Here is a 72,089-nt window from a genome sequence, read left to right on the forward strand (position 1 = left end):
GTGTTCTTCTCCCCCTTCAGAAACCTTTTACTTGTACAAATAAATATGTCTCCATTTTTCATTTACACAAAAATGACTTTATGTGCCCTTCAGTAAAAAAAGAAAAAAAGGGGGGGGGAAACCTTGTGTTTTTTCAGCCCCTATTTTAAAAGCATAATTTAAATATTTTGTTCTTCTTGGTTTAAACAGCATACTTAACAACCAGGGATATAATTACTCACACAGAAATGTATGTACCTTTTCTGCATAATTGTTCATACCTCTTAACATTTTAATTTCAGATATTGGATTATATAATGTCAGAAATGTACTTATTTTCTTTCAGTTCTACCAGAAGCCAAGTTCTCCTTAACAGATATAAGACTGCTGCAGGAAAAAAAAAATACCTTACACATCTTTGAAATGGAAATCTCTTTGAGAATTGGAACCCTGCAGGTAAGGTTTAATTTTCTCCCTAACTTTTAATCTACTTTGCACTAAATTCACAAAATAAAAAGAATCTCTTTATATTTAGCCAAGTGCAATCCTCCATGGAAAACTATAACAGAATATTTTCTTTACTTCAATGTATAAAGAATACAAATTAAATGTTTCCCCCAAATCCATGTACATAAAGAATATTCATTCCTAATTGTACGTGACTTATTTGTACTCTTTTGACTCTGGGCATTGTAATATGCTCTACATTTTTGCGAGAGTAGAGCAAGAATATTTACAATACAATAGGAAGTAATTATAGACTGAAGGTTTTGGAATGTAGCTGAAGTATATCCCCAGGGATAGCTCTCCATAATTAGGTATGGCATAAATAATCATGATTAATTATGTTTCTGGATAGTCATCTGCCTCTGAAGAATTATTGTTGTTCCTGATAATATGAAGGAAAACAAAGTATGTTTAAGCAGGATGATTTCTAAAAGCTCATGTGGAACTGAATCTTGCAATCAACAAACAGCTTTGATATAGCCTTGATGCATTGTGACACTAGAACACTCACACACTCTTTGAATACATTAAATGGTACCATTCAGTTATCAATCAAAATTCAATGAACTCACAACAACAGCAAATAATTTCACAATGTATTTTGGTCCATGAGCCTTCAAGCATAACAGTGGCTCCCTCACTTCAAAAATATCAATAAAAAGGGAAGAGTCCTAGCATGAGTAAGATCAGTCTCTTGCCCCCTGCAACCAACCAGGATGTATTGGCAACCTATGTGGTCAAATAGCAGCTCAAATGCTGGGCAAGTGTGATTCTTCATATTGCTGCTTATGTTCTTGCAGCAGTCCATACCAGGCACCTCATCAGTTCAATGGATGGAAAAGTTTAATGCCCAGACTTTGGCCCGCACCCAGGGCCCTGATGAGTTTGAGAAGTTTTTGAAGATGCAAATTTCTGTTCGTCTGCTTTCATTTCCATAATATAGCAGCCTATATTTTTGTGCCTGCATAATAATAAGGAATATGACCTAGTTGGAAGGGCACATCATCATCTTTTCTTTTACCACATTCTCTTGAAAGATTTCCTGAGCTCAACAGAACAACTATGGTGCTCTCACCACAGCAGTAGGCATGGAACTGCAGAAAGTACTGTGGAAGAGTCCCTGGAGGAAGGCTCCTTAGAATAGAGCAAGGCTTCAATCCTGAGACAAAAGGAACAGTGGGGTTTAAATATTCTAATACACAAACAAAAATATTTGTCCAGTGGCGGGTAGTATACAGGTATGGTCCACCCAATTATAAGTGGTGTTGATTTGGAAGACACAGAAACTCAAATAATTTAAAATGGGGAAGAAGTCTGAGTCAGTGTGGTGTAGTGGTTAGAGTCGGGCAACCAATCCTAAAGGGGGGGGTAGGTCAGCAGCGGCTGGAAGCAGTGCAGCCACTCTGCAGCTACAGGGGATTCATGGCCGCAAAATGAACATTAAACTAATGAGTCAGCACCCAAGCCCCATGCTGCTGTGTTGCATCCCATGATGGCATAAGTGCCTTTCATCCCGGGTTAAATGGACAGTTACACCACTGCAGGGTCACATTGGCTCCTAAGGAGCTTTGCTCCCCCTTTAGAATTGTGGCCTTAGAGTAGGATCTGAGAGACTCAAATCCCCACAGTGCCATTCAAGGTTGCTGTGTGACCTTGGGCCAGTCACACACTCTCAACCTAAACTAACGCACATGGTTGTTCTGAAGAAAAAATGGATGAGGGGAGAGTGATGTAAGTCACTTTGGGTCTCCATTGGGGCAAAAGGCAGGGTATATATGAGATAAATAAACAAAACTCTTAGTAGCTACCCTTATTGCCCTATAACTGGAGTCAGACACTTACCCCAAAGTGCACAATTTTGCCAGTCCATGATCTTATGTGCTTTGTGAGCTGCAGAGCTCCCACCTGACACATAAAGAAAATGAAAAATAAATTGTCATGGTGAGCACTGCGAATTAAGCCAATTACGGAGCAGCATTTAAAGAGGTGGGACTTGATTTGAGCTTGGGAGACAGCCGGTGCATAGATTCCCAACAGAAAAGTGTGAGTCCAGCCAGCAACAAACCTCCCATGCATAAATGACCTTAGGGTGCAATCCTGAAGGGAGGGTTGAAGCTCCTTAGGAGCTAGTGTGATCCCCACACTGGTTTAAGTGCCCATTTATCCTGGGATAACGGGCACTTATGCTGGCTCGGGGGCAAAAACACCAGCACTGGGGAGCCGTGGAGCTGTGCTGGCCGACCCCCACTGTCAATCTAGCCACCCCGGCAGGGGATTCCCGGAAGGGAAAGCCTGCGCCAGTGTGCATGGGGGCATTCCCAGGGCATTCCTGGGGAGGCAGAGCTGCCTTTAGGCAGTTTTCTAAACCCTTTTGCTCCGGGAACACCCCTTCACTCTGACATTGTTGTGCCATCTTTTTTGTTGGCACAGCCTTGCTGTTTTCAATGGGGCCATTTTCTTTAAATCTCTTTTAAAACTTTTAAAATGTTTTTTTCAGCAATGGGGAATCCTCTGTAGAGACAGCGTGGCTGCGCTGCTTTTGGCCGTCACGGATCTACCCCTGCCTTCAGGAATGGGCTGCCCTAGTTACAATATCACTAAGGATTCATCCTATAATTTCCTTTTATTTCCGAATCACAGAAGCTTGATAAAATATTGGAGCAGCAAAGACAGCAGTAGATCAAGGAGGGTAGTTGTCAAATGTTTTTAGTCGAGTTAATATAACCTCCATATTTGCTTGTGGCATATAAATACTGCTTCTGTACACATTCAATATATGTGGTCCAGTCTTCAAATCCCACAATCTAAGATGCAGCTGAACCATAACCATGCACTCTTTCCCGGACAGAGAACACTTCATGTTTAATATGACTTTAAAAATTGAAATGACAGTTGTGAATGAGGCATATTAAATTACCTGGCAAACAGAACTACACCCATAAAAACATGGTGATCCAGGTGCTTCACTGTTAACATATTTCCAAATACTTAGGAATATATGTGTGTGTTTTATTTAACGCAGGGGAGGGTAGTTCAGCCTTTTTACCCCTTGAGAACCACTTTCAGTGGTAACATTGGACTGAAGACTTTTCAGAATCATGCAACTTTATTTCATGCAGGTTTTCACACACACAAGCCCCAGTTTTTCCTCATGAAACTTGCTTCTATAAACTTCTATGTTCTCAGTGTGAACAGAGTCATCAGAGTCCTGATATAAAACACCGAGGACAAAAATCAGGAAGGAAATGATGCAGGGAATACAATTTTTCCCCAAATCCAATTAATGGGCTGGTAATTCAGATAAGGCAAAGGAAAGAGAACAATGAGTGTTACATTCAGGTTGATTATAGATAGATTGTATGATGGCAGACCTCTAAATGAAGTTTTGTACTTTAACCATTGGCGTTAGTCATGCCACGTTCGTATCATCTCCTTAGTGCCACATGAAAAGGGCTTTTCACACTTGCAGAAGTGTAAAAGATGGATCTCTACAATTTAAAAAAAATGAAATGCTTTCAAGAACTAAGCAGAACTTGAAAGATACAGGAGTAACCGCTTTATGATAAGCAGAGATACAGGATAGGAAAAACAGTATGCCACTGAAAAACTGATATATATATATGTAAAAAAAACTGAAGCACATATGTACAGCATGTGTTATGATGCAAGTGATTTGTTATCTTACCACTCTTTTATCTTGAAAAGTTTTTTTTCACAAGAATGTTGCAGTTTATATTGCTATCCAAACTGAGAAATTCGGGTATAATCTGTTTTCTAAAGTTTTAAGCTTTTTGTTAGATTAAATGGATCACAAGTCTCAGACATGAGATATATGTTATATTTGATTCCATTAGCTTTTACTTAAAAAGCTGGAGTTGCACAATACTTTCCCCCCAGAAAATTTGTTTGGAAGAGAGATCAGTGTCAGTTTTATGACCTGTAAAGAAATTTGTGGGGTTTTATAAAACCCTGGAAAAAAATGATCAGAGAGAATAGTCTAACAAAAGAAACACAACAGATTGTAGCTCTTTCAAACTGCTTTTAGTACTAATTATCTTTATGTACAGTGAATAATATACATTTGTTCATTTTAAAATTTATATCTTGATTATTTTCCAAGCCAGGCATTCAAAGAGGGTTACAATAAACACATTCCATTCTAAGAGTGATACAGGTTGAATGACTATCTTGTAGGATTTGCATGGCAATCACTGGTTTGTTAACTATAATATATGGATTTAAGATGTCCTGTGGTGTATTTTTATCCTACAAGTCATAAACAGTCTACAGAATACATCTAATGATTAGCTATCCAGTTAATTGGATAGACAGGAAACCAAACATATGCTTCCTTACGGAGATAATTTGTTACTTATTCATATATTCACTCAGTATTTAATTGCAGCTGTGCATTTTGGCTTGTAGGTCTTACCTGAATTCTATGCAAATACAATAAGGATTTAATTATGCTCATAACAATTAGGTGCCCAGACAAAGTGAAAGTTTTTCCCACCATTAGCAGTTGTTGAAATTCAGGATTGTACAAGCTTTTATCAGTTTCAAAAATTATTTTTGTGTCGTCTGCAGAACGTCCCATACTTTTAGTTGTTAATGTTGCCAAGGTCTGATTCTGATGCATTTTTTTTCCTTGAGTGGAAAGTATTTAATGCGACAATGACAGACATCTTCCTCATGATGACTACTCTTCCTTCCATGCACTACAATTCCTAGGAGCACTTGTGGTTGACTAAGAATGCTTACTTTTAATGCTCTTTACTTTCAAAATGTGTCTTCTTTTTTGTCCATTAGGGCTTTCTTTCTTTTTTTCAGTCTTACATTTGTGGCTACTACTTGACATTCTTCCCACATCCCCCACATTTCTTGAATTTCTTGATATCTATAACATTTCTACAGAAATTATCTTAGAGGCCTCAGAGTGCTCCATAAATGTTCATTTTCAATATATGTAGTTCCTGCATTCATTATTGGTTGTCGAAGGTTAAGACCACAGTCTCTTTTAATGGATCTGAGAAGAAAAAGATGGCAATAAATTTTTAAAAGGCTTATTATTTTTACTCATGTTCTTCTACTACACTTTTATTAATATGAGATTTCTTTTAAAAAAACTTATTTCCCTTCATCTACAATCTGCTTTCCCCTCATTCTCAGTCCTACAACACCTCATATTTCATTCACTCCCAAAGATCCTCCCACCATTTTCATGTGCCACATCCAATGCTTGTACCTCCTATAACTTCTCTAGTTAGCCTTTCCTCTCCGTCTTGCTTCCATTCTTGACCAAGCTAACTTGTTCATCACATCTTTGAACACATGAAGCTGTCTTATACTGAGTCAGACCATTTGTTGATCGCAGGCAGTAGTCTTCTCTGACTGGCAGCTGCTCTCCAGTCTCATGCAGACTCATCTGCTGCTTTTAAGGAGAGAGGTTGATGACCTTCTGCATCCCATGCAGGTGTTCTGCCTCTGAACCACAACCTCTTCTTTTATGGTCTTTGACCATTTGCGAGAAGATCTGGTGGGACCATAACACATCAGATTGAAGAGCAACACCAAGAAGGAAGAAATCAGCAGAAGTCACATTACTCATGCAACTGTTAATTTACTGTTAAAGTAACTACCGTATATCATGTATAAAAGGTACACCCACAAATATATATTTATAATTATATAAATACAGCTATAAAATAAAGTTCTCATCGTTAGCTGCCTTATTCCAAGATGAATGTTTTGCTGGACTTTCCAAAACAAACACGCTGCTGTTCGGTTTTGAATATAGGCAACACTCAGGGTGTTGTTATAAGATGACCCAGAGATACGCACTCAGCTGCTTCCCATTAAGTTGACATCTTTCTTTCCCTTAAAGTGTCAGAATAGAATATCGGACCAATAACAACTCTTCAGGCTGCAAGAAGCTAAAATCAGTCATAACTTCAAAGTTTATAAGAAATATAGCTAAAGTTGTTTGTTCTCTTTTCTATATAACAGTTGTTGTTTTTTAATAAGAGGACATAATGGTCATTGGTTACTCATTATGCATATGCAGTGCAAACATACACTACAAAGAGTCATGTATGTATGTGTTGGCAGTGGAAGAAAAAAGAGGGGAATAAAACCCAACCTGAAAACAGAAGCTGGGTACGCAAGGTTAGGTAGAAAGAAAATATATATATATATACACACATACACATACACACACATATATGTATGTATGTATGTATATAAATACTGAAAATATAATTCATTCGAAGTGTTATGTAAAGGTTAACAATATTTAAAAACATTAAAATAGCACAATGGCATTTCCTACATATACATATACAAACAGTTCAAATCAAACCAGGCATGTTTATAGATTGCTCTACTAGGTTGATACCTGCACACATTGTATAAGAGAGACATATACAAACCAGTATTACTACTAGAACCAATTTGACCAGATGTTTGAGTAATTGGTAATAGATTTTACAATCTATACACATGCCTGGTTTGATTTGAACTGTTTGTATATGTATTTATTTATTTATTTCTGTAAATGTGTACAGGCTTAACATGGGTTTTAATTAATCACTGATGAAGGCCCAATAGGCCAAAATGTGTTTGGTATGTGGTTACAGATATCAACCCTAGGAAATGCCATTGTGCTATTTTAATGTTTTTAAATATTTTTAACCTTTACATAGCATTTTGAATAAATTATATTTTCAATATTTATATACATGTGGCATCCTGGGCACCTCCCCAATGAGCTCAAGCTCCTTAGAGGGATAGGGCCACAGTCAACCTACTGGGTGGCAGTAGGGGCAGGAGTCCAGGGAAGAGGACACAGAGGAACTACCGCCTGGGCTGCCCGTAGAAGGAGTCGACAGGGAGTCGGGCATTGGGAGATGCAAGGATACCCTGAGAGAAAGAGCACAGATGAGCAAGGTGTCCCCAAAAAGGGTAACACCGCTTCAAGGAGAGGGAGATGAGGAGAAGGAGGGTGGTGCGCAAGACACCAGAGGGGTCATTGAGACAGGCATGAAGAGGGACCCCTCCTCTGAAGAGGAAGGGGGGATCGGAAAAGCAGGGAATAAGAGGCGCGGGCATACACAGCGTGAGAGGAACCGAGTAATTACTGGAAATTGGTGGGTGGAACAGGTGACGGGAGAATGGGCATAAGGGGGGAACCAAAACGCTAGCCGAGGAGGAGATGGGTCGGAAGGATCACCAAATGGTTTTAGAGGCCACGAGTGAAGAGGGGGACGAGCGGTCCCCGAATATTTTTCTTTCTTTCTACCCAACCTTGGGTACCCAGCGTATGTGTTTGCAGAACATGTGGTGGTGTGCAGTTTATACTGATATGACTTGTCAAGATTAAAAGTCTGCAGGGTCCAGTCTGCCTTATTAGAACCAGCTTCCTGCAGTGGTTAAAGTGTTGAACCCAGATTCAGATCCCCACTCTGCCATCAGCCTTGCTGAGTGTCCTTGGGTCAGTCATACCCTCTCAGTCCAACCTATCTCACAGGGCTGTTGTGAGAGGCAAATGGAAGAAAAACTGATGTACTGCACTCCTGGTAGGAAGGGCAGGATAACAAACAGTATTATCATCAACTCATCACCTGTAGTCAACGTACCCAAATGCAAGATCAGACATACACATTTCTATTGCTACTTCATCTATTCTAGCAGAAGGACTTCTGGAATAGCCTTGTCTATATGCCCTTTGGAAAGCTTTCAAGGAGGGAATTCAGGTTTCAGCCACTCCTAAACTAGCAGATGTTTTTCTTCCAGTTGAAAAGTTTGTCCTTCTACGTGATCTCTCATTAGATAAGCAGACAAGTCCAGGTAGGAGCACAATTAGATTTTAAAATTTTATTTTACTGTGCTTTGCATAGCTGCACTCGTTTCCTTGGCTCTACGTACTGTTGTAATGCGGCCAGTAGGGCTGTTGATTTGGTTCGGCCCGAACTGAAAATCAGCCGAATTTACCTTGATTCGGTGGCTTTTAGTTCGGGATGAACCGAACTCAAAAATGGCAGGAAAAGGGGGGGCCGAATTCAGCGAGTTTGGGAGTTCACGAATAAATCCGGCCAATTCGGGGCCGTCAGTAAGCAGCATAACCGTCAGTAAGCAGCATTCTCCTCCCCCGGCCAATCGGTGGTCAAGCTGGGTCTTCTTCTAGCCAATCAGTCAGGATTGAGTACTGGAGGAATCAGCTGGTGTGCGGCCCGGCCGGGGAGAGAGAGAGAGAGGGAAATCCTTGAGTGTGTGTGCGGGGGTGCTTGTGCACATTCGCTCCTTTCCGTGGCTGCAGGGGGCGCATTTTTTGGGGTACAAACCCCAAACTTTCAGGGGATATTCAGACAAGCCTTCTTAAGAGACCACCCAAGTTTTGTAAACATTGGGTCAGGGGGTCCCGAGATATGGGCTCCCCCCTTTTTCTTTCCATGGCTGCAGGGGGCGCATTTTTGGGTGTGCTGACCCCAAACTTTCAGCAGAGCATCAGACAAGGCTTCTTAAGAGACCCCCCAAGTTTTGTAAACATTGGGTCAGGGGGTCCCGAGATATGGGCTCCACCCCTTTTTCCTCTCCCCCCTTTTCCATTTCCGTGGCTGCAGGGGGCGCTTTTTTTGGGGTGCAGCCCCCAAACTTTTATCATAGCTTCAGACAATCCTTCTTAAGAGACCACCCAAGTTTTGTAAAGATGGGTTCAGTGGAGCAGAAATATCGGCTTTCCCCCTTTTCTCTTTCAGTGGCTGCCGGGGGCGCATTTTTGGGTGTGCCGACCCCAAACTTTCAGCGGAGCTTCAGACAAGGCTTCTTAAGAGACCACCCAAGTTTTGTGAACATTGGGTCAGGGCCCCCCGAGATATGGGCTTTCCCCTTTTCCCTATTGGGATGAATGGATCACCCTCGAGAGATGCATACATATGGATCTCATATTGGATACAAATGGAATCATATTGGATTACCCAGCCTCCCAGCCGCTCCTGATGGAACAGAAGACAGCCACAGTAAGACCCCTTTGGGGGCTTTAATCTGTAATTTTTCTTTTCTGTGTGTGTGTGGGGGGGAAGCAGAGTCTGTGTGTGTGTGGGGAGGGAGCAGTTTCTGTGGGTGGGGGGGAAGCCAAAGGGGGCTTTTGCCGGTTCTGCCTGGGGTGTGTGTTCCCCCTCCAGTCTCTCTCTCCATGGTTTGAGGGGGGGCTTCATTTTTATGTCTTCAGGTTTTCCCTCATTCATAAGATCAGTTAGGTTATTTTGATGCTTGCTCAAAACTGGTTTTCAAATGGTGACTTAAAGAATGCATCTGCCTGGTCCCAAGTCCAATGCAAAAGGAGAAATTCCACCCCCTCCTGCTCATTATGCATAGCTAGCTGCCTCTGTCCCTTTCCATGGTTTGCAAACTCCCAGGTGTCAGGTGTTGCTTTGCACTGTTGCAAAGGTGTTGCATTGCGTGCTTGTGTTACTTTGCAGTTGTATTGTTTTGCAAAATTCTTCACACCTGCCCCGCCCTTTGCATGTTTGCAAAGGTGTTGCTTTGCAGTTGTGTTGCTTTGCAAAGTTCTTAGCACCTGCCCGGCCCTTGCTCTCATCAGCTGTTTGTCGGGGCTGGGAGCTTTGTGCGTGGGCAGCAAGCTCTGCCCAGAGATGCACATTAAGGGTGGGGGGACCCCTTTCGGGGCCCATATCTCAGCCCCCCCTGACCCAATCTTTACAAAACTTTGGGGGTCTGGCAAGAAGGGTCCTTTGAAGCTCCTCTGAAAGTTTGGTACCTCTACCCCCAAAAATGCCCCCCCCAGAGCCACGGAAAGGCGCGGTTGTGTTTTTAATGGCTTTATTCGGCCGAATTTTTTTCCCGAACTTTGAATTCCCGCCGAATTGCACGGACCCGAAGTGGGGGAGTTCGGACTTCGGCATATCCTGAATCTAAACGGGCCGAATTCAGCCGAATCCGAACTATACCAAAATTTTTTTAATTCAACAGCCCTAGTGGCCAGTCATGCCACATTTCTAATTTTTAAATCTACAGGTAGGATCGCCAACTGCCTGGAGAAATGCTGCTCCATTATAAGATGCTTAATGTATGGACATGGATAGCTTATGCTTTTGACAGCATCTATAGAGGTAAATCGCATCACCTTGTAAATAACATCTTGTTAAGCCTCTGCCAAAGGAAAAGGACATATTTTCTCCAGGCTGTTGGCAACCTTCTCTACAGGTCTCTATTGCATGCTGTATTCCACTACGGTAACAACCTTTGTGAAGCATATCCATTTCCTTGTCAGGTTCTTTTATGAGTTTAAAGACATTTTGTACTGTCCCCTGAACAGTCTTTCTCACTAGGTCCCAGGAGAAGTGCCTGTAAATCCTGTAAAGTTTTATTTGCAGATTTCACAGCAAGCATCAGCTTTAAAGCAGTCAAGAGCAAACTGTGATTCGGACAATAGTCTTTCCCATAATTTGTCATTGTTCATTCCACAGACTAACCTTATCCCTTAATATTGGAGTGTGCTAGAGTTGCACAATAATTACAAGCAGGAGAACACTTCCTTAGTTTTGCTGGTCTGCCCAGACCACCTTGATTATAAGTTAAATTGCTCCACTATTTCACTAGGGATTGTGTTATGAGTTTTGAACAGATTTATCAGCTCTCCAAAGGTTCTGTCACCTGTTTTGTCAGGGGTTAACATATTTCTCATTAAACTGCAGGTGGAAGCCACTACACGACTGAACAGAATTGCTTTCTTTTTATCTTCATCTGTTATATCATATGAGCAGTTTTTTAAAAAGCAAGTCAGTATTTCATAGTACTTCTCCCAGGTTTGCTATTGAAGAGAGAAGAAGAAGAGTTGGTTTTTATATGCCGACTTTCTCTACCACTTAAGGAAGAATCAAACCAGCTTACAATCACCTTCCCTTCCCCTCCCCACAACAGACACCTTGTGAAGTAAGTGAGGCTGAGAGAGCTGTGACTAGGCCAAGGTCACCCAGCTGGCTTCATGTGTAGGAGTGGGGAAACCAACCCAGTTCACCAGATCAGCCTCCGCCGCTCATGTGGAGGAGTGGGGAATCAAACCCGGTTCTCCGGTTATTGCTGATTAAATTGTGAAAAAGGAAATGTGGCAGCCATTTTCTCACATCAGAAAGTACTCAGAAAAGTCCATCCCTTCTGTGTGCCTTTCATTGGATGAACTTTTCTGTTAAATTCTTTCTTTTCACCATGTATATCACTGTGAATCTAACTGGTATTAACAAACAAAATAACCCTCAACAAGTGTATTTCTATGTGTTGGTCTAATTCAGCGAGTTGTAACAGGGACAACCTAGGAATATGAAGTACAGTAACTCTCCCTAGTATATGTACAATGATGGTGTTTTTAGATGTTTAAGAAGTTAGATATTATTCCGTAAAAGACATTCTAGTCATTACATCTTGCTGGATTCCTGTTTGGGGGGGGGAGTGTCTAAAACACCAATCCTATTCACACCTGTTTACTTGGATGCACATCCAGGTGTTATCATTGGGTCTTACATTCAGATGTCAGAAATGAAGTTCTACAACCTCAGGATTTGGCTACCTTGTCCTGCAGTTTGTGTAATCAGCAGTGGCTGTAGATAACAGTTTAGTACTGAGAACCTGATCACAGCATGCATAAAACTGCAAGCCCCATCAGTCATGGGTTGCATCTGTACTCATTATGAGGAGAAAAGGAGGTTGCAAATTCTGCAAATATCACCCTCTTTGGGAGGCGCCGTTCCCACCTAAATTCTCCAAGGAAAATAAGTAGAGAACTGATATGCTATTTTCAGAATTCGAAACACCTCTTCAAACAATTGCATAAATTGCCAGAGAGGCAGAAAACAGAAATCTTAATTTGCCAGTTGGAGACAGCAGCAAAAAGGGAAGTGGCCACTTGACCAGAAAATTAAAAGAAAATAGTGGAATAAATCTCGAGAAAGCTGAAGTGCTTGTTTTATATGCACAACCTGTCAGTATGGAAGCAGAGCCTTATACCAGAATTTGAACTACAGAGATCAGGCACTTAGGAATACATTCTAGAACTTCAAGAGATTGAAATGCAATTGACCAATTAGAATCCAAAGAAGATCAGGAGGCAGTCTGGATGCTTAAGGGAAAATTTGTGGGAAGGATAATAGTGGGTTTTGTACAGAAAATCTCAAATTTCAATAATGCTACATTAACTTAAAGAAGGATGTTTTCATCTAATTCTCAGCATTTCAAATTTGCAAACATTCAAAATGTGTATTTTTTAATAATTTAATGATCCTCTTCACCCTACTAAGAGGCCCGTGGCGCAGAGTGGTAAGCTACAGTACTGCAGTCCAAGCTCTGCTCACAACCTGTGTTCGATAGGGCTGTCGATTCGGTTCGTTCCGAACCGAAAAACCACCGAATTTCCCCCAATTCGGCAATTTCCGGTTCAGGACGAACCGAATTCAAAAAAGGCAGGAAACGGGGGGAGCCAAATTCACTGAATTCGGGGGTTTGGCAAATAAATTCGGCAAATTCAGGGTTCGGCTCCCCCCCGCACGTCTTCACGGGGCTTCCCTGAAGGTGCGCGGGGGGGCCTTTAAATAGATCTGTGCCTCCCGGCTGGGAGGCACAAGTCTGTTCCACCACCCCCCATGCGCCTTCAGGGGGCTTCCCTGAAGATGCGCGGGGGGGCGAATTTTCCCCCGAACTCTGGATCTCGCCCGAATTTCGGGGATCCGAAGTGGGGCAGTTCGGACTTTGGCACGGCCCAAATTTAAAAGGGCCGAATTTTGCCGAAGCCGAACTGTACCATTTTTTTTTTCAACAGCCCTAGTGTTCGATCCCAACGGAAGTTGGTTTCAGGTAGCTGGCTCAAGGTTGACTCAGCCTTACATCCTTCTGAGGTAGGTAAAATGAGTACCCAGCTTGCTGGGTGTAAAGGAAAGAGGACTGGGGAATGCACTGGCAAACCATCCCGTAAACAAAGTCTGCCTAGAAAACGTCAGGATGTGACTTCATCCCATAGGTCAGGAATGACCCAGTGCTTGCATTTTTGTTCTAACATGCTGAGCATGCCTATTCAAGGCCTCATTTTCTAAAGTGCCCAGGGCTTGATAAACATGTGGTGCTTGCTTCACATGGCAAACTTTTCCCATGTATTTCCACATGCAGAGAGGGTATAAGAGCAGGTGGGTAAGCAGGTGCAGGAATAAAAGATGGGGGGGGCTCGGTGAGGGAGAGGGAAGAAGAAATCTTGCAGCATTTAAGGGGTAGGAAAGACTGCAGAGCAGAGGATGGAGAGACAGAGTGGACTCAAGGCAGTTAAGCAGAGTCAATGTGTCTAAGAATTAGAGGCCATGGAAGAGAGAGAGCTTCCCACCCCGCCCTTCTCAGGCTCCACCCCAAAAACCTCCCACCAGTGGCGAAGAGGGACCTGGCAACCCTAGTCTAGCATCTTGGGGCGAAAACGCATGGTCGCTTTATCTTCCTTTAATCCCTGTTTCAGCCAGGATTCAGCCAGGATCGAATGCATGCATTTCGCCTAATGTGTGTTCAATCCTGGCTAAAACAGGGATTAAAGGAGGATAAAGCGACCGTGCGTTTTCACCCTTGGAGAACCAGGTTCAAATCCCCATTCTGTCACGGAAGCTTGCTGGGTGAACTTGGAGAACCAGGTTCAAATCCCCATTCTGTCACGGAAGCTTGCTGGGTGAACTTGGCCTATTCACTTTCTCTTGGCCTCACAGGGTTGTTATTGTGAGTATAAAATGGAGCAGGGGAAATTTTGTTGCTGTAAACTGTGATATACATTTTTTAAAAATATGGAAGGAAACATGTATTCATTAACTTATGCTAAGAAAGAATCTTCCTAAACGAGTCCTTGAAGATTATTTTAGTCATCTTCCAGGAGGGAAATCTCTTTCAAGAAACAGGGAGTGGATGTGTAATATATTTTTTTCACAAATAAATCAAAAATATTTCTGTAGTAGAAGAGGCACAAATATTATATGTTAATCCTACATTATGGTCCATCAGAGCTGAACAACTGATGTACAAACATTGCTGCTTCCAAACAGCAATTCAATAATAAACTGTGAGCAGAACTCTTGAGTTGTTTTTTAATCAAACATGATTCTAGCCTGTACTGGAAATGTTCTGTACATATTTGATCTCACATTGTTTTCTTGTGGCTGTCCATATCTCCTTATCCCATTTGCCTAGTCCACCTGAGAGAAAAAAGTATAAACTTTTGAGAGGTATTTTTCTTTGGTGGTTTTGATCCCGCGCTTAGAGGAATAGTGTGGTCTGGAGTCTGGACTCGCTTGTATTCTATTTTACCTCTCTTATTTTCCCTCTTATTCCCAAATCTTTCTGTGTTCATGTAAAATGAATGTTTTAAACTGGGTCACAAATACATGGAACATTCTTAAATTATCCTAGGATTGTAGTTCAATCGCATCCCCTCTGAGTTTGTGTTAACATGTTGAATGCCAGCAAATGATGATTAACCAACTACAGTGGCGCAAAAGCAGCACATGTCCTCAAAATGTAGCTGACTAGAAATTATGTGTAACCTGCTCGTGATGACCCTGTGACATATATACTCCATAGGGTTACCAGCTCTGGGTTGGGAAATACCTGGATTTTTGGGGGGCAGAGCCTGAGGAGGGCAGGGTTTGGCCTAGTCCAATTGCCAAAGCGGCCGTTTTGTCCAGGTGAACTGATCTCTATCAGCTGGAGATCCACTGTAATAGCAGGAAATCTCCAGCTAGTAACTGGAGTTTGGCACCCCTAATAATAAATATATGTGCAGCATGCATTAACAGTGGCTATGCATCCAGCCACCATACTGAGTGCCACCAATTGCAGAGTCACAAAACCACTCAAAATATTTCATGTTTTTGAACAAATCATCAATTCAATTGTATGGGGGGTGTTCAGTTGGAGAGAAAAGAGAGACTTTGAACATGTTAAGCTGGGTTTTTTATGTCTTATCTGCAAAAATTAAACCAATAACAGGAGGCATTTGTTGTGTCCTTGTTCCGCTACAGTGTTCTGAAAGTCATAAAAGGGCTACTACTGTTTTTTAATTCTGCTTTTTTAAACAAACGTTCAAATTTCATTACAATACCATAACCGTACCTGCTGTTCAAACAGCTTTCCCTGCATATATCTTTATATTGTTCATGTATTGAATTGGAATTGAAATAATTATGTAGAGGGATGCAGAGTGGAATCACTGTAGCAAAGGTGCAAATTCAACCCAGAATGGAAAATAGGGCATCAATTTCAAAACTAGCCAGTAGGCATGTCTCAGTATCAAATACATTGCAGGAGGCCAAGAACTTTCAATATTTATTGAGTGTGTTATGCTTTCTCATTACACAAAAACAGCACTCTGTTGCATTTACAAGCATCGCATTTTCATGAAAGACATCAGTGGCAATTTTGCATTAACATTCAGCTTGGCTTTGATTTGCAAAATGAATGTATTAATTCTTGAACTTAGTGGTCAAAAGAACTCCAAGAAAATACTCAAAGGCACTCTTCTCATGTGTTGAGAGTATCCAAAAGACATGTGGAAAGTCTGTTCTTAAAATGGATAAATTGCAAAATAAATGCTCTTGGATGATCTGCCAACCTCCGCTGATTGGGACAATTACCCTTTACACAGGCAATTAAAATAATTTGCAACAAGGGGGAAGGAATATCAAATTTATTGTTACTGCATGGTCAAGGCTAGTTGAGTATAAACATGTATTAGAAAGTTTTTTTTAATATGGGAGGAAATGCTGTAAAGGCTGAAATTTCATCATTTATTGGAGTGGTAAACAGTTTGAGTAATGTTAAGGGTAGTGTTAACATAGATTGAGGAAATTTATGGAGAGCCAGGGATGCTAATGACATTTTGGCATTGTTTGCTTTTTTTATCCTCGTCCTCTTAAAAGAAAGGTTAGCATTATTTAGCAGTAAAAAATGAAAAGTAAGATGACATCATCTCAGGTTTAAGTCAAAGCATATTATTGGGCGAAAACACATGGTCGCTTTAGCCTCCTTTATTCCCTGTTTCAGCCAGGATTCAGCCAGGATGTGTTTCGCCGAACATGCGTTTGATCTTGGCTGAATCCTGGCTGAAACAGGGAATAAAGGAGGCTAAAGCGACCATGCGTTTTCGCCCATTGATTTCTTTACTGTGGAAAAGATGGATGTTTATCCCATACGTTATTTATACTATGTACTCTGAGTCTGATAACACTCTGGTGCCTTTGCCATCTGAAGCCGAGACTCAACAGATGGAATGCTTTAATTTCCAAACATTACGTTTTTGCTACAATATACACTGATTTAATTTCTTTCTGTCTTGTGATATTTCATAGGATCAGCCAATGCCCCATTCAACATGAGATTGCTAATGGCCCTGCAAACTATTTAAACATAGCTTACACTAAGAGCTGAACTGATAGTTTGAAGCAAGAGTATTCCAAAGGCAGTTTTTCGATCTTTACCCCCCTTTTCAAGAGCACTTCTATCTCATATTTCTGAAGAGCAGTCGTGTTGTAGCAAAGTAAAAGAAATTAAGTGGCCCCTTTGTGACTAATCAAGTTTATGCATCTGAAGAAGTCAGAATGTCTATTTCATATTTCTCCCTCTATTACAACTGATCTCCAGGTGACCAAAATCAGTTCCCCTGGAGAAAATGGCTGCTTTGGCAATTGGACTCCATGGCATTGAAGCCCCTCCCATCTCCAAACCCCGTCCTCCTCAGGGTCCACCCACAAAATATCCAGGTCTTTCCCAACCTGGAGCTGGCAACCCTAAGCTGTATTCTTTTTTTGCAGTGGGTCTACTACTCAGTGACAAACATCAAATGTGAATGAATCTAAGGTCTTGTCTGCATTTTTTCATTTTATATCAGTGCTTTATATGAGCAAGTGGTTACCACTAGGCATGCTTGAAAACTTGACAGTTCTACACAAGTCTCATTCACCAGCAGTGAACAGAGAACTAGCGTTCAATTAACTGTTCATTTGTCATCAGCCATTAATGGCTGGTTGTTCAACAATTTCTTCTTAACAGTACAATACAGTGTGATTGGGATTTTGTTCATGGAAGTTCTCACACAGCCCAATGGAGTTCCACCTCTCCCCGTCCCTGCTGTACTACACTACTGCATTATATAGTAGAGCAGCAACCATAGGACCAGCAGCATTTTCATGTATGTGCGGTCTGGCAAAAACCCAATGCAAATCAGTTTGACAGGCACTTGAGTCATTTGGTGCTGAACTGAACAGACCCAGTGATAAGTTCATGTTTGATCACCAGTCAAAATGTATATTCAGCCACTAAAAACAATCATGATGAAATTTGTGGCATGCCTAGTTATCACTCTTTTCTGATAAGCCACTTGTTACATTGCAAGTCAATCAAGATGGCTATGTTCAGCATTGTTAGGATTTAGGTTAAGCTACTAAGTGGTTTATTAGCAAAGGGAAATTTCTATGGTTCCTCATGACCTTTGATATAATGTTCATTTAAAATTATGTTTTATTCTTTAGCCACCTTGGGTAGCTTACCTGGAGAGGTAGCATAAGAATTCTCTAAATAAATAAATATCTAGGGCTTTGCTCTTCTACAAGAAACCTGCTAGTGCTATCACTTTTCTCTGCAGAAAGAGGTCATGGGAGAGTTCTGGCTGAAACTGTTCTTCAAGAAGGAAACTTAAAATATTTTCTCTGAGATACACATGAAAGGAATTTTGGATGGGGATATTACCACTATAAACATGGAGATTAGAACATTCCTTTAGCTTTACTGCTTACCTGCCAGAATTGTTCTTTGGACTGAGAAATGTTTCATTGGGTATTGGGAACACATGCTGACAGTGAGTTAAACTAAGTATTTGTTTTCACTGAATGGTTAACATATTTTATTTTGCAAATCTGATACCTAGCTTTTATTTAGTTATGCCTGACAACAGCAGTAAAAAAAAAATTCCCAAAACCTGAGTTATACTTCCCTAAATCACCACTCTGTCAATATGGGGCTAATTCCCCCCCCCCCCATTTGAGGACAAAATCATGGAGTTTCCTCAAAAATATTACTAAGTTTCTAGTTAACAGAAGTGGATTGATAGCCTGTTGGGGCATTAGAGAGATACTGCTTTGGGACAAGTACTGACTTTCCATCTGCTCAATCTGTATGTTTGCAAATAAGCATTTAATTGAAAGGTACAATCAATTCTTGTACTGGCTGGATAAAGTGCAGGGTTTCCATGCCCATAGAGCATATCCTCCCATCCTCTCAGGACTGGCATTTAGGTGAGGACATTTCAGGCTGCAGTGGGAGGTAAGAAAGTCATGCTCTGCAGACAAAAATCCTTCAGCCCACAAAAGCCCTATACTGGATCTAACCCATAGTCTTCTCATAAAGGAACTGGCCCTACCATCTTCAAGTACTTGAAGGGCTCTCATATGGAGGATGGTGCCGAGTTGTTTTCTGTTGACCCGGAAGGTCGGACCAGAGCCAACAGGTTGCAATTAAATCCAAAGAGTTTCCGTCTAGACATTAGGAAGAATTTTCTAACAATTAGAGTGGTTCCTCTGTGGAACAGACGTCCTTGGGAGATGGTAAGTGCTCCTTCCCTGGAGGTTTATAAGCAGAGGCTAGATGGCCGTCAGCAATGCTGATTCTATGACCTTAGGAAGTTCATGAGAGGGAGGGCATCTTGAACATCTTCTGGGCATGAAGTAGGGGTCACTGGGGGTATGTGGAGGAGGTAGTTGTGAATTTCCTGCATTGTGCAGGGGGTTGGACTAGATGACCCTGGTGGTCCCTTCCAACTCTATTATTCTATGATTCTATACATAAAAGTAGTCCCCTGTGCAAGCACCAGGTCATTCCTGAGCCATAGGGTGATGTCACATTCCGACATTTACTAGGCAGACTATGTTTATGGGGTGGTTTGCCATTGCCTTCCCCAGGCATCTACACTTTACCCCTGCAAACTGGGTACTCATTTTACCGACCTCGGAAGGATGGAAGGCTGAGTCAACCTTGAGCCAGCTACCTGAAACCGACTTCCGTTGGGATTGAACTAAGGTCCTGAGCAGAGCTTGGACTGCAGTACTGCAGCTTACCACTCTGCACCACGGGGTTCTTATTGCAACTACTTAGTGAAGTAGAAAACACAAAACAATAGAATCTATCCTAGCACTAGGCAAGGTGTGAAGTCTGCCACCAACCTAAGGAGCCTTTCTCCAACTGAAGTTGTTCTTCTCCTGAAAGCTTCATAGGCTGGTGGAAGGCTTCCCACTTTGCTGAGCTGAATGACAGGATACATGCCAACACTGGAACTTATAAGCAGGCACCTGGTGTTTAAAGTCTTTGGTTATAATGTTGCATTAAATCCGCCTTGATGCATATTGCATCAGTCTTTGCAAGGCTAAAACTTTATCAATTTATCGTTGCACTGTCAGAAGCTGGTACATGTCTCCACAGCATAAACATTCTGTTCTGAGCCAACAATAAAACTTTTTAAAAGCCTGACAGTGTATTTAATATTAGACAAAAGCAAAAAGGAATTTGGATAACAAATGTCCAGACTAGATGTTGGCAGACATTTCACAGAAAGCAGATGAATTTCCCCCCATATTTTCTAAACACTGAGAGGCTTCAGTTTACTCTTTTTCATATGTATGATGAATTCCTATGTATGTCAATTTGGTACTGTGTATACATGTCCAGAGATATCAGCTGTGCATGTATATAATAGTGAGTTTTTCTCTCTGTGTATGCATTTGTCGATGTTTCTGGAATAAACCATAGGCCCAAATTTATTATCCAAATAATAAAATGCCTTGTGGAAGAATCCTAAAAATCCACTGGGATATCTGAAGTAGAGTTGCCACTTCTATGACCATCTAAAATACACCAAAGGATTGTAGTATTTGTGGATAGCTGAGTTCAGTAAGGAACTTCTCCCAGCAAAGATTCTCTGGTTTATACACTCACCAGAACAGAGAAATTTGAAATGGTGGAGAAATGTATGGGTTTCCTCCTCTCCCCCCTGTAAACAATGTCATGTATGGCAACAGTATTATACACAGACACTTGATTGCCCCCATATACCAGATAACATGCATGGGTTGAGAGCCAGTGTGTTGAAGTGGTTAAGGTGTCATACTAGGACCTGGGAAACCCAGGTTCAAATCCCCACTTGCGCCATGGAAGCTTGCTAGATGACCTTGGGCCAGTCACACACTGTCAGCCCTGACCATGGCTCGTATTTGGATGGGAGACCTCCAAGGAATACCAGGGTTGTGACGCAGAGGCAAGCAATGGCAGACCACATCTGAACAACTCTTGCCTTGAAAACCCTATGGGGTCGCCATAAGTCATCTGTGTCTTAATGGCAAAAAATGCATAGGTTAAAGTTGGTCTTATTAATTTCCATCTGCACTGTGCAAGTAATTAAATGCTCTCTCCGCTTCCCTCATACACATACTGGTATGCCCATTCTTCCACTTTATTGGCTTAGAGAATTCATGAGCTTGGCCAAACAGTCATACTTGTGTCCGTTTGTGTGATGCTGAGCCCAGGTTGCAATACAGAATATCCCCTGCTTCTGCCAAGTAGTAATATATTTTAGAATCATGTATCCGACACTTGAAAATGTAGAATGTGCTTTCACAAGTAAAATTTGAACCAGTAGGATTTGCTCTTGCCTTCTGCAGCATTTAGTTTACATTCCATCCTACTGTTTATCACCAGGACTGTCCCCATTATATGTCCCACTTTTTAAAGATAGTTTCAGAGGATAGCCATGTTGGTCTGCAGTAGAACAGCTAGGTTCGAGTCCAGTAACTCCTTAGAGACCAACAAGATGTTCAGGGTATAAGCTTTCAACAGTCAAAGTTTCCTTCTTGGCACAAATCATGACTCTTAAGTATCAGCTAATGATGGGAAAACTCCCTTGGCTCAATTCAGAAGCAGCTTAGAATTTATGAGCTTCCTTAAGGAACTGGCAGGTTAAAAGGTCATATGTTCCCAACAGTTCTGCTTGTTAGGATGAGGTATTTATCCTCAACATATCACCTTTTAATCAGCAAGCATCCCTCAAAATTTAACCTATGTCAGCCAATTTTTGGTTGAAGTCAGACCAAATACTCAAAGAATGATTTTGTGCAAGGTATTTGCCTCCATTTCTATTTATTTACTAGCTCCTTTGACCAAAGGTCTTGAGCTTAACCATAACAATAATACAACAACACATAATCAATTTACAACACCCAACGTATACTTAAGGTTAAAACACAGTAGAAAACAATTACTAAACATAGCATCACCAATACCATAATAATATATTCCCCCTGAACCAGTCTCATTGAAATCACAAAATCTGTTTCAACATTCAACTCGCAGTTTACGTGCTTGTTTTGTTTTGACGTTTGAGCGACATCACCTCCGCCAAAAATCTTGCAACAGAACTAGTGATATCAGGATGAATATCTCCCATTATGTGGTATATCACCCAGGACTCCAAGGGAAGTTTGTATTTAGACAATATTGGGGTGATCCAACGCAACCGAGGAGCTGACCAGTGCTGACAAAACAATAAGAGATGGTGTAAAGTCCCAATATCTCCAGATTTACATTCACAAACTCGATCTGAGTATGGAGTTTTCGCAAAATGACCTGACATCTCTGCAGTTGGGTAAGCATTTAATCTGGCAAGCATAAAGGCACGTCTATGGCTTGGGATTGTCAGCAAGCTCACATAAGAGGGCACGAACTCAGGAGGGGGAATCCCCAGTGCAAGGGTAGAACATACGCGCCTAGCACGGAATGTAGTGCTAACACACTCAAGATTTCTCACCCTTGACCTTACTAATTTAAATGCTTCAGAAAAGTTTAAGTTGTTAAGAACTAATGGTGGAAGGTCAAGCAGTACCAGTTTACTATCTATATGTCTTCCCCATGTCCCTCTGTAGTTATCTTCCTTTAATCTATGTAACAGGCCCCCTTGGATGTTAGGAGTTGAGTAGAGAACCTTCAGCCTTAATTTGAAGGCAGCAATCCAGGCCCTAGATTCAAAAGAACACTGTGCAAGTTCCATTCTAAGTGCCGTTCCCGCCACACACTTTGGAGAGCCTGTCAAACGCCGCAGAAAATGTATAAGTATATTGTCAACAGACTCCGTGATTTCATTAATCCAAATGGGAGCTCCAAATAGAAACTGAGGGATTATTTTGGCATTGAAAGCTGTAATAGCCATAGGAACATATTGGCCTCCCCTGGAATAAAAGAATCTTAACAAAGCGTTCGAATTAACTTTGGCAGTTTTATTTGCCAAGCTAAGATGAGGTCTCCAAGACAAATTTTGACTAAAAGTAACTCCCAAATATTTAAATTGGGACACCATCTCTAATTCACCCCCCTCAACTTTCCATGGATTTCGTTTTACTTTGATCTTCTTTGAGAAAACCATTACTTTTGATTTACTATAGTTAACTGATAGACCCTCCTGGTTACAATAATCAATAAACCTATTAATAGTCTTACGAAGGCCCACCTCAGATCTAGACAAAAGGACTGTATCATCTGCATAAAGCAAAATGGGAACCTCATGACCAGCTAATATTGGTGGATGATAAGCTGTCTTTTGAATAAACGGAATCACATCATTAAAATAAAAATTAAACAGCATGGGGGCCAAAAGGCAACCTTGTTTCACCCCCTTTAAGAGGTGAATGCTATTAGTAAGTTGGTCTTCAACTCCACAACGGACCTGAGCGGTAGGGTTCTCATAAAGCTTAAAAATCAGCCAAAGTAATCTCTTATCTATGGTTGTGGTTTTTAATTTAGCCCACAGTCGGCCTCTAGGCACTGAATCAAAAGCTGCCCTTAAATCCATAAAGGCAACATACAAAGAGCCCCCTGAATATGAAGAATACTTATCTGCAAGATGATATAATATAAGACAATGTTCCAAGACAGAGGTGCCTTTCTTAAACCCAGCTTGTTCCGGATGTATTATTTCTTCAGTTTCTAGCCAATTCGATAATTTTGACTGCAAAAAGGCTGCATATACTTTACCTATTGATGAAAGCAAACTAATAGGACGATAGTTTTTAGGATCGTTTTTTGGTCCTTTTTTATAAAGTGGCACAATTATTGCATGTTTCCATGCTGCGGGGATATCTCCTGTGTTATTTATTTGCGTGAAAAGTGAGGCCAAAATATGGCTCCACCAAGACAGATTTACTTTCAAAAGGTCAACCGGAATTAAATCAAGACCTGGAGCTTTACCTGACCGAAATTGTTTAATTAAGGCACTCACGCATTCAGGGGAGACCTGTGGCCAACTATCCATTTGGGGGGGGGGGGTTCAACCAGTTCCTCATCCAAATCAAAACCAGGGACCGTTACAAAATTAGAAGTAAAGTATTTTTCCCAGATCCCAGGAGTAATGCATGAAGGGATACTAGCCACCGTAGAGAGTCCTCTATTCACTAGATTCCAAAAAGTCTGGGTTTCATTATTATTTATTGCTGAGATGAGTAATTTCCAGCATTTATATATGTCCAGCTGTTTTTTAAACTTTATCAGGGACCTAAATGACTTCTTTAGCCGTATAAGATCTAACAGATGTATATTTGAGCTGGTATTTTTGTATAAGCGGTGAAGAGATCTTATTTTTTTAATACTTTCTCTACACTCACCATCAAACCAGCTATTTTTACGTTGGAATCCTTGGGACGATGATGGTTTTGAATAGATTGGTTTAAAAAGGTTTAAAATATTAGTTAACGATTCTATCATCTGCACCGTATCCCTCTGTTTAAAAAATTCAGTAAGGGCGGACCGACATTGATTTGAATGCATAATATTCACTACAATAGGAGTTAACTCAGGTGACCATCTAACGGGCCTCAAGGCCTTTCGTCCTTGTAATAGGTTTGTTGATAAACCGGGGAATAAAAAACAATCAGGAGACAATGAAAGAGTTAATTGTAAGGGAAGATGGTCCCCTCCATAATACTCTCCTATCTTAAAATCGTGAATTCGCGGTAGCAAACCTTCTGATACTAACATGTAATCAATCACACTGGCCCCTTTGAACGTTACACAAGTAAAATCTCCTGTGGGATCAAACTGCCTGTGCCCATTTAAAATTACCAAACCTTGATTCACAGCGCACTCAAACAATTGTTTTCCTGCAAAATTAACCTTAGAATCTTTTGAGAATCTCTCACACAGTATTTGCCTCCTGTTTTAGCTCATTTTTAGTCACAGCATAAAAGTGACCATAGTCCTGGATTCAGAGATAAAGCCATAATTACTGGCCTTCTGCAAAGGATATTAGAAGACAACAGAAGGACTTCCCCTGAGCTAAAAATAAATAAATTGAACATCAGAGGCTCTTGAAAACCATCGTGATTTTTTGCCTCTTCCTTCAGAATTTCTAATCTTCTCTGTGTCACAGAAGAAAGAATTCTCTGCTGTGTTTGACGTTTCCCAGGCTGTACCAAAAATAAAGAGGAACAAACTTAACTATTCTCTCTATGTGAATTCAAGGCAAAGAAATAGAGAACCTTTATTATTTTACTGGAGTTATCCACTTTGAAACAGTTAATATAATGCAGGTTGAGGCAAGGAGAACACTAATCATATAGATCATTACAGTGGCTTTAATCAAGAGGTTGGCTGTGCATGAATTTCTGTTATTTCTCTGCAGTGAGGATTTGATGTTCAATGCAAGAAATAGTGTTTGAACAATCACTGGTATGTGCTGTGCAAAACAGAACACAAATCCTCTCCATTAGCTTGCAAGTTAGAGCAAAACCACATTATCAGTGCAACCCTGAACAGCCCAAGGAAAATGACAATAGAACACCTCTGATGATCATGTACAGCTAAGATTGCCAACCTCCACATTTCAAAGGAATCTACTTTCTTCCTCTCAGCTTTCTTCATTGTCCAGCCTTCGCACCCATACATAGTAACAGGGAATACTATGGCATGAATTTACTTGATCTTGGTTGCCGGTGACACTTCTTTACACTTAAGAAACTTTTCTAGCTCCTTCATGGCTGCCCTTCCCACTCTCAATCTCCTTCTGATTTCTTGGTTGCAGTCTCCCTTTTGGTTGATGATGGAGCCAAGGAATAGAAAGTCTTGAACAATTTCAATTTCCTAATTGTCTACCTTAAAGGTGAGTAATTCTCCATAGACTTTTGTCTTCTTGATGTTCAGCTGTAGACCTGCTTTGGCACTTTCTCTTTTAAGTTTCAGTGGTAGTCATTTCAAGTCTTTGCTATGTTCTGCCTGTAATGTAATGTCATTGGTATATCTCAAATTGTTAATGTCCCCCCCCCATTTTCACTCTACCTTCATCAAAATCTAATCCAGCTTTCCTTATGATATGTTCTGCCATCTTGCCAATAGTAGTACCCATTTTCCTGGCAGGCTGAAAAAAGGTGTGGCAGCCAGTAGCTGCATCTCAAAGGAACTGGGGAGTATGTCTAATAGCACTGATTTTGATGGAGCACACAGAAATACGATGGAGTGCACAGCTTTGCAAATTGAGGGGAGCCATCTCATTTTCAGTTGATATCATGCCAGCCCCTACATTTATTTTAAGGGAAAATACAGAAATTTAACACTTTAGGCAATTTAGACTGCAGTCCTAAGAATGCTTTTCCTGGGAGTAAGCCCCACTGAATAAAATGGGCCTTACTTCTTAGCAGAAGTGCTTAGGATTGCTCCCTCTAGCCAGTATTTATTTGGAGAATTCTGCTGCATTATAATGTAAGAAAGGACAGATTAAAAGCTGCTTTCCCATGTCATATGGTTGCTATATAATTCTATTCCATTTATGACAACTAGTTGTGCCTATTGGTCTTCTCCTAAGCAACAAAGCTCATGTTTGAGGAACGACAGAAGAGAAGGGCCAGCTTAACAACAAACCCTACATGTGTGTGTGTGTGTGTGTGTGTGTGTGTCAAATCCCTTATTTCTAAGCTTTTTTCATACTTACATTTCATTATGCTGTGTTAGGAATCATAGTGCAGATAAGAGCTAATTACATTTTATATTTCTTTTTTAAAGCCCATAGAATATGCAGGTGAATGGTGTGCCAATTATTTATCTGAATAAGGCAGAGCCGAGGGATTTTCAGTGTTACTGAAGTCTTTCAATGCAATGGAGATTGCTGTAAAAAAATATCTTCTGTCCTTCGCAATCAGAAGAATGAGGTAGCTGAACAGGCAGGTTTGGGGGCAAGGTGTTCAGGGCTTCCTTCTGCTCAAAGGCATTAGCAGTTATTAACAGAATTATTTCAGGTATTCGATAGAAAATGAAACAAGGTGCTTGGAAGAGATTAACTCTTTAACTGATAGACACCATCTAAGCCGCAGAAGAATGTTGCAGTGTTAGATTTCTTCTCTTTTATTAATCTATTTTAGTAGTTAAATGTGTGTTTATCAGTTCAATCCTAAGGAGAGGTATACCCATCAAAGCCCATTGACTTCAGTGGATTTAGAAGGATATCATTGTGTTAAACACTGCACAGCATATTTGTTAATTATCAAGAACAGTGGACTTCAGTTATAAACATTTAATTGTATTTTGTATTGCTTTCTTTAATTGCCATTCTGAGTTTAGGCAAGTTGTTTCAGGACCCTATTTTGAAGTGAAGCCAAAAACCTATATCTCTTGCTTTTGTGAGAAACCTTAATAGTATGTGAAATACAGTATTTTCTGTGCCTCTTATCAGCCATTTTTCTGAGTTAAGTGCGAAAACTGCTGGAATAATATTCCTTTGTTGCCAGAAAATCCCTTGGCGAGAATGAGCAATAATCTGCGCCCACCAAAGTGATGTTCTGGCCATTTACAGATAATTGGCTTGGATCACTTTCCTGTACCTGACCCCAAGTGATTGGCTACCTTAACTCTTTCTCTCATTGGATAAAAAGATATTCTTGATATCTACCTGTAAAACATTCCGTTCTCTTGAAACTCCATGATTTGGCTACACTGGAATGATACAGCTAGTTGCCACCAGTTGGGCACAGTGGATATTCTTGGAACTCTCTAGGGATTTTCCTGTTCTTTTTCAAACTTTGAGAAACTAAAGTATCCCAGATTTGTTGCCATTCTGGAAAATCATGATAATGACCCAAAACAGAGATTTTTGTGTATATTTTTGCCTCAGGAATTTTGGAATGCACACCCCCTAACTGAGCCCATTTTGGACATGATCTAAGAATAAAAGGCTCTTACTTGTAAATAAGTTGAGAATCATGTCTGGATTTATATCTGGCATCAGTCACTGTAGGAATGTCAATATTTTTATCAGTGCTTACTTTTTTGTTATTTTTCTGTTTTCAGCCTTCTTAAATGCCATGCACACATGAATACATGAAGAAGATGCTTCACCACTGAGCCACAGCCCCTTCCCCAAATGTCAATTTATGCGTGTCTTGTTTATAACAAATACTTTACTTTTTGAACATAACCTTTTGTCTTCATATTTCTACCTATATCCCTGTCAGATAATTTCCCAACTTTTTAAGGCTATTTACAGATTAAAATTATAAAAGTATGCAAGTCAGGAAATAAGTTATTTTGGGTACCTGAAACCCTACATAGGTGCAAATTAGGGTTTTTTTTAACAAAATGTTTTGATTCTTTAGTTGGCTTAGTAAAGACAGTTATTTAGGACTGAGGAATTTTCTGCCGAAAGTACCGTATTTTTCGCTCCATAGGACGCACTTTTTTCCTCCTCAAAAGTGAGGGGAAATGTCGGTGCGTCCTATGGAGCGAATGTGCGGACTCCCGCCCCTCCCGCCAGCCGGCTGGGGGCACCCGAACGCAAACCGGCGTTCCCGCCTGGAAGGCCAGCTGGGAGGCGGGGTATTTAAACTTCTCTGTGCTGCCTGCCTAGGCAGCGCAGAGCAGTTTAACCTCCCCGCGCGCTTCCCGTTCCTGAGCCTCAGAACAGTACTGAGTAGACAGTACTGACTTGGATGGACCGAGGGGGGGGGTCTGGTTCAGGATAAGGCAGCTTCCCGAGGAGGGGCCCGTGGCTCAGTGGCAGAGCCTCTGCTTGGGCATAGCAGGAGGCCCCCGGTTCAGTCCCCGCGGGGCGCCTCCGCTCCCACCCGCCCCTGGCCCAGGCGAGCCCGGCGCTGCCAGGCCTCCGCCTCCCCCCCACTCGCTGCACGGAGGCCGGGCGGGGCGGGCGGAGAGCGAGGCCGGATCCCGCTGCCGGGACGATCCGCCCGCCCCCCCTCCCTCCTTCCTCCCTCCCTCCCCCCTCCCTCCCTCCCTCCTTCCTTCCCCCCTCCCTCCTTCCCCCCTCCCTCCTTCCTTCCCCCTTCCTTCCCTTCTGCTCGCCTGGCCTCCGTGCAGCAGGGATCGCCGAGGGGGAAGTGGAAGAGGGAAAAAAGAAGTGGGGGTGGGGTAGGCCTGAGGGGGAAACGCCGCCTTCGCTCAGCTTGGGCGGGGGCGCTTCAGGGCCGGGAAGCGCGGGGGGGAGGCTTAAACCCCCACCGCCCCCTTCCCGGGAGCCCTCACAGGAAGGAGGCCTGGGCCGGGGTGGGGCGGCTCCTGCTGCTGCTGGGTTCCTGGGCGGACGGCGCTGGAGGTAAGCAGACCCCTCCCCCTGCCCCGGCTTCCCCCCCCGGCTTCCCCCCCCCGCGGGCGAAGGCGGCGTCTCCCCCTCAGACCTACCCCACCCCCCACCCCCCGGCCTTCCTTTTTTCCCTCTCCCACTTACCCCTCGGCGATCCCTGCTGCACGGAGGCCAGGCGAGCAGAAGGGAAGGAAGGGGGAAGGAAGGAGGGAGGGGGGGCGGGCGGATCGTCCCGGCAGCGGGATCCGGCCTCGCTCTCCGCCCGCCCCGCCCGGCCTCCGTGCAGCGAGTGGGGGGGAGGCGGAGGCCTGGCAGCGCCGGGCTCGCCTGGGCCAGGGGCGGGTGGGAGCGGAGGCGCCCCGCGGGGACTGAACCGGGGCCTCCTGCTATGCCCAAGCAGAGGATCTGCCACTGAGCCACAGGCCCCTCCTCGGGAAGCTGCCTTATACTGAACCAGACCCCCCCCCTCGGTCCATCCAAGTCAGTACTGTCTACTCAGACTGGCAGCGCTCTCCAGGGTCTCAGGCAGGGGTCTTTCCCATCACCTACTTGCCTGGTCCCTTTAACTGGAGATGCCGCTGGGGATTGAACCTGGGACCTCCTGCATGCCCAGCAGAGGCTCCACCACTGAGCTCACAGCCCCCTCCCCATGGCTCTCCAGGGTCTCAGGCAGGGGTCTTTCCCATCACCTACTTGCCTAGTCCCTTTAACTGGAGATGCCACTGGGGATTGAACCTGGGACCTCCTGCATGCCCAGCAGAGGCTCCACCACTGAGCTCACAGCCCCCTCCCCATGGCTCTCCAGGGTCTTAGGCAGGGGTCTTTCCCATCACCTACTTGCCTAGTCCCTTTAACTGGAGATGCCACTGGGGATTGAACCTGGGACCTCCTGCATGCCCAGCAGAGGCTCCACCACTGAGCTCACGGCCCCCTCCCCATGGCTCTCCAGGGTCTCAGGCAGGGGTCTTTCCCATCACCTACTTGCCTAGTCCCTTTAACTGGAGATGCCACTGGGGATTGAACCTGGGACCTCCTGCATGCCCAGCAGAGGCTCCACCACTGAGCTCACAGCCCCCTCCCCATGGCTCTCCAGGGTCTTAGGCAGGGGTCTTTCCCATCACCTACTTGCCTAGTCCCTTTAACTGGAGATGCCACTGGGGATTGAACCTGGGACCTCCTGCATGCCCAGCAGAGGCTCCACCACTGAGCTCACGGCCCCCTCCCCATGGCTCTCCAGGGTCTCAGGCAGGGGTCTTTCCCATCACCTACTTGCCTAGTCCCTTTAACTGGAGATGCCACTGGGGATTGAACCTGGGACCTCCTGCATGCCCAGCAGAGGCTCCACCACTGAGCTCACAGCCCCCTCCCCATGGCTCTCCAGGGTCTTAGGCAGGGGTCTTTCCCATCACCTACTTGCCTAGTCCCTTTAACTGGAGATGCCACTGGGGATTGAACCTGGGACCTCCTGCATGCCCAGCAGAGGCTCCACCACTGAGCTCACGGCCCCCTCCCCATGGCTCTCCAGGGTCTCAGGCAGGGGTCTTTCCCATCACCTACTTGCCTAGTCCCTTTAACTGGAGATGCCACTGGGGATTGAACCTGGGACCTCCTGCATGCCCAGCAGAGGCTCCACCACTGAGCTCACAGCCACCTCCCCATGGCTCTCCAGGATCTCAGGCAAGGGTCTTTCCCATCACCTACTTGCCTGGTCACTTTAACTGGAGATGCCGCTGGGGATTGAACCTGGGACCTCCTGCATGCCCAGCAGAGGCTCCACCACTGAGCTCACAGCCCCCTCCCCATGGCTCTCCAGGGTCTCAGGCAGGGGTCTTTCCCATCACCTACTTGCCTAGTCCCTTTAACTGGAGATGCCACTGGGGATTGAACCTGGGACCTCCTGCATGCCCAGCAGAGGCTCCACCACTGAGCTCACAGCCCCCTCCCCATGGCTCTCCAGGGTCTCAGGCAGGGGTCTTTCCCATCACCTACTTGCCTAGTCCCTTTAACTGGAGATGCCACTGGGGATTGAACCTGGGACCTCCTGCATGCCCAGCAGAGGCTCCACCACTGAGCTCACGGCCCCCTCCCCATGGCTCTCCAGGGTCTCAGGCAGGGGTCTTTCCCATCACCTACTTGCCTAGTCCCTTTAACTGGAGATGCCACTGGGGATTGAACCTGGGACCTCCTGCATGCCCAGCAGAGGCTCCACCACTGAGCTCACAGCCCCCTCCCCATGGCTCTCCAGGGTCTCAGGCAGGGGTCTTTCCCATCACCTACTTGCCTAGTCCCTTTAATTGGAGATGCCGCTGGGGATTGAACCTGGGACCTCCTGCATGCCCAGCAGAGGCTCCACCATTGAACTCACAGCCACCTCCCCATGGCTCTCCAGGATCTCAGGCAGAAAGGGTCTTTCCCATCACCTAGGCAGGCAGCGCAGAGCAGTTTAAAGACCCCCGCCCGGCTTCTAGGGACTCCCTGGAAGCCGGACGGGGGTCTTTATTCAGCAAAATATTTTTTCTGGTTTTCCTTCCTCTAAAAACTTGGTGCGTCTTATGGTCAGGTGCGTCTTATGGAGCGAAAAATACGGTACTCTATATGCCTTCAACAGCTAGGCAACCCATGACACTCATAACATGAGAAAGATTTCATGATGTCACAGGAATTGTATCAAATAAAAGTATGGGCGTGTGATGTCAAATCTGAGTTATACCAGATTAGGGCAATGGTCCTATACTAGCCCAGTAAAGATTACACTGTAGGAAAATAGGCCTCAGGTGCCTCAGGTAGATGCATTTCACAGCTCTTCTACATTTGAACTGAAAGTTGGAGACTGTGTGTACAAAGTTTGGCATTCTGTGATTGAACTGCAGTCACTTTCCCAAACAGGGCTTCCAGCCCACTACCAGAAGAATATTCATTTCCCCTCCCAGCTGTCCGCACCTCCCTTAAAAAAGATTGTGCCTGGACTTGCAGGACTTTGTCAGGGGAATGTACTTTTGTAGACACTCTCACTCTCCTCCAAATAGCCCTATGACCTGTTGCAGAGGAAGTGTGCAGGGAAAATCCACACAACTTCCACAGGTGATGGCTACATACAAGTCCATTATTCCAGTGCTTCCAGTAGCTTACTGAGGGTTAACTCACTTGAACAGCCTCCTTGTAAAAGGTAATATTTCTTGGCCTGTTGCTTGTTCTTGAGTGAGTCCTCTGATTATATTGACACTAATAGAAAATTCAGTTAACATGGCACCACTCTTTCCATTATGAGTAGCACTGCCAACTCCATTTTGGGAAATTCCTGGAGATTTGGAGGCAGAACATGGAGAGGGTGGAGTCTGGGGGAGAGGAGGAGCTCAGCGGTGATATGATGCCATAGACTCCACCCTCCAAAGCTGTCATTTCCTCCCAGAGAACTGATCTCTATAGTCTGGAGGTCAGTTGTAATTCTGAGAGAACTCCAGCCCCCACCTGAAGGCTGACAACCCTAAGGAGCTTCACACTACATGTAAAACTGCAGCCTACATGTGACACTACTATGAAACATATGGGAAGTGTCACAAGCTGAAGGTAGCAAGCAGCTAACTGGGTACATTGGCCTTCATCCACCTCTAGCCCTATGAAAGGATCTCAACTTTTCATTCATTTCTATCACTAACAAGATAATATCCATCTTGACATTAGGAAGAATTTTCTAACAGTTAGAGTGGAACAGGCTTCCTTGGGAGATGGTAAGCTTTCCTTCCCTGGAAGTTTTTAAGAAGAGGCTAGATGACCATCTGTCAGTAATGCTGATTCTATAACCTTAAGCAGATGATGAGAGGAAGGGAATCTTGGCCATCTTCTGGGCATGGAGTAGGGGTCACTGGGCGTGTGGGGATGAGGTAGTTGTAAATTTCCTGCATTGTGCAGGGGGTTGAACTAGATGACCCTGGTGGTCCCTTCCAACTCTATGATTCCATGATTCTAAGAACTACGCAGTCTTAAATTGGTGGATTGGGAGTCACAAATTGATCACCCTCCCTCCCTCAAGATAAGTTACCCAAGCAGCTCTAACATTATTTTCTTTTGATTCTTTGGGCAGAAAGGGGAGAGATGCAATGAAAACAGAGCTCCTATATGATAAACAATTGTGTAGAAGACAGGCATTCAATTGATGCTTTTTTTCTTATATGACAGTCTGCACCACCAAAAGTCCTTGTGATATTGGTCCCATGGTCTTCTTTGCACTGATAATCCTAGAAAGAAGAAAGAGGGGCACATGTAGTGACAAAATTAAAAGTGGTGTCATGATGTAAGGTGGATGTAAAGGTCATTCCTAGATCTGGAAGTCCAAAAACAGCTGAGTGGAATACAGCCTGTAACCACCATTCTTCAGATTTACAGTTTAGAATAGAATCATAGAGTTGGAAGGGACCACCAGGGTCATCTAGTCCAACCCCCTGCACAATGCAGGAAATTCACAACTACCTCCCTCACACATACACACACACACCAGCGACCCCTACTCCATGCCCAGAAGATGGCCAAGATGCCCTCCCTCTCATCATCTGCTTAAGGTCATAGAATCAGCAGTGCTGAAGGAGGCCATCTAACCTCTTCTTAAAAACCTCCAGGGAAGGAGAGCTTCTACTTTCTAACACTAACCTGTAAATCAGATGCACTGCCTCCATATCTCTTTTTCCCCATGTTGTCTACTACATGCGTGAACCAGAGGACACTTTCTGCTATTCCATATAATTCCTGCACTGGAGCAGTAAGTTGTTTACCAGACAGCAGGATTTTATAGTTTTGCAACAGGTAGGAGAAAGTCTAATCATCTTATTACACTGGTAACTTTTTTTTTTTCCATGTGCAAGCAGCTTCATTAATTCAGTGCCTGCTTAAAATCAATGGCATGATATAAGGAACTCTTTGAAGTCAGCAGAAAGGTCTGTCTAAAAATCAATGGTGCTATAAGGCCCAAAGATATGAAAAGCTGTACTGTGAATCTCTTATGCTTGCTGATATGCAACTACTGACATAAAAGCATCTCACTTCCTTCAAAATGAATTAGATGCTCCTCATCTACATATCTGCACATCTTATATCTCAGAACTCAAAACATTATTTGGAAATAAATCCCAATGACTTCAGTAAGGCTGATTTACCTGCAATATATAGATTGGGCAATTAGTTAGTTTTACAATCCCTGTGGCCATAATGGTCAATCAAGTCAAGAATCTTGACTTAACTGATTACTTCATCCTATTGAAATAGCTAAAGCTTCAGACCTGAAAACAACTTTTTGGCAAAACCATAAAATCTGCTGTGGTCAATGAAGTCTGCTGTGGTCAATGAAAGATAGAGAAGCTGGTGAATGCTAAGTTATCCCTCACCAAGGCATTTAGGCATTAAGGCAGCAGTACAACTAAGACTCATATTAACATATTATGTTGTGATAAATCAGTTCTGTTTTCTTTTCTTAGATCTGGTACATTTTAAAGTCACAAACAGTGATTTAATTATTAATTTCTGTTTTAAAGTCCCCAAAAGCTTACTGCATTAGATGTTGTCTTGTATTCATAGGAACTGCTGTCATTGATATGAAACTTTAGAGCATTTGCTCTCCTGGGCCACTTGCTTGTCTTGCAAAATTCATGGAAACTCAATACGGATCTATAATGCTTAACTATATAAATGAAGGGTGGAATGACAATATGTATGGTTGGTTCCTAATAGCACAAAAGAAAACTGAAGATTAGGGCATGCAGCAGCATTATGCATGCTGCAACTTGATTCATAGCGATGTCAGCCCTTTTTTCCTGAAGGCAATCTATTTGTCTGGGGACACAAGTAGGAGGTTTATTTATTTATTTACCTTATTTATATGCTGTCTTTCTCCACAGTGGGGACCCATAGCAGCTCACATCATTCTTCTGTGCTCCATGTTATCCTCACAACAACTCAGTGTGGTATGGTTAGGCTGAGAGTATGTGTTTGGCCCAAAGGCACCCAGCAAGCTTCCATGGGAGCCAAGTGGGTCTCCCAGAACCCAGGTCTCCCAGATCCTAGTCCTACACTCTAACCACTACCACATATTAGCTCCTTCACAAGCTGTTGACGTGACTGGGAACAGTTCAAGAACAAAGTAACATTCTTGAACTACATCCAATCATATTTTATGGGGTCTGTGAGGAGACTTTCCAAGTAAAGTGTGTTCTTGAACTATAAAGCTTAAAGAATTAAATAAGAAGCACTCTGCTGGGTCAAAACAAAGTTTTGTGTAGAACAAAGTCCTGTTTCTTTCCGTGGCCAGCCAAAAAGCTTCTGGGAAGTCATCACGGAAGGCAAGGAGGCCTCAGTCCTCGCCTTTTGATTCCCCTCTTCACTATCTAGTCATGAGGAGAGGTGCTACTACTTAGCCATCGTGGCTACTAACTGTTAACAGTAGGCCTTGAATGGGTCTAACCCCTTTTATAGCCATTTAATCTAGTGGCCATCATTCATCTGTCAGCAGCAAATGCCATAAACTAATTACGTGTGGTGTGAAGAACATTATTTTGTCTGTCTGGAATCTGCCACTCAAACTGACTTGGGTCTATTAAAGTGAGGAATTACATGACTATTAATGTGGTGGAATTAGAAGTAGGCAGCTAGGATCTAAAGACTTTTTTTCCTATGCTTGAGAGTTGAAAAGGATAACCACTTGCTATCTAGTAAGTTTTAGTTCACTAATGTTTCTGGCCTCTCTGCTATATTTCCAAATGATAGTTAATAAATGACTGACTGACTGTGTGTGTGTAAAGTGCCGTCAAGTCGCAGCTGATTTATGGTGACCCCTTTTGGGGTTTTCATGGCAAGAGACTAACGGAGGAGGTTTGCCAGTGCCTCTGCACAGTGCCTCTGCACACCCACCCCCCTTGTTCAGAGCAGCATGCTATTCTTGGAAAGAAACATAAGAAAAGCCTTGTCTATGTCCAGTGATATTTACACTGGCAATGAGATGAGATGAAATGTGTTTCTTAATATCTTCAGGAGTTAGTTAGACTCTATTTATGGAAGCAAAATCAGATAGGATCCTAAGGCTGCATATTTCAGTCACAGAGCAGCAGCTAAAAGCCTTCAGGTTTCTGGTAAATATTAAAAGAATGTTTTATCTTCTCCATGTTTGGACTTTGGGGATTCACTGTAGATTCTTTGGCTCATAATAAAATAGTAAAAGGGAAACAAATGCCATGGGGCCACTAAAGCTGCAAGCATTGTGCTTCACTACTGTCATACAGTTTTTGATGTCTGGCGCCATCCATCTTTCCTTCCCTGTACTTAACTTGCATGTTGTTTGTTTATGTCGTTCAGTGAAATTGCAGGCCCTTGTGCCACTGTTTCCCAGTAGGCTCCTTCTGTTGACTTTAAAAAACTGTGAATGTGACCTTGAATGATGCCAGGACCTATAGTCGTCTGCATAGCAGCAGAGGTGCATTAAGAAAGTCGGTCAACACTGGCATAAAGGGATATCTTGTCCCCTTTCTCTAGAGTTATGAGGAGCAATGGTAGCCCGTTCCTGGGGGGGGGGGCAAAGCAGGGTTGGACCAATTAGAAATATGAGGGGAAAGATTGTTAAGGAGAAAATATGGTAAGGGTTTATAAAATTATGAAAATATGGAGAGGTTGGCTAGAGAAAGCACAGCCTTCCTCTCTTAGAATGCCAGAACTCACGCAATGAAACAGGAAAAATGGTCAAGGTAGAGAAAAGGAAATACTGCTTCAATAATGGATAATGAAATGGAATTCACTAGATGTGCTTTGAGAATGGTCTCTAGTTTACAAGACTTTAAAAGGTATGGTGACTGAAAGCACCTATAAGTCACAGGACTCAGTAGAACCTTCATGTTCAGAAGTAGTATATCTCTGAATATCAGGCTCTAGAAACAAAGAACAGAGACTAGCTGTCTTTGTCATCATGTTGTACTTGTGAATTTGCCAACTAATAACCATTGGAGACAGAAGGCTGGACTAGCTAGACTTTGGATTTTCAACATGGTGATCTTACATGTAGGATTGCCAACCTTGTGGTACTAGGTAGAAATTTCCTGCTATTACAACTGATCTCCAGCCAATAGAGTTCAGTTCACCTGGAGAAAATGGCCGCTTTGGTAATTGGACTCTATGGCATTGGAGTCCCTCCCCTCCCCAAACCCCATCCTCCTCAGGCTCTGCCCCAAAAACCTCCTGCCAATGGTGAAGAGGGACCTGGCAACCCTACTGCAGGGAGAGGGATAGAAGCAAAAAAAAAAAAAATCAGTTGAGAGCTAAATAAAATCATATTCTGTGATCAAAATGGGAAATGACTGCATGCTTTAGTATCAGAGGAGACTTACCTCTCCCCAAGAGTAAATATTATAACCAGTGGTGGAAGAAAAATTGGTTTGATTCAGAGTTGGACTAATTAACCATACTATTTTCATGAAAGACAATGAAAGACATGCTATTTTCATGAAAGACAGCTAATTTTATGTCCTATACCCTATAAAGATATTCAGAAACAATGATGTCCTCCTTTTTTTTTCTCCCCCAGAGTCACTTTATTGATATAACATATCATACAATACAATTCAATACATACTGCCCTTACAACAACCGGTCAACTATACTCAACCTTACATTTCCTGTTCAAAAATACAACCAGTTATGATATATTAAATTTGAAGGAAGTTTATCAAGGTCAGTCAAATATTGAACTATCAGAAACCAATTTTCTAAAAAACTGGAAGGGCTATCCTTATTTAAGGAGTCCAACAATGATGTCCTCCTGATTAAGTAATCAGGAAAATATTAGTGTTTATGATGAGCTACCCTCCATCCCATTAGCAGATAGGTAGTTCTCACTACCCTTTCCCTACATTTACCTGACCTACTGGCTACTGATACCACAGTGGTAGTGGTAGCAGAGAAGGAAATCTTCAAGCACAAGAGGCTTCTTTCCATTCTCCTTCCCCTCTGTGTGAAAGTTGGGGTGTTAGTGTGCCAGGTGCCAGGGAAGATAACCGTTTTTACAGGACTTTTCCTATGGTGTCAGACAGCCTATGACAGGGTCCCCAATGTGGTATCCATGGGTGCCATGCAACCCACTGACACATTTTCTAGTGCCCGCCAAGTGTTTTTAGCAAGTGGGTGGGGCCAGGTAGGTCTTTTGCCCAGCAAACCTTCTCATTGGCTATTGAAGATTTGATTGGCTGTTGAAGATTTAATTGGCTGTGCAGATGTTTTAAAATGTTGCTTTGACTGTTGCTGCCACCACAGAACCCCGGCCTGGCTGCAGGCCTGTGTGCCGAAGAAATGGCTGCTAGTTGGGTTTTAGTGTTAAAGAATGTTGGTTTTAAATTGAAAATGAAATTATTTTTGTATACGTATCATTGTATATTTTCAAGAGCTCGTTTTAATGCCTTTCCATCGGCCTTGCTCAGTGGGAGATTCCAGCATTTATTTCTGGAGTCTAGGTTGTGCCCTTGTAACTCAGATGTTGAGACAATCACCTATATTTTATTGTATTGTGAATTTTATTAGGATGTCAGAAATAGGCTGATTTTGCCCTTGTTGACCAGAGTGTTTAGACTTTCAGATGATTTTATTATTTAATATTTACTTGAGGATAAAGATGCCAACATTTCCTATACAGTGGCAAAGTTTTGCTAGATTGCCACTAGAGTGCGAAGAGCTCGGGTTAGCGCATCAAAACTGTAATCCTGGCTCTGTATTGATCAACTGTAACATTTATCCGCTGGTCAAATGATCGTAAATAAACTGAATTGAATCATTGTATATTGTATAATGTTTTAAGGATGTTAGCTGCTCTGAGCCTGGCTTTGGCGGGGATAGAGAGCAGGCTATAGGTCTAATAAATAAACAAATAAATAAGGATCTGCACTGTGTTCCTGAAGTTAAGCTGTGACAATCATTTTGTGGCTGTTTCCGCCTCCTGCAGCAGCCATTTTATGGCAGCCATTTTGTTACTGCATCCACCATTCCGTGTCAGAATTCCAAAGATGCCCACAGGCTCAAAAAGGTTGGGGACCCCTGGCCTAGGAACACTGTATCTTTCAGGGCCCATTTACACTGCATGTGTCAAAGCAGATGTCCTCTAGATCTTGCTTACTGCTGCTGGTAGTAGGGATAACTGGGAGTCATACTCAGTTTGGAATACAGCACAGGATTATAAAATGGGAAAATCTGTATTCCAAATAGCTATATATCTAATTGTGACATGTGGCCCCCATGTGAGGATATGTCAATTCATGGATCAGGACCACACCGACCCTAAACAGATTTTCCTGCAAACTTGGGGGACTCCCCAGGTTTGCAGAAAAATCTTTAAAGTTTAAAAAAATACATTGGGGGTTTAAATTCCCCCCAAACTAAAAAGTGTTGTCTGTGCATGTGCAGACAATGCACTTACCAGTTGAGTTGGCAGTAGCTGCCACTGCAGGAAGCCACTCTGGGCCCGGTTGTGGTGGAATCTAAGAGCCATTCTGGGCCTGGCCACAGCAGCAGTGGACACTGGGAGAGGCTCCAAGCCTGGCTGCAGCAGCAGATGCCAGGAGGGACTACAGGCCTGGTCACCACAGCATAGGGCTGTCGATTTGGTTCGGCACGAACCGAAAAACAGCCGAATTTCCCCTGATTCGGCAGTTTTTAGTTCGGGACGAACCGAACTCAAAAATGGCGGGAAAACGGGGGAGCCGAATTCAGTGAGTTCGGGAGTTCACAAATAAATTCGGCAAATTCGGGTCGCAGCAGCATAACCGTCAGTAAGCAGCATTCTCCCCCAGGCAGTCGGTGGCCAAGCTGGGTCTTCTTCTGGCCAATCAGTCAGGATTGAGTACTGGAGGAATCAGCTGCTGCGCGGCCCGGCCGGGGAGAGAAAGAGAGAGAGATCCTTGTGGGGGTGTGTGTGCACATTCGCTCCTTTCCGTGGCTGAAGGGGGTGCATTTTGTGGGGTAGAGACCCTAAACTTTCAGCGGAGCTTCAGACGAGCCTTCTTAAGAGACCCCCCAAGTTTTGTAAACATTGGGTCAGGGGGTCCCGAGATATGGGCTCCCCCCTTTTCCCTCCCCCCTTTCCATTTCCATGGCTGCAGGGGGCGCTTTTTAGGGGGTGCAGCCCCCAAACTTTCAGCATAGCTTCAGACAAGCCTTCTTAAGAGACCCCCCAAGTTTTGTAAAGATGGGTTCAGTGGGGGCAGAAATATGGGCTCCCCCCTTTTCTCTTTCCATGGCTGCAGGGGGTGCATTTTTGGGGGTGCAGTCCCCAAACATTCAGCATAGCTTCAGACTAGCCTTCTTAAGAGACCCCCCAAGTTTTGTAAACATTGGGTCAGGAGGTCCCAAGATATGGGCTTTCCCCTTTTCCCTATTGGGATGAATGGATCACCCGATCCTGTATGAATCTCCAGAGCAGCAAATACAAGGCAAAACCTCCCCTGCTTAAATAGAATCGTATTGGATTACCCAGTCCTCCCAGCCCCTTCTGATGGAACAGAAGACAGCCACAGTAAGACCCCTTTGGAGGCTTTAATCTATAATTTTTCTCCTGTGTGTATGTGGGAGGGGGGGAAGCAGAGTCTGTGTGTGTGGGGGGAGGGAGCAGTTTCTGTGGGGGGGGGGAAGCCAAAGGGGGCTTTTGCCCGTTCTGCCTGGGGTGTGTGTGCCCCCTCGAGTCTCTCTCTCCCTGGTTTGAGGGGGGGCTTCAGTTGTGTGTCCTCAGGTTTTCCCTCATTCATAAGATCGGTTAGGTCTATTTTGATGCTTGCTCAAAACTGGTTTTCAAATACTGACTTAAAGAATGCATTTGCCTGGTCCTGACTCGAGTCCAATGCAAAAGGGGAAATTCCACCCACTCCTGCTCATTATGCAAAGCTAGCTGCCTCTGACCCTTTCCATGGTTTGCAAACTCCCAGGTGTCAGGTGTTGCTTTGAATGGTTGCAAACATGTTGCTTTGCATGCTTGTGTTGCTTTGCAGTTGTGTTGCTTTGCAAACTTCTTTGCACCTGCCCCACCCTTGCTCCCCGCAGCTGAGCTGTTTGTCGGGGCTGGGAGCTTTGTGCGTGGGTGGCAAGCACTGCTCAGAGATGCATATTAAGGGTGGGGGACCCCTTTCTGGGCCCATATCTCAGCCCCCCCTGACCCAATCTTTACAAAACTTGGGGGGTCTTGCAAGAAGGGTCCTTTGAAGCTCCGCTGAAAGTTTGGAACCTCTACACCAAAAAATGCCCCCCGGAGCCATGGAAAGGCACTGTTGTGTTTTTAATAGCTTTATTTGGCCGATTTTTTCCCCAAACTTTGAATTTGCGCCGAATTGCACGGACCCGAAGCAGGGGAGTTCGGACTTCGGCATATCCTGAATCCAGACTGTCCAAATTCAGCCAAATCCAAACTATACCGAATATTTTTTTCAACAGCCCTACCACAGCAAAGTACTCTGGGAGCTGCTCTGGGATAGGCTGCATTGGCGGAGCATGCTGGGAAGCACTCCAGGCTTAGAGGTGCTCCCAGGCACTGTCACTGTCTCTGCCAGGCTTAAGGTGAGTGGTGGGACCTGGAACCATGCCAGGCTCAGTGATGGGTGGTGAGAGATCATATTCTCTCCCCAGAAGCTTCATGGGCCTTCCTCTTCTGTATTCTATGCACCTGAATTTTGGTTTTATTATTACTATTGACAACCTTAGTCTTAAACTGCTTGATCAAACTCAGGCTTCTTTGAATTAATTACCAGAAGGATTTACCCAAGCTGGGAATTTGAATGCATATGTAACCAAAATTCAAGGTTGAACTGAACAGCACTTGGCAGGTGGAATCCCATGTGTTGTCTAACACAGTGGATCTAAATGCCTTGACAAAGCCAAATCAAAGCAATGCTGATTCATGCAACACCTTGAAGTAAAATTCGAAAAGAGCTATAACCTATGGAAATCAATGCGGTACTGCAGCATTTCTTCCTGATGCACTTTGATTAAATTGAATCACAGCCTTGAAATGTTGCTGTTTTTAATTCAGTGAATGCCATCTGCTCATTTCCAATTGTTGCAGCTCTTCTGGATTTTGTACAGAGACTGCAGACCACATAGCAAAAGCTGTTGGGAGAGGAGATTTAGGCAGGTGGAGCTTTTGGAGAGACTAATGGTCTACTGCTGGGGCATTCGGTGCCCAGCTTTGGTGATAAGTCTTCTTGTGTTGTGTAGACAGGTCACTTAATTTACTGAAGGTGATTTACTGTTCCCTTCTGAAACTATTGTATTTAACAATATTAATCTAGCACAGTACCTGGCTTCAGATGGTGTTTTGTAGTGACTGAGAGTGTGTGCTGCAAGCCTGGAAATCTCCATTTCAAATCTTGTCCCTTCCCTGAATATAGTGTGAGCCTTAAGCATAAGAAGAGCAGTGTTGGATCAGACCAGTGGTCCATCTAGTACAGAATCCTGTCTCACACAGTGCCTTCTTTCAATTACAACTGCTTCATGTAAGCTAGCCCATTATTTCAACCCTGCACACCTAGCCACACTGATCCATGCTCCTGTAATCTTCAGATTCAACGACTATATGACTAACAGCGCATTCCTGAGAGGAATGTGTGCACCGGGCTTAAAAACCAACTCTTCTTCGTCATCACAATAAATTTGTTGAGAGTGTATAGTCAAGACCACATCAAACAACTGTCACTACCCAAGTAATCCCCTGCCCATGACAGAGTCCACAGTGAGAAGCATAGGAAACACCTCTTCAGACCATCTTGGGTAGATCCTGGGGGCCAATGGTACAAGAGAAGGGATGCATTTTCTCTTGTGCTGCCTTGGGCAGGTTCAAGTTGCCAGTATCATTTGTTCCATCTCTTTGTCTCTTGGCTTTCTGTGGAAAGAACCCAACAACAAGCAGTAAAAGTCTATGCAAATTTCTAAGAACCAAATTTCCAGCATTGGTTCCCACTTGAAATTATGTTGGCATTTGCCCAGCTCCATATAAAGATGTCAAGCTGTAGACTCAAGAGACCCAAGAGAAGCATATGCCATAAGCCTTTAATGTTATTTTTTTTTTCAAAATGAGCATGTTGTCCATTATAAGCAAGGATAGGTTAAGGTAACTGCACCTTGGATACTGTGAGCTATTCTGCTGAGTGACAATAAGAAAGATAAGTCAAGGATAATTCACATATTTTTTTCTGTGTAAGAAATCTCATGATAGCTGAAAAGTTGCTGCTGACCATACCTGCATCTGAACGTCTTTGGAGGGACAGGGCTGCAACCCAAATATATTGTGTGAAATGGTCCTTAGACGCATTTTACTGACACTAGTTGCCTCTTTTATCATTGGTAAAATATATTCAAGGTCATCTGGAAAGGGAACAACACAAGTTGACCAGAAAGCTCAGTTCTGAAGTCAGGAACTATGCTAACCATACATTTGCTGTAAAGGAATTCTTGTAAAATGCAAGATTTCAACCACGGCCTTTTAAGATTAACCAAACAGTCTGGGAAACTGAAACTAATAAATCATACAGCAGAGTTTAAAGGCTCTTTGTTCTGCAAAATGAGCAGATCCAACAAGGAAAAGTTCCTCTGCAGAAAATGATATCACTGTTTATTAATTATCTTGCCAGCAAGGTAGGAACGTAACTTTATCGCCATTATCACAAAGATGTTGTTCTTATAGTGCTATATTAGGGAATTTAATTGCACCTGAGATGGAAAACTCTATATGAGGGATTATTAGGAAAGGAACTGAAAACAAGATAACTAATGTCCCTTGTCTGGATTTATGGTGAAGCTGCATTTGGATGACTATGTGTTCTGGTGACCATTAGAACTAGAAAATGTACAGAAAAGGCCCTATTAAAGACAACCAATTGAGGACATGATACAGATTAATAAAATTACACATGCTCTATACCAAGGGTGTCAAACATAAGGCCCACAGGCTGGATCCAGCCCCTTGAGAGCTCATATCCAGCCCATGAACCAGCCGAGGCAGCTGCCACACACACACCCACTCCCAATCTGGGCTGGCGAGGCATGGCCCGGCCTGACCACATGACATTTATGTCATATCTGGCCGTTGTAACAATTGAGTTTGACACCCCTTGAGTTTGACAGCTTTGAAGGGTAGACTGTATGGCATTATACCCTGCTGAGGCTGCTTCCCTCTACAAACCTCACCCTCCCAAGGCTCCACCCTCAAATCTCCAGGAATTTCCGAACTGGAGCTGGCAATCCTCAGGGGAACTGATCTCTGCAGTTGGGAGAACCATTGTGATTCCGAGAGAGCTGCTGCCACCACTGCTGCTGCGGGGGGTGGGGGAGCAGGTGAGTGTCTGGGAGTGCAACCACCACTGCTGCTGCTGGGGGAAGGGGAGAAAGCCAGGAGCATGATGGGGGCAGAAAGAGAGAGTGATGGGTGGGGATGGCAGAAAGAGAGAGAAAGTGACAAGCATGGAGGAGAGAGAGAGAGATTAAAAAGGGGGTGACAGAAGGGTGAAAGATTGACTGAGAGAAGTAGGGGGAGTGGGGAGGAAGCAAAGGTGGGGTAAATAGGTTAGCAGCTCCTGCAAGTTTCTTGCAGGTCCCCACTTGTCTATATACTAATAGCCAAGTTGGCCAAATCTGAGGATACTTGATAAAAGAAACACCTGTAGCTTTAAGCAACGAATTCCCTTAGTAATAGGCAACCACACTATTCCAGGCTGGGTTTCTGGGATTTTGGCCTTTGAGGGAGGATTCACTTGGCCCCGGCCTGACCATTGATCCAGCATGGCTCTTCCCATGTGCTTACGTTATTATAAATTCTTGCTTTCTGTCTCTATGTTTCCTAATTATTGTGCACAATACACACCTCTTTTCTCAAAGTAGCCTTTCTGTTGTGACAATATTTTGGAAAACATGATACTTCTGCCAGGGACTGCATCAACTGCTATTGTGAAAGTTGCCATGAAGGACATAAAGATGAACAGTTTTCTGCATCCATAGTTAAAGCAGATGAGACAATGGGCACACTCTGCTCAGAGCTTCTGCACAAGTTCATTTTAAATGAATGGTACTTCATAAGACCACAACATTCCCAATTAATTTGGCCCAGTTCATTTAGATTGCAGTAAGGTCATTCAACGGAACAGCTGAGTTTATATAAAATTCAAAAGAAGATAAAAGATTTGCATTTGCTTTAATCTAATTTTAAGGCTGTGCCCAGAGAAGGGGCTTTGTGTACAGCTTGCTAGAGTGATTACATCCTACTGCATTAGAAAAAGAACCAATCAAAATGATTGCGGTCTTCTTCACAAGAACAAATGGAAGAGCCAATACACATCAACAGACAGTGTTCCTTTATATACACATAGATTAGAATCAACAGCGCTGTAGGATTGAATGAGTAGCCACTGAACCTTGCTGCTTTGTTACAAAATAATGCTATAATGTTAGAGTTGCCAACCTCCATTGGGGGCTGGAGTTCTTCCAGAATTACAACTGATGGACAGAATACAGAAATCAGCTCCTCTTGGGGGGGTGGGGAATGGCAGCTTTGGAGGGTACACTCTATGGCATCACATCCCTGCTGAGCTCCCTCCACTCTCCAAACTCCACACTCCTCAGGTTCTGCCCCCAAATATCCAAGAATTTCTCAATTGAGAGTTGGCAACTCTATTAACAGTTCCTTGCTCAGCAATGAGAACTGTGCATATCAATAAACCCAAATCGAAAATATTCCTGAAATTAGCCATTTTAATAATATTCGGGTTTTGTTTCGGCCGAATACCAAACCTGGCAATTTACCCGAAGCCGAATAGGCAATTCCCGAAAAGCAGAATAAATATTCGGCTTTTCAGGTTTTGGCTATTTGCTTTTGCTCAGATGCATGGCTCTGTGTTTTTCTATCTTTGACTGTTTTTTGTTAGGGCTCCATAGCTGGGGCCCTTTTGAAGTAGGGGTTGTGTAATTGGAGCCAACTTGGTCAGACCAAACTGTCACTTTTCAGTGGATTAATCTGGATGACAGAAGGGTCATTTTAAAAGCCGGGGTTCACACAGTCCCATCCAGAGGGATATACCCTCCAACTAAAAGCACCAGTTTCAACAGCTGCTGATTTGGCTTCTGAAGAAGACTGCTCACCCGTGCGGATGAGCAATCTCCTTCAGAAGAGCCACCTTGGTCGTGGCTTCAGCTGACTCTGATATCATCCCCCACCCATGAAAACCTGCTCTCAAACTGAAGGTTGCCCTGAGTAGTGGCTGATTTCCCCACACCATGACCATCTCTTGAAATCTGATTTTTGATTACTATAATAAAGGACTCTACAGGGTGTCATTTGCCACCAAAGGAAAATGTCTTCTGTGCCTTATTTTTCTTGCATTTAAGCCATTTTCCTCAATGTGGAATCTAATTTGCATGGACATCATGCAATGCGCCCCAGATATTAATGGAGCCCCCAGACTTTGAGGTGCCAGCCTGCCAATCAGCTCTTTCCACCAGTCCTTGGCAATGCTAACCTTCTGAACCTGAAAACTGATTGACAGCCCGGCTTGCAAATGCCTGAAGGATGGGCTCAAACCCTTTGTGGGTCCATAAAATTGGACCCCCTGTCCCAAACTTCACCAAATTTTGATCTCTGTATAAGGAGAGTCCCTTGCAGCTATGCTGCAAATTTGGTGACGCTACGTCCAAAAATGCCCCCACAGGAGCTTAAAAAATCCCCATAGACTATAATGGACTCGATATTTTTTTTCCGAGACCTGGAAACAAAGCTGAAATACCCATTTACCGGTATGGGTATTTGGCTTATTTTCAGTTTACCCAAAAAAAATCAGGCCCAATGAACTTGAATCCAAAATGTACCGTTTTTATTATTATTATTTTTGCACACCCCTATCAGCAACTAATTTTTATGGAGGACTACTTTGGAGTAAAGGATGAAAGGCTTCAACCTCCACTCCTCTAAATGGTCTCTTAATCCTGTTCTCGATTTTCCATCACTCTTTTGCCTCTCAGAGATTCCAGGGCTTAATTTTACACAGAGGGTTTCAAGTGATGATTCCTCATATATTCTGATTTCCAACAAACAATGAAGACATCATAGCTATCCTTTAAGTCATTTGCATTGAACTTTATAAGAAATAATTCCAGTGCAGGCTATATTATCTTAATGGAAGCTAAGAATAAAAAAAAATACTTCATACAAAACCTTTACTTTGGTTCCTTAAATGTCCAAATCACTTCCTTCTCTACTCGCTAAATTTGAACAATGACAATGACACTGTACATTTAATTCCACCATGCAGATAATTTTTTTTGTTTCTGTATCACATTGTTTTTCATCCTTTTCCATCTTACAGCATACATGCTCTAAAACATTTGCATACATACAGCTGATGAGATTATATAACAGAATATGCTTAAAGAACTGATATGGCTTCAGTCCTTTTTCGCTGTGAATGTTTATTTAGGTCTGTGTGTACATCTGAATAGCTCCTTCTCTGAGCTATACCGGTGCTATACAACACAGTATTTTGAAGTTGAATTACTGTTTGCTTATCAACACTGAATTTCTGCTGCAATTTTACCACTTAGTTTTGTAAGACTGTACTACAGGAGTTAACAAGGTTACATGATTTGCAGTTATTTTGCAGGTATCTTATTCACATCTTTTACTGGATAATTAATTAATGTTAATCTTCAACTAAGGACATCATAGGTGGAAGATTCTATTATGTTCCATATCTTCTTTATGTACTTTCATTCAGTTTTTCCTTTGATTATCTGGAAACAATACTATACTTTAAAAAAATCTATTTCTTTTGCTTCATTAAAATACAAATATTGATCTGTTTTGGAACTTAGTACACACTATAGTTTAAAAATAAGGTTGTTAAAGGCATTGCATTCAAATCAAAGCAGTTCCAGATATTTTACTACAGGAAGTCATGCCATTATCTTTTGCAGTGGTATAGTTCTGCATAATACTCAACTTTGGCTAGTGTCCCACAAACAATTAATAAGTTATGTGTTAAAAGCTTTGGGAAATTAAAAGTAACCAATCAACAGCAGGATATGCAGTGTAAAGAATTGGTCAAATACAATAAATCTATTGATCATGGCCTGAGTAGTATTTAAAATGCTTGAGGATGGTTATACATGATAGGCATTTCTAACAAAAAAATAAAAAAGTTATACAAAGTGGTTAGCAAATATACAACCAAATCTATGAGTCTGGAAAGGGCAATATTGTTCAAAGATGCCAAAGGGGCAGCCCATTCCCAAAGGGGGGTAGATCTGCGGTGGGTGGGAGAGGCGGAGCCACGCCACCTCCTGTGAAGCTTCCCAGCTGCTGAGGGAAAAAAAGGGTATTAAAAAATAAAAAAGGAAAAATAGGGGGAAATTCCCCATTGAAAACAGCGAGGCTGCACCACCAATAAAGGTGGTGCAACTCTGTCGCCGCTCAAGGGGGGCATTCCTGGGGCGAACGGGGTTAGAAAGCTGCCCAAAGGCAGCTCCACCCCCGGGAATGTCTCCCCCAGAAACTGCCTCTCTTACACAAGCTGTTTGTGAACAGGAATCTCCACAAGAATGGGGACAAGTGATTTCTGTTGATTCCCCTTCTCCTATCCTAACCTGCTGCTGAGTTTCTGGGGAAAGCGGAAGGGTTGCAGGGAGACATGCCTGTTAATATAAACCAGGGTTCCCAGGGAATGGCTTGAGTTATTTATTTATTTATTTAAACATTGCTATCCAGCCTCATCTCCTCGGATTCAAAGAGGCTGACATTGCAACAACCAGGTTGTGAGAACACAGAATATGCCAGCCCATATCTGCTTGCTTTAGCAGGCTCACTCAGGCAACTTCTAGTCACACTCTGGAACCTCATTATATCTTCCCTGACGCGGAAGCCAAGCAGATTAGCAGTCTTGTCCAGGATACCCATCAGAAAGTCCACGGCCACATAGAAAAAGTGTAGTTTATTTGTACAGTGCAGAAATATATACAGATACTCCTTTCACACTCTCCGCTCATAACATCCCGCATAGAACTGCGGTTTCACTTCAATATATACACCTGGTGGTTGCAGCCATCAATCACAGTAGATATCCAATTATCCTGGCATTGCTACTGCATTGCATCAGCCACCTGGCTCTAGCTGGATCAGGCCAGCTTTCTCTAGCTCCCCAGGTACTTTCCAGGCTGATTACATCATCCTTAGATCTCACTGATCTATCCTGCACCTGTCAAACTAACTGACAGACTTGTAATCTTGACATTCCCATGTTCTAGAACCCTTTAAAAGCAACTTCATAAGCTGAACTGGGATGAGGCCGGGCACACATTGAGTCCTTCTTGTAACAACACTTAAAAAAATGCTTTCTAGCTGCTACTGGGCATGCTCAGACCTTTGCTGTGCATCTTCACCCCTGGCAAACACACTTGTCTGAACTCTACCTATTACACATGAGGTAAGTTTCCATTGGATCACCTCAGTGTTCCCTGATTAAGGCTGTCTTAGACATAGCACTGTACCAACCAGTTTTGTGCCTGCACAGTAGCTTCTTGAATTTGACAAGTTCAAGAATTAAATCACTTCATTTACCCGAGAAGAAGCAGTATTTTCTTGAGTCATTCATAGAGTCATAAAATTATAGAGTTGGAAGGGACCACCAGGATCATCTAGTCCAACCCCTCCACAATGCAGGACATTCACAACTACCTCCCCCCACGCACCATTGACCCCTACTCCATGTCCATAAGATGTGGGGAGAAAACCCTCCAGGATCCCTGGCCAACATGGCTTGGAGGGAAAATGTTTCTTCACCCCAAAGTGACGATCAGCATTACCCTGGGCCTGGCATGTCAGAAAGTGCCACAAGAGCCAAACACTGAGGTAACCCTTCCTGCCCTCCCTCTCATGACCTGCTTAAGTTCACAGAATCACCATTGCTGACAGATGGCCATCTAGCCTCTGCTTTAAAAAAAACAAAGAAGGAGAGCCCACCACCTCCCGAGGAAGCTTGTTCCACTGAGGTCATTGCACTGAACAGATTCTATAAGCTGCGGAATCATTTGAAGTTTGTCCCCTCTGTGTGCCTGTGCAGTTGGATGCACCCTATAACATGACTAACTTTGTATTAGGGCTGCCAATCTCCAGGTAATAGCTGGAGATCTCCTGCTATAACAACTGATCTCCAGCCGATAGAGATCAGTTTACCTGGACAAAATGGCCTCTTTGGCAATTGGACTCTATGGCATTGAAGTCCCTCCCCTCCACAAACCCACCCTCATCAGGCTCCACCCCAAAAATCTCCCGACAGTGGCGAAGAGGGACCTGGCAACCCTACTTTGGATATATGGCATTTGCAATGTGTGTGTGTGTGTGTGTGTATGACATTGCATGGATGGCATTTCAGCTGCAGACCAGCAAACCCAGCTAATAACAGCCCATATTGTTTGAGCTGTTAAGATGTGACCCTAAACAGATTAATATGGGGGTGTCCACTGATATCAACAGCACTTATCTCCAAGCAATGTATTTTAGATCAGAATATACAGCCAGCTTAAATTCAGCTAGAACCGTTTGTGGATTGGAATGGCTGAAGGGCAAAGTCGTTAGAACTAGAAAAGCTTTGCATTTCAGCAGCGCAGCTGAAATGCATAACAAGAGCCACTGTGGGATTGTGGTGAGCTACAGCAGCTCTCTGATCAGCGCATCAGTTCTGGTTTAATGTTCAGATAACTGGGGGTAGAAAGAGCACTTGTTTCTGTATCTTAAGCAGGAACTGGAAAATGTTTTATAGGCTTTCATATTTGAAGATTATCATAAAGTGGGAATTTTCCCACTGCAAAGGCTCTAAACAGTAAACGTTTAAGACTACTTGACATTCATTGCCATTTTTTCAAGGAATAATCCACTCTACGGTTTCCACTGAGTCCTGCGTACCAGAATCGAAGCAACGGGGAGGGGAGTCCATCTTTTAAGTTAATTACTGTGCTTTAACGAACAACGCATCCTTATATAAAATGTATTTACAGTGATCCCATCGACACACTTCCTTTGGCCTTTTAGACAATATTGATTTTAATAAACTATCACGTTGGCATGCTTTGAAGCCATGTGACAGACAGCTATTCTGGAGAAGGCATAGTGATGTAAAGCACAGAGGTGGGCGATGAGCATTGCACATCAATACATGTCTTCTATATTAAGCACTTATTTGATCCATATAAAAATGATTAGAGGCATCTTGTAAAACACATTTGAGAGACTTCAGAAACATCTCTTCATGGATGAACAAACCTACACTTTTCTCTTATGGTACAATCATGTGAGCACCGATCCAGTTCCTGCAGTGTTTCTTGACCTCATAGAAATAATAGCCTCTCCGCAGAGGAAGATCTACTTACTGTAGCAAGGATTCCGGGTAAGAATAACCTGGTTGTCCAAATGGGCAATCCTTTTTAGATCTCAAAAAAGCTTTTAAAGAAGAGATATAAAGAGACAGAAAAGAAGAAAGAAAGGAAAGAAGAATCAACAAAACTGGGTAACTGGTATAGATTCAAGCAAAAACCTTTCTGGTTTTGTCACCATTTTTTTTTAATTAAAGAGCTAGAGTGGCATAGCGGGGATCTGCTTAATCTCTAAGGAAACTATAAAGAAAAAGAGAATTAAACTTCCTTCTGAGCTGCTTGTGAACCTCTACATTTGTCCAGCATTCATAGGTAAAATACACTTGCTGTGCAGCTTAGTTCCAGTAGTGACTTTCTTTTGATACAGCAGGGTCCTTCTTAGCCTGTAAGGAAAGGCTGAAAAAAATTAAACTCCATTCCAAGCTGAAGGTGAGGCTCAGGTACACGTGTCTAACATGTGTGAGGTAAAATGCCTTACTGTTAGGATTGCCAACCTCCAGGTGGTGGCTGGAGATCTCCCGCTATTACAACTGATCTCCAGCCGATAGAGATCAGTTTGCCTGGAGAAAACGGCCGCTTTGGCAATTGGACTCTATGGCATTGAAGTCCCTACCCTTCCCAAACCCCACCCTACTCAGGCTCCACCCAGAAAACCTCCCGCCGGTGGCGAAGAAGGACCTGGCAACCCTACTTACTGTGTTGTTCATCTCTAGTGATGGCATCCTTCTATCATTCAGTAAGTGTCCATGTTGAACCTTGTGGCTAGGATGGAAAAGCCCATTCTGCATACAAACAAGTTACAATAGTTGTATATATATGTAGCTTACAACTGGTTATCTGGAATGGTCCTTAATGAAGCAGAGAAACAAATCCTCATCTCCATATTTATTTAGATGGGTCATTTTCAACATTTAATTGAAAACGATGATGTGCTTACTTGTCTTAACTGGGAAAAAACACATTCATATGTATGAGAATTTGGGACACAAACCAATTTTCTCCTGACAGATGAGCTGGTCCTCTTAAAGTCCTCAAATAAGTCCAATAGATGAAGTTATTCCGACAAGGGCTTTAGTGGGGAAATGTCATCCTGTCAAAGAGTGTAACTAGGCAGTGGATAGAATGGAAGGAGACAGTTTGCACTTGTGGCAACTTAGATCCCTGAAACCATGTAATGGAATAAAAACCTTAACAAAGAATTAAAACAAAGATGGAGGACTTTAATTGAAAACTTGATTCATTAGCAGAAAGGCCATAAGTAGAAGGCAGTAGAGCATGAAATTTGATTAAACCGAACCTTATGTCCCAGTTCATTTCCAGTGGTGTCGCAAAACTGATGACCTTGAACAGAGTAGACGTTTGGGGAGTGCAAAACACTGGTTAACTCATTGCTGCTTAAAAGAGAGGATTGTTAATAGATGTTGTACCTACAGAAAGCCTTAAATTAAAAATCACAGACATAGTCAGACCTGAGAGGTGGATAGCCAATAAATCTGTATAATTGACACGCAATCCAAATTTATTACAATGGGGAGAAGCAGAACGAATGTGAAAAAAAGATCCTTGTTTAGAAAATTTGACTGAACTGAGCTGATCATACAATAGCTTGCTGACCTGTCAAATTATTCACAGGTAGTTTGGAACTGCTCTGGAATGGTTTTAATTCAGTAATCAAAGATATTTCAGTGATCCTAGTGGAGGGTAGAAAGATATCCAGCAATTTAGCTACAGTGGCAAAAGAATTCTACGTATTTTTGCATAGGCCAACTAAATTTGGTTGTCACACAAAGGAATTCTTGTGTTTCTATGTTCTTTTCATTCCACACTCTTTCTCTTTTCTGTTCAACGAGCTGCTGCCTTACTGGAAATGCTTTGTGCTAAAAACTGCTTGCTACCAAGGGCCAAGCACCTTCCATCTGCTCTGCCACACCTACTTACTCTGGTGACTTTTATCAGGGAGCTACTGCCTTGAAGGGATGTCAGCAAAGGGACATTGACCCTTTGGCCGGTGGCACTGGCTGCTGTTGCACTCCAGTGAGAACATACCTTAGAGTATATGTTCAACCTAATTTCACGCAAGCTGCTGCTCTTGGTAGTGTGTCAGAGCACAGGTGCTCACAATGCATCTCATTACCAGTTCCAATTATGTCACTCTTATGGGTATTTTCTTGCAATCTGTTGTTCCCAGTTGAACCAGAAATGAAGGACCATATAGCACAAACCTTCAACGTGTGGAAAAGTGGGTGCCCTGACTTAGTTTCTTTTTCTGCATTCCTTTGAAGATACTTCTCCTGGAAATTACTTGGGTGCATTTCTATAAATGTACATTTGAATAAACAGTGGGAAAGGTAAAGAACAATGTGATTGAGGAATATTCTATCAGGGTGAAAATGCTGGTGATGGTGCCAGGAACAGCAGCAAGCAAGTGTGTTCAGCCTGTACAATGTGGGATGGACAGCCTGATGAGTGACTATCCTTCGTGCACATTTACAAAGAATGCCAGACAACATGCTCATAAGTATTCCACAAAGTAAAAACTAGCAGAAATGAATGGGAATAAGGAGAACCAACATAGGACAGTCACTATCTACATGAATGCACGAATACTCCCAGCTGCAATTTCATATAAAAGTTGAAAGCCTTAAGCCTGATGCTATGAATTGTTGTAAGGGTGGAACAACTTGTCAGATCACTATTAAAGGTAAAGGTCCCCTGTGCAAGCACCGGGTCATTCCTGACCCATGGGGCAACGTCCCATCCCGACGTTTTCTAGGCAGACTTTGTTTTGCGGGGTGGTTTGCCAGTGCCTTCCCCAGTCATCTTCCCTTTACCCCCAGCGAGCTGGGTACTCATTTTACCGACCTCGGAAGGATGGAAGGCTGAGTCAACCTTGAGCTGGCTACCTGAAACCAACTTCCGCTGGGATCGAACTCAGGTCGTGAGCAGAGCTTCAACTGCAGTACTGCAGCTTTACCACTCTGCGCCACGGGGCTCCTCAGATCACTATTACTTGTTGTCAATTTTTTATTGGGTTCTATTTTTTTTCTTCTAAAGAGGGAAAACATAAACACATCACATCTATCTATCTATCTATCTATCTATCTATCTATCTTCAGGAAGTTGTTTGCATATCTTATTGAAATTATTATAAATGTTCATGACTTATTCCATAACTTCACAATTCATTTCTTTAAATAATACAGAATGTCAGAATATATTTTTGTATTCTCTCTCTCTCTTTCCTTCTGTTTCTAATAAACATAGTTTGTCACAAATCATTTTTGCGCTCTTTAAACAGATAGCATTGCTACTTGAGAATCAGACCTATAACTGTTTTTTGTTATAGCAATTGAGTGTGCAAGCAAATGATGTTGAAATGCAGCATCAACAGCACACCCTCTGAAACCTTTCTATGATCACCCAAGGTATATAAGGCCATCATTTGAGAAGTATAATCTTTCAATATCGCTCAAATAAATCTAGACAAACAAATAATATATTTACTGAAGAATTTTTCAAATAAAGAGGATCTATGCCATCAGATTTGCTAATGGGAAGTCATTTGAAAGAATCACTGCGAAGCATCTTATCATGACCTGTTGAATCTGGATACTATCTTAGTCTAAACATGTAGAGATCCTCAGCTGCTGGAAACCTATGCACTTTTCAGTGTACTTTATCAAGGGCAACTGTCTATTGTGAGTTATATATTATATTCAATGAAGTATAATATCTTTGATTATCTTCTGTTCTGTTTCACAGCAGAACAGGCTTTGTAAAATCTTACCTTGAGAACAGTTATGCAAACAAATATGACAGCTACACAATAACTAGCCATTTTGAATGCTACCAAAATGCCAAAATAAACCCTGGTTGAATGCTTTACCCATATGGATTCCTCCCTGGGTCCTGCCCTTCCTTTTCTGATGCCACTTACTGGTCTGGCTTTATTTTTTTCTATTTGTGCCTATTAGAGTTCCTCTTTGTTCTGGCTCTCTGTAGCATCTGGCACCCCTCTACATTTCATGTAATGCATTACGCTGTTTGCTTTATCGGTACAGAGATAATATTACTTTAATATATTACATTAAATGAAGTGTGTTGCTAAGTACCCACCTTCATGACAGTCAAGTGGAATATGCCTGTGAAAATAATGTATCCCACGTGGTGCTGTAGGTGTTGGTGGCATCAGTTAATGTGATTGCTTTGGAAAACAAGAGAGGGAGAGAAAAAAAAAGAAATGCAGCAAAGACAAGGTAAGTGCTAATTCAGATGCATCTTAAAACTAAATGGCTCCCAATGGTAGAAAAACATGTTTCATCTGCACTTCACTATATACACTAAAGAGGCTGGAAAACAAGTGACTTTATGGAAAGTGTTATACTAATTATAGAACCTGGGTAGAAAGATAGAAGCCATGTCACCTAGCAGGAATTAGTAAAAGCTATGAGTGGAATTGAAAAAGGAGAGAAAAGATTGGGATAGTCCTGAGTTATATAATAGTGTCCAAGTTGCAAATAAAAGAGCAGCCATTTTATAGGATCAACTCATAAAATCCCAGGAAAAGTTTGAAGAGGATAGTGTCAGTTTCCAATGCACAGGAAATATCCACATCCCTCCAGATTGGCAGGGGAAAAAAGACCTGGGTGAGAAAGGTCTCACCATATCACTTAGATGCCACATGGCCGAAATCTGAAGTACCCAGTTCATTCTCACAGTGCATACAGACTGGAGCCACTATTTTTCAGAATTGAGAACCAGCATGGTATAGTGGTTAAGAGTGGTGGTTTAGAGTGGTGGACTCTGATCTGGTGAACCGGGTTGGCTTCCCCACTCCTACACTTGAAGCCAGCTGGGTGACCTTGGGCTAGCCACAGCTCTCTTAGAGCTCTCTCAGCCCCATCTTCCTCGCAGGGTGTCTGTTGTGGGGAGGGGGTGATTGTAAGCCAGTTTGATTCTTCCTTAAGTGATAGAGAAAGTCAGCATATAAAAACCAACTCTTCTTCTTCTGTCTGAAGAACTGAATCAAATTGAGGTGACAAGGGATGAAGTTCTAGGACTACTAGGCAAACTGGAAACTATTAAGTCTGCAGGTCCAGATGGCATACACCTGAGTTCTTAAAGACTTGAAAGTAAAATTGTTGATATACTGAATTGTTGATCTACTAAGAAGCATATTTAACTTTTTGCTAAAATCAGCTTCGGTACCAGATGACTGGAAAATAGTAAATGTCACCATGGTTTTTAAGAATGGGTCCAGAGGTGATCTAGGAAATTGCAGGCCAGTTAGCCTAACATCTGCTCCAGGTAAATTAATAGAAACTGTTATTAAAGAGAGATTAAGCACATTGAGAACAAAGCCTGCTAAGGGAAAATCAGGGGTATACTTGGGTATTGGGAGCAGAATCTGGGATTCTTGAGGATACAGGCCCTGTTTATTTCCAGAAACATTCGGGAATATCTGGGGCAAATATGTGAAAGATACTAGGACCTTCTCTCCCCACACCTCGCCCCCTTAACAGGTTTCCTGAACAACAGGAAGGCAGCTTGCAGCTAGTGAGAGTCTTGGCCAGCCTGGAGAGGTGCTCATGGCTAGTAAGAGTCTTGCCTGGCCCAGGGAGAAAGGCTTAGATGGCAAGAGTTTCACCTGGCCTGCAAAGATATGGGTCTGGCTGGCTCCTTCTCCTTCCCTCCCTTTTATGAGGGAGGCCCCTTTTTCAGAGCCATTTTTTCTTATCACTTCACACCCCTGTAATTGGAATGGCTGTGGGCACCTTGTTCAGGGCCCATAAAATTAGACCCCTTAGTCCAATTCACTTGAAACTTGGGAATTCTTTTGTGAACAGGCAGCACTAACAAATCCTACATTTTTGGTGTCATTTGATTAAAAATAGCCACTCCATCCCCTCCCATAATGGTCCCCCTTGGGGAATAATAGAACCCAAGTAATTCCGGATTCCCAGAAAAACCCACACCTGAGCCCTGAAATAGTACCAGGGGACCCAAATATTTATGTCCTGCCCAAAATCCAAATATGGAAAACACAGAAAAATATAAATCTGAACAATACATCCCTAGTCAGCAGCCATTTCTGTGATCACAAGAACATTCTAGGTAGCTCTCTGTTTACATAGTGTGATTCACATTTGCTTTTCTTTCAATGAAGTTGCACTTCTGAAGTGATTTCTGATAAACAAGATTTGTACTTCAATGAAACAATAATTGCTGTAGAAGTTCCCCTGCAGGATGCAATCCACTGTACTGTACTGCAGCAGAGGCTCAATTCATGCATGCCTTCAGAATACACCACTAGGTAGGACAGTGGAGAAAATAATGTGCCCAAGATCACCATGATGGTGAAGCCTAGAGTATCATGCCAATGGTGTGACATCACTTCCAGGTTCATCTCAGAAGTGATGTCACACCATCAGTGCAATGGAGCCCCTTATGTCCCCACCCTACTCCATCTCCTGTTGGCTGCCTGCCACTAGCTTACTTCAGAAGTCAATGAAAAAAGAGAAGAACCTCAAAAGATGTTAAAGCGGTGCTGTTTATCCACAGAAACATTTTCCGTGATCTTGCTTGACACATTTTGACACATTTTTAAGCATTGTATACTCATCAGAGAAATCTAAAATCAAGGTAAGATTGTTGGAAGTGCTTCAGCTAATAAGTAGTTATTTTGCATAGCACCTTTTGAGGTTCACCTCATTTTGATTATTTTCGCTCTGAAGATCAATGCTGCCTTCTTCTCCCTCCCACCTACCCTTTCCTTCTATACATGTCCAATTCATATCAAATGGTGATTATACTGCAGCCGAGTTTGGTACACTGTGCCCAGCATTAATATAAATACTTCCATTTAATTTATTCATAACTTCATGAAGACCCTTGGGCTAAAGTTGTTGGGTTTTTAAAACTTTTTTTAATAAAGCAATAGTGAGGTGGTTTATTTATTTATTTATCTAGAATAACAGCCCAACTTTTGTTAAAAAGAGAGAGAGATGGAGAGGGAGAGAGGAAAAGAAAAAATGTATTCTGTTATTAATGTTAAAAAATGCAACATTTTCCATCGTGTTGCTTTTTAAAAAAGAGAAATCTTTTCAAAAACTTCATGGAAAATCTCCTTTTCATGTTTGGCAGAAACAGCCTCTTACAAATGGGGTTCGCTGCTTTTGTCAAACGGTTTATAATTTTGAAGCAAAACTCGAAAAGGGACCTGCCAAGCCTTCATTTCAAGCTACAAACCAATTAGTTCCTACAGCTTGCAAGAAAAGGTGTGTACAAAGGGACTGTCCATCAGAACAACCACCGGGATTGGTTGTGACATTGCATAATCTTTGCCCCAAGCTGGTGAGGGAAGAGTAATGGGCTCCTTTGTATCCATTAGTCAATTATTCACCTTTGAAGAGTCAGTCAAAGAGCATATGCAAATTCCCAATTCTTTAATGGCTCATCAGAGGTGAATAATAATTCACTCTTTGACCTCTAATTTCATCTCCTCTTCAAAATATTAGTTTTATTTAAAAAAAATAAAATGATGCACTTTTCAGATACACAGGCATCAGATATGCAGCAAGAATGTAGCTAATGTGTGGGATCAAATGTAGCTCATTCAAAGAGAAGGGGGGGAATCCATACAAAGCTTACGGGTGGCAATAACTGAGTCATCGTAGCTGGGAAAGAACTGACATGCAAGCGAGATTTGGGAGATGAAGCGCTTGAGCTGAGAAACCCCAAAGCACTGGTGGCAGCATGACTGTACGAAGCTATTTTATACGAGTCTGGTTTCTAGTCCATTTGGAGACTTGGGCATAGAACAGTTTTCCCCCAACATCAATTACCTGAGATGTTTTAACTGGGAGGTGCCAAGAACTGAACCTGTGAGCGACAGCCCCCACCCTTCCCTTCTCAGTCTCTATGTATATTGCTAACCTAAAGTTTTTTCATTGCATGTCTGTACATGTATTTGTATTTTTCCCCATAATGTATGTATTTGAATCTGTGCATTTGTATTTCACTATATTTGGGTCGGTGCTATTTGAACTTCCTTCATTGAATTCAATCAGATGAAATTCAAGTCAACTGAAAATCAGTTTAAGTGATCTGATCTTCAATATTTCTTAGTCTGCTGGCATTTTCCAGCTGTAACCTGAACTTCCCCCCCCCTTTTTTTTGTAATTTATGTAACTTATTATCTGCACTGGCAGGTTTTGAGCCTCAGGTTGTACTTTCCATAAGAACATATGTAAGGCATGTAAAATATGACCAGGAACTGAACGCTTCCAACTGTTGTAAAACCAACAAATCTAGTATATTTACAAATTTATTGTAAAACCAACAAATCTAGTCTAGTGTGTTTTTTCAGCCTTCCATTTCTCTAAGGATCTCAGGTTGAGAATAACCTTAGGCTGCAAGACAGTGTCTGATCCTCTGGTTCATGCAATGAGGGGACCAGGAAATTGAATGTGGGTCTCTCAGTTGTCTAATCACTATAACACACTGGCTTCTCATTGGTTAAAAGGTTATGCACATTGAAGCTCTGCTAGTTGCAATTCCATATGTTGTGATGGTGGTGATGATATATCAGACTGACAAAACAATAGAGCTGAAATCTATTACATTTACTTATAGAATTGGGCTTGTGACTCAGGCACATACATATGAATGGTTCAGTAAATATCCAGTCCACATTTCAGGTCAACCTCAGTTCAGAAATTCACTCACAATACTGATTGATCTGTAATTTGGACATGTTCTGGACCACCCACAAGCCTAGGATAATGCATGGCTTAGGCTAGCCAGTTCACATATAAAAATGTCTACATCTTAACAAGTTCTTATATTGGCAATATGGCCCTCTAACTAGAAATCTTTCCCCTAAAATCTAATTTGAAAATGTACCTCCCTTCAGTAAATCAGTGCTATTGCTTATCATGAATGTTCATCATTGATCCTATAATAGCATTTTCCATTTTTGCTACAGCACCACATTATTGACTATTGTTTAGTTTGTCATCCATTATAATCCCTCCATCCACTACTGCAATCCTATACCCCAGCAGATTAATTATACTGAAAGTATCCTTTTAGTGAATGCAATTTTCTTCACGTTTACAATTAACCTTAATGGAAGTTGTTTGCTTGATAAAGAATATTTCCCATTTAATATTTCATTAGGATGACATTTTTGTCAATTTAATATTTTGTCCAGTGTTTTTAATGTTTACCACAGGTTGTATTATTAATATAATGTTATATTCTTCCAATAATATTTACTTAGAGTCCTTTGTTACAAGGATTGCTTCAATGAGAAACTAGTATTAACACAAGCTCACAGAATCACATGATCAAACATCTCATTTAATACATGTCATCTTGTTGAAGTTTTACTTAACCACTGGGATCTAGAGTCTTCTTTCCCCCCAGAAAAGATTGATTTGCTCTTGATAAAAGTTTATGAGAAATCCTGAGGCTCCAGGGGTTGTACTGTTGACAGCTAATGTGGCTGCCGATGGATTAAAATAAAGTATCATTGTATTTCTTCCTGGAAGCACTGAGAACCAGAGGTACTTTCAGAGCCTTTCCCCAAAAAACTGTATGATAGAAATGAGATACACAACTTAAAAGAGGATTATTATTAAATGTAATTCCATGTGAGACTTAGCATATGATTGACATAGTTTATAGTTTGATAAGATTAAAAAAATCTCCAGAGATAATCACTCATAATGAATCATTTATTATGTATATCTCTTAATTCTAACAGGGTTAAGGATGAGTGAGCATGAAAGCCAGGGGCAGAGGTTTTTATGTCCCATAAATCCTTCTTGTGGATATTTATATGTGTCCTGATGAATTAGCAAAAAGGAAAAAAAATGAATCAAGGACATTTGCTGCTGATACATTTGCTTTAGGGCCCAAATTGTAGATCCAGTAACTCTGTTAGACATGTGAAGCACTCTAAGGAAAAGATAGAAGGAAGATGACTGAACAGCGCACAAGCTCTCTAGATGAATATTGCACATGAAGCTAGCCCTGAGCCCTCTCTTTCTTGCTTGCTAGCCCTGAGCACTCTCTTGTCCTATACTTATCAAAAACCTTAGAGATTATTTAGTTCCATGTTATCCTGAAGGACTTAAAGAGAGGAGGCCTTGCTTCATGTACCACAGTTATCTAAGGCTAGGCTGATTCTGATACAGAGCATCAACACTGGATTTTTAAACTTGGCCTTCCAAGCTCATGCTGAGATTCATGGTTCTCAGTCCATACTCAGAACAATCTTACAAGCTGAGTTAGGCATGATGGGAGCAAGATCGCCCTGGCAATTTGAACCTGGGTCTCTCCAGTCGTTCTCCAGAGCCTTAATGACTATGGTACACTGGTTCTCTGTTACAGTATCTCATGTGTAGAAATCTCTCCCAAGAGACTCAAGCCAAGCTCCATCACTAGACTCTTTTAGAAAGATAACAGGCTTTTTATACAGATTCTGCCAGAGTGGATCCATGGTAATTCACCATGGCGAACAGCTTTACTGTTGACTTATTTTATGATTCATTGTTTAATGATGCTTTTAATATTTTAATACATATGGGCCAGGACACAGGCTAGATGGGAGATCTACCAAGAAGCTCATGTGTGGTGCCCTGAGCTCTATGATAGGAGAAAGGTGGGGTACAAATGTAAAAACTATTTAAAGGAACTATGAGCAGCTGTAGTGTCCCCTATGAACTGCGATGGTCACCTCTAGGCTAGACTACTGTAACTCACTCTATGCAGGGCTGCACTGGCTGCAGCTGTAGTCTCGGATCAGGTTTATGGTGTTGGTTTTGACCTTTAAAGCCTTACGCGGCCTAGGACCATTGTACCTATGGGACTGCCTCTCCTGGTATGCCCCCCTGAGAGCTCTACACTCTACAAACAACAACCTACTAGTGATCCCTGGCCCAAAGCATGTGCGGCTGTCCTCAACGAGGGCCAGGGCTTTTTCAGCTTTGGCCCCTGCCTGGTGGAATAGTTTCCCTAGTAACAACAGAGCCCTGCGAGACCCGAAAGAGTTCTGCAGTGCCTGTAAGTCGGAGCTATTCTACCAGGCCTTGAGGACAGCTGCTATCTACCCTAAGCTATCCATCGTACTGGTCTCCTCATCCCTTTTCCCTCCACTTGTCATCTGTTGGGGTGATCTTGCTGTCTGGTCCACAGCAATTACTATTATCTCAATGCCATCTTGTTTTAAATTGTTGTGTTTATATTATTGATATTTTAATGTTTTATGTTTTTTGTTGATTGTAGAGAGGTTGTAACCCGCCCTGAGCCTGGTTTGACTGGGAGGAGGGCAGGCTATAAATGTGAATATAAATAAAATAAACAAACCACATAGTACATATTTTCATTCTAGCATATTATCTGTGCATCTTTCCATGGTGTGAAACACCAGACAACTACTGCAGTTAAAATGCATGGGGGGGGACCCTTTAAAACCTGCAAACCTATGTCTAGCTTCGCTTTTGCACACCTTCCTTCATTCCTTAATCTGCTTTATTCTAATGGCTGAGTATCCAATGTATAAAACTTATTAATGCATTATATATATATATATATATATATATATATATATATATATATATATATATATATATATATATATATATATATATATATATTGTTTACTCCTCATCCTCTGTCTGCTTTAGATTGTGTAGACCCAGAGTTCTGCTTCTTTTCACAATGCCCAATTCGCAGCAACAACAAATATATGCATCATTTCCATTATTGCCACTCTTCTGGGCTCTTAAAATAGACATTTGTTGCGCTCTGTCAAAGTCAACGCAGAACAAAACACAAATCCAGTCTATCATCCATTAATGCAGTATCTTGCATCTATCCTTTATGTGACAACTTTTTTTTCTGAAGCTGGAAAGCACACAATAAATGTCTGCTGCTAACTGACAAGCATTGTATGGAACTTCTATGATTATCCAAACACTTGTCTTCATAAACACTGCATGATTTCCAGATTCCCTGTTGGCTTGCAAGAAAGACCTCTCACAAAGTCTTTGTTTTTTCAAATATGAAAGATGAAGTGGCAGCTCCTTTCTTTTCGTGGGCACGGCTTAGAGAATGACCTTGGAGCTCAGCAGAATAAAGATTTACATAGCCAGATGGGAGACTGATGTTTTCCCCAAATCTTCAAGGATCCTTAGTCCACCCATTAGAATGATTTCTGCTATGTAGGGATGGTAAGAAATGAGAAAAGGTGGAGAAAATTAAGAAGCACAAGAGACTGAAATTATCTATGATACTGCCCAAGAACTCAAGGGATATACAGTCAATTTCAAGGGAGCAAATAATTGCATGTAGCCCTGATAATGGTCTGATTGCCTATTGCCCTGGAGCTCCTGTCAGATAAGAGTTCTTGAATAACACCCATCTCCATCCCACCTGCCTGGGGGAGGCCTTAGGCCTCAGAACTGATGGACCATTGGGGGGTCAGTTATCTGCTTCTAGTCTTGTTCATATTGCTAGTTAAATATGAGTTTGCTTGAACTGAACTCAAATAGAACTGAAATGGATCAATCTCATCTCCATACTGAAGGCTTTGAGTTTGTTGCTCTGGATTGTCTCCCATGTCATATGTGTGTCTGTGTGTGTGTGTGTGTGTGATATATATACAGGTCTCTGATGTCATGAGAGCCAGCATGGTGTAGTGATTAAGAATGGTGTTTTGGAGTGGTGGACTCTAATCTAGAGAACTGGGTTTGATTCCCCACTCCCCCACATGAGCTGCAAACTCTAATCTGATGAACTGGGTTGGTTTCTCCACTCCTACACATGAAGCCAGCTGGGTGACCTTGGGCTAGTCACAGCTCTCTTAGAGCTCTCTCAGCCCCACCTACCTCACAGAGTGTCTGTTGTGGGAGAAAAAGGGGAGGAGATTGTAAGTGGTGGAGAAAGTCAGCATTTAAACCAACTCTTCTTCTTCTTAGGGCTCAAACAGTGAAGGCTAAAGCAGACACATCTTGTTGCATCCATAAAAGGCAAATTGCAGGTACATGCAGCAATGTGTCAAGGCAGTGCAGAGAACAGAGGGAAGACTGAACCTCTACTTGCATTTTTCCTACTTTGTCGCTAGCATTTGAAAAGAGAAAGGGGTCATTTGAAAACACACATTTTAAAATGCTAATAACAATGCAGGGAGCCTGGTTTCAAATAGTAAAACCGCATAGAGATTCAAGGGTTACCCCCTGACCCTTCCCTGCATGACTTTAAAGGAAATGGAGGCTGCACAAGTCTATGACATCTCTGTCTTCATCCTGTCTCTTTGAGCCCTTATAGTAGAAATATATCAGTACTGTGTGTTAAACCAGGACCTTTTCAGAATGCTTCCCCTGGAACTACTGTGTTTTTGTTTTTTACTAAAGGGAACATGTGAAGTTTCCAGGCTAAGAGCAATATCCTTTTTGTCACATTCACACTTGCATTAAAAAGTGTGTGTACACCTAAAATGTGTGAATTGGCCCTTATATCACCTATGAAATACATGACCCTTCCTTCAACTGTTGGATCCTTTTAGAAAATGTAAAGTGTGTGCAAACAGGGCACAGAGCATTAATTAGCAATCTTAAAACAACTAGTTCTCTTTTTACAGGAAAATTATTTCTTTGGTCAGAGTCCACCCCTGCCTCAGTTTGCAAGTTTTAAGTGTAATATTAAAACTTCCAGTTTTACAGCTGCAAGTTTCTTTCACAGAGAATTTCTTCCTGGCATTTCCATCAATTTATTTTAAACATTCAGACCACTGTGGTTTTAAACGTATAAAGGTGCAGGTAGCATTATTTTTTGATAGCTGAATTGTAGACCTCATAATGAAAAGCTTAATAGGGCCACTATTCTTATAACAACCTTGTTTGTTGAACAGAAAGTACCTGCACAAAACCAAAGCAGTCACCATAAACAGATACTGGAATAAAGAACATGTTTACTATGCATTAATAAGAACCACTCTGCTATCATGGAACTGACTCTTTGTTTCAAAGAAGCATTGGGAGAGGGTGTTACTGTTTTCAGGTGGTGATAATTATCTGTTCTAAAGAAGTACAACTGATAAGTGCAGTGTCTGCTTGGGGAACTGTGACTATATCTTCACTTGCTTTGTGAACAGTGACTTTTAAAACAAAAATGTACACCCTCCAACACAGAGGAGGGTTCACTTAAGCCAGTTATCCGGTGGGCTTAACTTTATATTTTTTGGAATTTTAAAAAATAATATCTAAAAGGAGAACAAGATAGTAATAATGTAAGTAAAAGGGCAAATGTAGTAGTAGTCATCATAGTAGTAGTAATATAGCTATCATTGTCACATATTGATGGGGTACGGAAAGTAACTAAGATCGTTGTGCAGATATAAGACTGCATTTTAGGCTTACTAATACTAGAAAGTAGGAGCCCCGTGGCGCAGAGTGGTAAGCTGCAGTATTGCAGTCCGAGCTCTGCTCACGACTGGAGTTTGATTCCGACGGAAGTCGGTTTCAGGTAGCCGGCTCAAGGTTGACTCAGCCTTCCACCCTTCCGAGGTCGGTAAAATGAGTACCCAGCTGCTGTGGTAAAGGGAAGATGACTGGGGAAGGCACTTTCAAACCACCCCGTAAACAAAGTCTGCCTAGAAAATGTCAGGATGTCACATCACCCCATGGGTCAGGAATGACCTGGTGCTTGCACAGGGGACCTTTACCTTTTAATACTAGAAAGGAGAAACACAGTAAGAAGAAACAAGTACCGAATATACTCGGGTATAAGCCGACCCGAGTATAAGCCGACCCCCCAAATTAGAGGCCAGAAAAGGGAATTTCTTATTGACCCGCGTATAAGCCGAGGGGCAATAAGAAATTTCCTTTACCCTCAATGCAGTGCTCTAAAATGGCGGCTGCCATTTTAGAGCGCAGGGCCCCTGCCCCAGGTCGCCCTCCAGCCGCCTCCCAGGCCCTCCCGACCCACCCCGACCCCAGTGCCATCCAAGGGGGAAAGGGGGAAAAGCCCCTGAACCCACTACTTACCTGGAGAGGCGGCGAAGCGGCGGCGTCGCGTCCTTCCTGGGCCGGCAGGAGGCCCCATCCAGGCCGCTGCCGGCCGGAGGAAGGCACCCAGGCGCGTGGGCGGTAGTGGCGCGACGGGCAGGGGCCTCCCATGGCCCCTCCCGGCGGGGAAAATGCGGTGGGGGCCGGGGAGGGCCGGGGCAGCCTTCCTGCGACTGCAGAGAGGCTGCCCAGGACTCCTCCCGGTGGGGGAAAATGGCGGCGGGGGCCGGGGGGGGCAGGACAGCTTCCCTGCGGCTGCAGAGAGGCTGCCCAGGGCCCCTCCCGGCGGGAGAAAATGGCGGCGGGGGCCGGGGAGGGCAGGGGCAGCCTTCCTGCGGCTGCAGAGAGGCTGCCCAGGGCCCCTCCCGGCGGGGGAAAATGGCAGCGGGGGCCGGGGGGCCAGGGCAGCTTCCCTGCGGCTGCAGAGAGGCTGCCCAGGGCCCCTCCCGGTGGGAGAAAATGGCGGCGGGGGCCGGGGAGGGCCGGGGCAGCCTTCCTGCGGCTGCAGAGAGGCTGCCCAGGGCCCCTCCCGGTGGGGGAAAATGGCGGCGGGGGCCGGGGGGCCAGGGCAGTCTCTCTGCGGCTGCAGAGAGGCTGCCCAAGACCCCTCCTGGCGGGAGAAAATGGCGGTGGCTCGGCGGTGGCGGTAAGTTCCCTCCTCCCTCCTCCCTCCTCCCTCCTCCCTCCTCCCTCCTTCCCCCTTCTACCGTATTGACCCGTGTATAAGCCGAGGCCGGCTTTTTCAGCCCTTTTTTTGGGCTGAAAAACCCGGCTTATACACGAGTATATACGGTAGTCATAAGGTAAGCTGGCTCCTGAAATAGGCTGGTGATTGTATGCTGGGCAGTGCATTCCTAAGGGGGGTATTTCTGCAGAGGCCGGGAGTGGAACAGCCTTGACATCTCCTAAGAGGTTTCCTGGCTGCCACAGAAGGAAAGAAATGTTGTAGGAGGGGGGTAAAAAACAAAATAATGCCAAAAAGTCCACATAGAGGAAAGCAGGGCTATGCCACCTTAAAAAGTGGTATAGACAACCTGCCACGGGAGGGGCTGTTCCTGGGGTGAAAGGGGCAAGGAAGCTGCCTAAAAAGGCTAGGAAGGGGCTAGGAAGCTCTGCTCTGCCCCGGGAACGCCCCAGGAATGCCTCCCAGGATGCCAGCAGAGGGACTTGCACCAGGTGGGCGCTGGTGGGAGGCTGCGCTGGTGGGGGAGGCCGATGCATCACCGCGGCACCCAGGCACCAGCAGAAATGCTCAACATGCCTGGGTAAGTGCCCATTATCACAGGATAAATGGGCACCTATGCCAGCATGTGGTAAAGTCAGCTCCTAGGCTGATTCCCCCCTTAGGAATGTATCTTCGGCATATTCAGATTCGTGACTCATGATTTCACTTATTCGTAGACATGGCCCAACCATGTTCTGCAGCTAGTCCCAAACACATGACAGTGGCACCTCTGTATGTTGCAAGAGGGTGGACAGGAATCAGCACACTGGTGCCACACCCTGCCTTTGTACGATTGTCAGCTTCCCAGAACGATGTACACATGGGAAGGAAGTGTGTGCACTGAGTGAGCTGCGTGGGACTCACCTCAGCTGCCCGGCAAGCAACTGGCATTGTGGTGCCCATTGGCACCATTTGCAGCCAAGTTGGGCACTGAGCCCAGAGAATGGTGTGGCCCTTTCCACTTCCTCCAGTATCCAAAGGTTTTGCCATCTGTGGTGATCCCAGGAACATAAAACCTGAGGACAAGGGGGTCATACATGTTTTAAAAAATAAATAAATAAAATAAAGGAGATCCTTGCATACTTCTGCCCTTTGTGGATGCAGAAAGGCCTGATCCACCTGCATACCTAGATTCAGGCCTGATCTATGGCTAAGATCAGTGCCATTGATCTGTATGCTATCATTTTTGGTAGCTATATAAATACCTTCAATACTTCTTCATAAAACTGAAACCTGCAGTGCTCTATAAAGAGGAAATCCACAGCTAAAGCTGTACCACTATTTGGGAAATTCACTAAGGGTGAGCACAGACCTCACGCAATCAATGTATATGACAGCAGTCATTTCCCAGCTTGATCCCTCCCCACAAATGAATAGCTGATGTAATAACAAAATCACGACAGCCAATCTGCAACAGTGTTTTTTCACATTCCAGCAATCACACAATACTTGAACAATCAAGCAGGGATTATTCGTAGTCATTTTGTCATGGCCCTTTAGATGTGTTAGAATAGTTGTCCAACTTTACAAGAAGTTTAATGATTAGGGCACCTTCAGATATTTAGATTTTATCAGAGGCATGTTACACATACCATGTTCTATGCCCATTAAAACTGATCTGGTGCAGATATAAAATTCAATGTCTGCTGCAACAGTCCTGGTTTAAAATCCCTTTTGTACACTGACTCCATGGTATAGGTAAGCCCTGGTCAAGTTACCTTAATTTTGCTTCATATGTCTCCTGCCACTCATTTTGAGATGTGGGACCAGATTTGGTCATGTTAGCAGGTCAAGTAAACTGTTTCTTGCCATTATCACTTCAAAAGTGCAGGAGCTAGCTGAGGAAGAGAGACGATGCTTGAGGATAACAGCAGTTCCAGAGAGACATTGAGCCCTGTCCTGTGCTTATCTATTGTGCTATTAATCAAGGCCTCTCAAAAATTAATCAGGGCATTTCACCACAAAAGAATCCTGCTGCAGTAGCACTCTGACCTACAAAGAACTATGCCCACATTAGCATTTCCCACTAAAAGTTTAGATTAATCTAATTTAGTGTGGTTTTGAGTTGCAGCCAAGACTGCCACATTACTTGGAGACCTCCTCTTTCATTCTTTGCTTGAAAACATTCTCGGGGCCCTGGACCACCCCTTACCCTTCAGCCAACCCAGTGCTCAACATCTCCTCTTTCCAAGCCTGTAAAAAGCCCCCCCCCCAAGCCACTAAACAAACAAAACACTTTATTACGGCCTTGCCAGAAAAATACATATAGTTAGTTCAATGGGCAAATATACTCATATACATACTATATGCTGCTACAACATAATCCTTGTTTCTGGGAACTCAGTTCTAAATAATCTGAATACATAATTACAAAACCGATGTACGCCCTTGTGCGCAAAGGGTATAGAAGTGCTGTAAAATGCTGCAAACAAATGGGGAAACTGGTAAAAGTCATAGGTGTCATAAAACCACTCAAAACAAACATGTACCCAAAACTACAAGAAACTAAAAAAGGCATATTTGTACATTTATTGAAGGAGGTACATTGAACTTAAATGTGGTTAGAAAGACCCATGTTCCGAACACTGTAGGAGCTTTCCAAGACAAGTGGCTCGGTGATAATAGGTTGTAGCCTTCAAAAAAAAAAAAAAAAAAAAAAAGAATTTCAAGCTCTGGAAATGTTCCACAAATGAAACAACTTCTTGACATAAAGAAGGAGATATTTATTTATGGACCTTGCACCTTTAAAAAAGAAACAATTACCTCAAAGTTATGGTATATTTGTACTGTGTTTATGCCAGTGAAGCTTCTGGCACTGATTGGATAAACTACTTTGTGACACAGAATGCTGAAGTGCTCAGGTAACTAACGGGAGTGTGCACTGAGATAGAAGCTAATCAACATCTGACCTGAGTAGATCCCATTCATTAATTTAGTTATTATAATTAATCCAAACAGGAAAATTAATGACATTTAAGAACATAATGAGGGAAGGCTGTTAATCCTATGTATGTTCTTTGGAACCTTGCTGATACTGTTTCTGTTCCACAAAGCATATGGCAAATAGGGGGAAAGGGGAGGCCCTGACTGAGAAGATTTTTGCTAACAGAGATTATCCATTCAGAAAGGTTTCTTACTGAACACAACCATACTAATTTGCATTTAGGCACACATTATTTCTCTTTCCACCAATGACAGCATTTTCTCAGTAGTTTGGAAAATGCTTTCTTATTCTATAGGGCCCAGTCTGCTTAAATTATTATACGTTCTAGATCTTTCCTGACAAAAGAGATTAGTTTCAGTTTCTCATTCTTGCTGTTTTGACCCCCGGATCCCTGTTTTAATTTATTTTTCCTTTGTGCAACTGGAGCTTGTAACACTTCATTTTTACACCATTTTCTGTCTCCTCACGCTGAATTTTTCCTGTAAGATGTGCTATTCTTCAGCATTATTTTTCATCATCAATAATTCAGCAATATACGTGTGATTGATGTACATTGTATGTATAAATTGAATGTACAGGCTGTACAACATGCATACATTAAGCAAATGAGAACCAACAGCATAGAAGTATAGAAACCATTGACAAAAATAGAAATGAATACAAAACAAAACAGGGAACATTAGCAAGGGCCTGGATAAAGCTGCACTTGTTCCTGTTGGCTGGCAGCAGGAAAAGCTGCAGAAACTGGGGGGATAGTGCTGTGTGCACCCCCAAGTGACAGGAAGTCCCTGCTGGGGACAACAGAGGCAAATACTTTGCTTTCATTAAATTATTCCAGGGGTAGAAACGTTTTTGTACCAGCCAAGTTCTGATACTGGCAGCCCATTCCTGAATGGGTAATAGAAAAAAGAGACACCACTGTACTGATACTATATAGTTAGGAAATGAGCACAGGAGTGACACAACAATGCACTTACAAAATGCAAAAAGATTCTATTGGAAAAGTTACACATAGTAAGCAACAACAATGCAAAAACAATGGGTCTAACAAGATCCTATATCTATAATAGTGAAGTCCAATAGTCACTGATGTATCTATTTTCAAGATAGTTCAGCAGAAGAAATATTGCTTTCCAAAGATGACACGGGGATACGGCCGTTTCAAATTTCTTCAATACAATTCTTCATGTCCCCAAACATCAAGAAAACTGTATTCATATCATTTTTGACTGCAGTTAAAGATACAAGATAGTCACCACGTTCCACTTAGGATACATTCAGTGCAGCAGTACATACGCATACTATGCTGCACTGAATGTATCCTAAGTGGAACGTGGTGACTATCTTGTATCTTTAACTGCAGTCAAAAATGATATGAATAAAGTTTTCTTGATGTTTGGAGACTGATGAAGAATTGTATTGGAGAAATTTGAAACGGCCGTATCCCTGTGTCATCTTTGGAAAGCAATATTTCTTCTGCTGAACTATCTTGAAAATAGATACATCAGTGACTATTGGTCTTTATTATAGATATAGGATCTTGTTAGACCCATTGTTTTTGTATTGTTGTTGCTTACTATGTGTAACTTTTCCAACAGAATCTTTTTGCATTTTGTAACAACATTGTTGCGTCGCTCCTGTGCACATTCCTGAAAGGGGGCAGTTAGGCAGTGGCTGGGAGTGGTGCAGCCACACTGCCGCCACAGAGGCTTCCAGGGCCGAGAAAAAGAAAAAATTGACACCCTTAAAATAAAAAAGGTGGAAAAATGCCCCATAGATGTTAGCAAGGCTATGCCAGCTATTTTGCTGGCATAGCTATTT

This window comes from Euleptes europaea, chromosome 12, assembly GCF_029931775.1.
Source record: "Euleptes europaea isolate rEulEur1 chromosome 12, rEulEur1.hap1, whole genome shotgun sequence".
NCBI classification, from domain to species: domain Eukaryota; kingdom Metazoa; phylum Chordata; class Lepidosauria; order Squamata; family Sphaerodactylidae; genus Euleptes; species Euleptes europaea.